The 72,089-nt window shown below is 46.5% G+C and overlaps 1 protein-coding gene across 3 annotated transcripts; it reads right to left on the reverse strand.

The window, feature by feature from the left end:
* Positions 1–20,851: 20,851 nt before the first annotated feature.
* On the reverse strand, positions 20,852–55,516 carry MTURN (maturin, neural progenitor differentiation regulator homolog). Of its 3 annotated transcripts, XM_021078481.2 has the most exons (4): positions 55,138–55,327; positions 44,577–44,699; positions 26,217–26,312; positions 20,852–24,949 (listed from the first exon to the last, which is right to left on the reverse strand). In XM_021078481.2, exons 1-4 carry the CDS (start codon positions 55,297–55,299, stop codon positions 24,923–24,925), a joined length of 408 nt encoding a protein of 135 aa, XP_020934140.1. In that variant the 5' UTR covers positions 55,300–55,327; the 3' UTR covers positions 20,852–24,922.
* Between the last annotated feature and the right edge of the window lie 16,573 nt (positions 55,517–72,089).

Raw genomic sequence — 72,089 nt, forward strand, 5'->3', positions numbered from 1 at the left:
TTCCATTTAATCCTTGCCAGACTCTTACCAGGTAGTTAGTCTCAACTCTGTTTTGACATGGATGGAAGGCTCGAGGCAGAGTACTTCCAACAGGTAACCTGCAGAAACCAGGTCTCAAAACTCAACATCCTCATTCCCAACACAGAGCCATTTTCACTTCGGTTGTGTGGGACCTCCATGCAAACAGTAAGGGCGAGGTCAAACCAGCGCTGTTTGAAATATTAGAGTTTTCCATCTTGGATCCTTGATCCTCTGGATTAGATTTCTCCGAATATTTGAATTGACCATAGACACCAGACATTCTCCCACGGTGTCTGTGACGCATTTGAGTTATTAGTGAACGAACGCCATTTATACCTGTATCTTGGGCTGTGCCAAGAGGAACAGAAAACATGCCAGCTTTATTAATTTCTCACCATATGGGCTCTTTCATTGGGCTGCCAGTGCGTGGACTCATTGCCAACTCAGCAGTGGGTTACATAAGTACGGCTTCCTCTTTCATCGCCCCCACAAAATAATGTCACCTGTATAGGTTCCACACGCACACTAAGAAGGACACTTGGGAAGCTCTCCTCTGCTTGGGGGGTCCAGTGATTAGATCTAATACTGCCTCATGTGTTCATCATGGTTGATTATCAAAGGGCACAAATTTTGCAATGGTAATTTCCTGAGCCAAAGCTCAACCTCTTTATTCCAGTGGAATTACAATTTGTCAAATAGCTCTCAAAACCAGATTGTTTGACTTCTAATGTTTAGAAATGGTTCATAATTGGCTTGCTTTTACACCAAAGGGGTGTAATAAGAATTAAAAATGTGGGTCTTTCTGATGTTTTCAACCCTATGCCTCCTTATGTTTTCATTTAAGTGTTCCCTGACAGTGTTGACCCTTCTCACATAGATTTGGCCATTTTAATCTCATAAAGCTTTGCTGCCCGCATGAGCCACAGATCACAGGGCTATTTAAATGTAAATGTAATAAATTCAAGCCCTGTGGCCAAACGTTAAGTGCTTTCAATAGCTTATGTGACTATGGCTGTCCTGGATTAGGCAGGATGGATGCAGGACTTTTCTATTCTTGCAGCGTATTCTACGGGACTGCAGTGTAAAATGGATTTAGAAACTAGCTGGACAAACTGCATAATCTGGTACTAACTCATTTGAGAACTGCACTTGACCTGCCCACTTTCTTCTCTTAAGCCACTCATGCTAATACTAAAATTAAGACCAAGATCACCAGTGATTACAAATACCATTTGCTGATTACATGTCCTGTGCCAGGCACTGCCTGTGCCCTGAGTGTATACTGCCTTATCAAATCTTTATAAGCCCATGTTATAAAGATGATGTGGAACACACACACACATACACACACACGTATATATATACATACATACATATGCACACACATACATATATGTATATACACATACAATGGAATATTAACCTTTAAAAAGAATGAAATCTTGCCATTTGCAACAACATGGATGGACTTGGAGGGTATGATGCTAAGTGAAATAAGTCAGAAAGAGAAAGACATAGACTGTATGACATCACTTATATGCTGCATCTAAAAATAGTGCAAATGAACTTATTTATAAAACAGAAAGAGAGTCACAGACACAGAAAACAAACTTCTGGTTACCAAAGGGGAAAGAGGGAGGGATAAATTGGGAATATGGGACTAATAGATGCACACTACCATAGATAAAATAGTAAATAATAAGGATTTACCATACAGCACAGGGAACTGCCAATATCTTTTAATAAACCATAATGAAAAAGAATATAGATATACACACACACACACATATAACTGAGTCACTTTGCTGTGCACTGGAAACTAACACACCATTGCAAATCAAATACACTTCAAATTATTTCCAGTGAAAAAATTCACTGAAAATAAGAAAGAAAAAACCCATGTTACTATCAAGACTCAATTGGAATCTTGAGGCCCAGGGTCACACAGTAGGAGGCAGACCTGAGATGTGAACCAGGTCTTTCTACCTCCAGAGCCTGAGCTCTTAAACACTCAGTTCTACCCACCTCTCCTCCTCCTTCTCCCACCCACACCCTGATGTGGGCTTGGCCAGTCAACCTAGGGACAGAGCCAACACTGAAAGTTATGCCGGAGGGGTATCCTGCCAAACGCCAGGGCAGGGCTGGGCACGAGGAGGCAGCATGAATTATCCAAGTGGGGGTAATTCAGTCCAGGCTAATTTTGTGCCCGAATGAAAGCAGTCTCCTTCCTAACACAGCTACTGAGGCTTTTCACAAACTGGATGCTTTTCTACTGGAACTACTCCAATCAGAGTAGTCACAGGAGGATCTGTGGGTAAAATTTGATATTAACCAAAAGAGCTGAATATATGAGCGGCAGCTCTTCCTCCCCCTTCCTCCCTTCCTCCTCCTCCCCTTTCTTCTTTTCTCATTTTCTCTTTTTGAAAAAAAACTTATTTCATTCCACAGACGGTCCCAGGCACCAGCAAGCATTACAGTCTTGTGTTTCAAAATGTTGCTCGGGGCCAGCTCTAGGAGAAGACTGGCTGTTGCCACTCATTCAAAGCAAACGGTCCATATGTCTGTCCTGAATGTCGAGTTTTTGCTTTGAACGCAAATAAATCTGTAGATTAGATAGTAGAAAATGATGTCTCTAGGAGCTGCCTAGAGGTTTTCTGCAGCTCATTATGGAACCTCGTGTTTCACATCAGTAGTGGATTTCTTACTAGTCCTTCTTTCCTCGGTTCCCTTCCTTCCTTTTGTTCTTCTTTTTTTCACATGATTTCTTGTAATTTGGCTTTTCACGTGTCGAGACTTACTACATCTATTACTACTCTTTTTTATAGGTCATAACACGGCAAGAGTGAGTGAATCCAAACTGGAACAAGACGGAATCCTCCCCCAAATGAGTTTTCACAGAAAGTATGCGAAGCCCAGGATGTAGGGAAAACTTCCTTGGCATCAAACGATGCCATATGATCTTCAGGATCTAATTTGGCCTCCTCAACCCTACTCTAAAAGGACAGGTGCTGGGTGGCAGAATGGAGAACTGCACACACTCCCTGCCAGGACTGTGGTTCTCTTGAACCTGAATGTGGTGTTTCAGATTTCATCATTAGACCATTCATTAAGCATCCATCTGGCATATCAGACACACTGGGTAATTAGCAATAATGAGTATGAACACAAGAGCAGACCAATTAAAAAACCTCCACCTATTAGTCATATTTGCAAGTTACCCATTACCAAACACCAGCCAAATCCTGTCCATAATCAAGAATAATAAAAAAATCTATTGAGAAGGCAGACTTTTGAGATCATGATGTCAGAAGGGGGTTGAACTGCATGAGTCAGAATGGAAATTCACTGGGTTAGCACACAGAGTGAAGCGTATAAGATAATAAGACTTGGAAGGCTCAGAACCAATGGGCATGGATATAAATAATCATGGTAGAGCTGAATTTCCAGATTTCAAGACTTCCACAGAATTGTTACTAGGCTTCTGCTGAATGCTCCACAGGCTCTAAGAGTCATGGACCACGTCCAGTTTTCTTTCCCATTGTATCTCCAGCACCAAACAGCACTCGGGATAGAGTAGGCATTCAGTTAAGTATTTTGGAAATTAACAAAGTCATAAATAAGTAAATAAAGAGAAATTCATTTTCTATCCTTTGTCACATGTCTACCTCCCTTGGCCAAACATCTCCAAGGGGCCCTAAGAAGTTGTATAGCTTCCCAGATGCCCCAAAGGGGTAGACCATGATGAGCAATGGTCTGTTCCTTGGGAATTCCTGTTTTGTCTTGTTTTTCTGCTCTCCATCAGACCTTACCTAGGCTGAACTCTTTCCCTCAGACCCAGTTCATTCCATTAACTTGTCTGTACCACTGGCCAGTGAATGCAGACAAGTGTATGGGAATAAGTAAATTCATCCCTTATAATGCATTTTCATTTTAAAGCCATGGTTAAGAGCAAGGACTTTGGAGTCAGACCCCGATTGGAATCTGCCACTTGTAAGACCCTGAGCAAGTCACTTAGACTCTCCAAGGCTTAGTTTCCTTGTCTGTAAAGAAAAGATATAAATAGCACACCACCTACCTCAAAGCATCCTTGTGAGCACTAAATAAAAACTGTCTTGGTAAAGTGCCGGGCGTGGTGCCTATCACACAGAAAGCACACAGTTAAGTAGCCGTTCTCCAAGTGCGTTCCCAGACGCCAGCATCAGCATCACTAGGAATTTGTCACAACGGCACATTCTTAGTCCCTCCCCAGACCTACTGAGTCAGAAACTCTGGGTGTGGGCCCAACAATCTTTGTCTTAATTAGATTTCTAGGTGATTCTGATGCAAGCTAAGGGTGAGAACCGCTGCAGTAAATGCCAGGGGTGATAATAACAATAAAAACATAGCAATATTAACACAATAGCTAGTATGTATATATCATAATGCTCTATTGAGATTATGATTGTTTGGACAGGAACTACGTGATGCTTGAGTTCAGTTGTTTTCCAATCAAATTCTGAGACGCTTTGGGGCTCATGGAGATACGGGGGAGGCCTTTGCAAAAATGTCGAGGGGCAGATCACAGACAAGGAGCAAGGCTGTTCCCGGCTCTGCTCTGACAAGTGACCTCTGTTTTATCCGTTTCACACACTTCAGCTGCATTCCGTGTTAAGTTTGCTGGACATAAGAGCCACACTCCGAGATAAATCTTGAAAATCACTCCCTTGCCCAAAATGCCAGTGGATATTGGATCAGACGACGGGCAAGAAAATGGGGTCGGAAGAGTTTCCCGCGCTGGCCCTGCATTCAGATCCAAACCGCCCAAGCATTTCTTCGGGAACCGTGCTAGGAACCGTTTGTCGGAGTTCAGATCATTAAGTCTTTACAAGGCGTTCTTTCCCCTCCTTTTCGGAGGAGAAAATAAAACTGCAGAGAGGTTAAGGAAACACGTCCAAGGTCACACGGCTCGTGCAGCTGGCACGAGAAGACAGATCACTGGAGCCTGAGATTTGTTCTCGTTTTTCTAAGAACGCCCGCTCGTCACGCTTGAGCAGATACACTCGCCCGGCAGGAACCCCGCCCATCGGGGGGGGGCCCGCGTGAACGCGGCAGGGATGTTCAGATGATGCGCTGGGAGGAACAAGCACAAGGCAGCTGGCCTTGGTGCCACCATTTGCTCAGCAACGAAGGCCCAGGACAACGGATTTGTTTCTTTAAAAATGAGTCATGGTCACGAGGCATTAGAAAGTTCTAACTCAGAGGGGCTTTTCCCAATTTGCTAATTCAGTCAGGCTGGCAAGACCATCTCGGCATACTGGATATGTAGGCGTTGTGAGCTGAGCCTTCAAGACTCTGAATTCCAACGCTCTGACTGTGCCAGTGCAATTGTACGGTCTTAGGCCAGGCAGGTCCACCCCTTTAGACCTTGGTCAAATGCCTAAACAAATGGCAAAATCCTTCACAATGAAAATGTACATTTGAAACTCAATTAGATGATACGGAGAGATCTTTAAGCATCTGGGAAAGACACGCTAGACAGATACTTTGTCATGAAACGCAGTATCACGTATTCATTGATTCAGGCATTCCCCAAAGGTTGTGTCAGCACCCATCATTTGCCAGGCATTGGACCAGGTACCAGGAACACAACTGAGAACAAGACAGAGGTAGGCCCAGGCTTCATGAGGCCTACAGTTTGGTGGGGTTGGGGAATCTCGGCTAAAGGTCTAGCCTGTGCTGATCAGATACAAGTATTGTGAAGTATTTGTCACGTGTTGGGCAGGAGACTAAATGCTACGCACAATGATTCCACTAAATTTTCACCACAGTCCTACAAAGAAGGAATAATGATCTTCAAACTACAGAAGAGGAAACCAGGGTTCAGAAAGTTCGAGTACCTTGCCAATGTAGAGTCTCCCGTTGCTAAATGGCAGGATCTATCTGACTTCCAAGCCGTGCTCTTGGCCTCTATCTCATAGGTATCTGTGTCCATATATATCCACATACACAAGGAGTATCTGTTTTATAGTGCCTGCAGGAATATCTGGCCTAGAGTGAGTTCCTAATAAATAGTTCTTAAGTAAATATGCCCATCGGGGTCACGCTAGAGGCAGAGGTCCCAGCTGATGAGATGAATGAGGGTCACGCACTGAGGGAGTATTCTGAGAAGTCGGGGCGGTGGGGAGAGAGCCCCACCCAGCAACCATGGAAACAGAAACAGGTGGAAGCAGACAGATGCCCAAGACTTCGCTGGACTGCTGATAGACCACAGCACTGGAAACGGTCCCTGTTGCAAGTTTTCAGGGAGTGATAGTGGTGGGGGGGGGGGGTGTGAGAAAGAGAGGAGGGACACGAAGCATCTCTCCCGGCTGCCATCACAGTCAGGCCCTGTGCGGTCACACCCACTGGAGGCCCTGTCCTCCCCAGTGGCAGGGAAGTAGGTGGCTCCCAGAGAAAGCTGCTGCGACAGTGTACTGCCCGCTTTTCTCCTGTTCCTCTGCCCCACCTGTTTCTCCAGAGTGGCCGCCTTCAATAAATGGCCGATTTGCTGGGCACAGAGGTTATTTACCAGCCGTCTCTGAGTGCAGGCCTGGGTTAAAAGGTGATGACAGCTGTTATCCGCTGCCCTTCTAACAGGGCCGAGTTAGCTCCACCTTCATCATCAAAGGGCCTCAGCTTTAAATAACAGTTTCTGAAAAGCATGTTAATTTCAAAGTCCCCTTTCTGGCGTGTTAAAATCAGGTTACTCAATATCCCTGGCTAAAAGAGTTTTTAGAGGATGGAGGAAAGTGATAGCATTGCTACCTTTTTGTTCAGCCTGTGTGGGGAACAAGCACGGAGGAGCCAGCCATGCATAGCAAGAAGAACCCAAACACTGGAGGTTGACAGACCCGAGTTAAAACCCCTGGTGGTCCTTCCTGTGGCTCTTCTCCTAGGCTTCACCTCCATGTGCAGTGCCTCCCCTCGAGCGTGGGCTGGTCTTGCAACTTCCTTCCAGCCAACAACATACAGCGAAGGGGATGGGAGGCCACTTCTGAGATGAGGTCCTAAGAGACGGCAAGCTCCATGGTCTTAGCAGACTCTCTGTTGCCTCCTCCGCCCACACACGGTGCAGTAAGCAGCCGCATCGCACAGGCCCCCAAGGCCGAGAACTGACAGTGGCCTCTACCCAACAGCCAGCAAGGAAGGGAGGCCCTCAGGGCAACAGCTCAAAAGGAACTGGATTCTATCAACAACTGGGTGCCTTGGAAGTAGAGTCCTGCCCAACTGAGCTTCAGATGAAATCCTGACTCGGTCTGACTGTCCAATTTCAACCCCCGGGAGACTCAAGCAGAGCACCCAGCCCAGATGTGCTCAGGTTTCTGAAGCACAGAAACGGTGCAATAATAGAATTGTTCTTATTATTATTAAAGTTTAGTTGAGTTACGATGTTATGCCAATGTCTCCTGGACAACAAAATGACCCGGTCATACAGACGTACACATTTTTTTTGTTTTTGTTTTTGTTTTTGTCTTTTTTGCCTCTTCTAGGGCCGCACCCATGGCATGTGGAGGTTCCCAGGCTAGGGGTCTAATCCAAGCTATAGCCGCAGGCCTACACCAGGGCCACAGCAACACGGGATCCAAGCCGCGTCTGCGACCTACACCACAGCTCACAGCAACACTGGATCCTTAATCCACTGAGCAAGGCCAGGGATCGAACCTGCAACCTCATGGTTCCTAGTTGGATTCGTTAACCACTGAGCCACGATGGGAACTCCTACGTTCTTTTTCTTATATTATCTTCCATCACGGTGTCTGTCCCAAGAGATTGGATATAGTTCCCTGCTATACAAGAGAACATGACTGTTTTTCACTCTAAATGTAATAGTGAGTTGTCTTAATTGCTGTGTTTGTGGCCATCTGTCACACAGCCATGGAAGACTAAGACACTTCCCATATGGGAGAATTGGGGCAGGTTATTCCAGCTCTTTAAACTTCCATTTTCTCATGTGTCAAAAAGGCAAGGACAATGATAAAAATGATCCTAATAATATATCTGCCTTTGGGAAATTAAATGAGAAACGCTGCCCGAAGTTGTGCAGGTGTTGAAAACTCCTGAGTGAGGCGTTCCTGTCATGGCTCAGCGGAAACAAATCTGACTGGTATCCACGAGGACGTGGGTTCCATCCCTGGTCTTGCTCAGTGAGTTAAGGATCTGGTATTGCCGTGAGCTGTGGTGTAGGTTGCAGACGCGGCTCGGATCCTGCATTGTTGTGCCTGTGGTGTAGGCTGGCAGCTGCAGCTCCAATTTGACCCCTAGCCTGGGAACCTCCATATGCCCTGGGTATGGCCCTAAAAAGACACACACACGCACACACACAAAAGAAAACTGAGTGAGTGGGAGATCCGGGCTTCTTCCAGGCCAGAGTTTGAGGAAAGGGATGAACAGAGTGGTTGGAGTTACTCAGGAGCAGGCAGGGCTTCCTTGCAGCCAGGAGGCTTGGAGCATAAGGATCTAAAGACAGGATGCCAGGCGAAGACAAAGGTGGGGGCGCAGACACTGCCAAAGGAGTACAGCCAGTCAGGGCTGCATATTCAGAGGAAAAGTGGAAAAAGTGCTAAAACGGAGGAAGCCGTTTATACGGTGCCAATGATGCTGATGGGTGGGAAAAATCAATTAGGACACTACGATTGTTTAAATACCACCAAAAATTGATTTGTGTCAAGAGCCCTGGAATTCAGGGCTTGGGTGCCCACTGCACTTGGCTCTGGGCCCCTACCCCATCTTATTAATGGAACTCCTCTCCACCCCGCCCAGGAACCCTGGGAGACTCCTCTTTGTGAGTCCCAAACCCTGCATCAACTGGGTTTCTGGTGTCTCTGCCCAACTGCCTGCTCCACATCTCCACTCTGCATTTAATGGGCATCTGAAACGTAACCTGTCAATGTGAGCGCCTGACTTCTGACTCCTCCCCTAGACCCTACTCCAGCGGCAGCCTTCCCACGGGTCTCGCTGACGCCTCGCTAGGAAACTGCAATGAGAGAAGATAACCTTCCAATGCAGGTTGGAAAAGATAACAAAAACAGAGATTTAAGTAAAAAGAGTTAAAAGGCATCTTTCTCGCATCCTGCTGTGCTCGCTCCTCTCCCACCGCATAGGTTAGAAGTGTTTCCATTATTAGAACCTATGGAGCTACCTGCCCTCACCTGCCCATGACATTATCTTTCTTCTTTTTTGGCCACGCCCATGGCATATGGACGTTCCTGGGCCAGGGGTCAAACCTGCACCACAGCAGCAACCTGAGCCACTGCAATGACAATGCCAGATCCTTAACCTGCTGCACCACAAGGGAACTCTACCTTTCTGCTATTGATGAACAGATTTTTTCCTCCCCCTCCCCCCCTTTTTTAAAATTACAAGCAACATTAAGAGCTTCCAGGTGCAGTGGGTTAAGAACCTAACTAGTATCTATAAGGATGTGAGTTCAATCCCTGGCCTCCCTCAGTGGGTTAAGGATCCGGCGTTGCTGTGAGCTGCGGCGTAGGTCGCAGATGCAGCTTGGATCTGGTGCTGTTGTGGCTGTGGTGTAGGCAGGCAGCTCCAGCATCAATTTGACCCACAGCCTGGGAACTTCCATATGCCACACGTGTGGCTCTGAAAAGAAAAGAGAAAAAAAAAATACAAGCAGCACTACAATGGATAGTCATATCCATATGCACAATTATTTCTTCAGGACAGATTCTTAGAAGTAGGATTCTAAAGTCAGAGGGTTTACACAAGAAATGTTAAAATGAGCCAATTTTACACTCTCACAAGCAGTGTGTAAAAGTGCCCCAGCGCGAGTGCTGGACTATTTCGACCTTTTAAAACTTTGCCAAGAACAAGATCTTGTCTCAATTTGCCATTTCCCGGTGACTAGAGAGCTTGCCCACATTTTCAAGTATTTATTGGTCATTTGTATTTGTTCTTCAGTGTGTTGCCTCTCCGTAGCTTTGGTTCATTTCTCTGTTGGGTTATTTATCCCAAATTACTAATGGAAAAATCTGAGCCCTGGAGAAATTAATTTCTAACTGGCTCAAACTAGTGAGTGGCTGAGTTGGGACATGAGCTTGGCCGTTTCTCGAAAGTGCTGGTTGGTTATTGGGCTTTCTCACATGTGCTCAGGGTTAACTAACGAATGAAAACCTGAAGGCAGCCTAAGGAGGCCAGTACCATTCTCTTGCAGGAGCCTGGCCCTTCCTGTTTGCACCTGAAACACCCCAGCTATACGCTACAGCTCCTCCAGGGGCTGGGCCTCCCAGAAGTCCCCAGGGAAGGCCATCAGGCTCCCTGACAGACCACCCTGCGCTGGCCCTGGCTGCCCACTCCGCAGCATTTAGCTGTAGGGCAATTACATTGCTCCTCAAGACACAGGCAGCCAGAACCAGATGGCAACCTCTGGGTTACAGCCTTTTCCTTACTCAAGCCAGTTGGAGATAGACCATCTTTGGCTTTTGGTACAATTCATTCTCCAAAATCCAAACCCGACACAGCTCCTGGAGCTGGCAGAGCTCAGCTGCAAACAGCTGCTGCCAACTCATCTGACATCGTGCCAGGGCCACCCTACCATTGTGTGTGGCAGCACCAGGCCTTTCTTTGGCAGAAGCTTGCAGCCCCGCCCTTCAGAGTCTGTCGGGAATCTGGCTACTTCCCAGCAAGCCCGAGAGCGCCTGAGCGCCCCAGGAATGCCTCCTCTATAAATAGAAGTCCTTTGCGGGGTTTCCACCACCTGGCAGCCTGACCAGCATCTGTACCATGTTATACACTCTGCACAGACCCGGCTGAGGGTGTGGCGGGAAAGATAACCTTGGGAGAGGAGCATCAATAGGCAGCTGTTCAAATCCCCTAGTCTGGGGCCGTCACCGAGCAGCACCAGGCGGAGCCTTGCTGCAGGCAGCTGTGCTGAGTTTCAGTGAGTCCAGGCAGCTTAGAGCTTTGATTGGCCTGGCAAGTCATGAGCCTGATTCTTTTATCACTGCAGGCTCACTGATGCTCTGGAACAGTGATACCAGTTGGGTCTTTGTGAATTCGTCCCTATGACGTGGGGGCTCCCTGCCCTCTGTCCTCTTCAGTAGGCCAGCCTGATGGCACATTATGGGTCCTGGGAAGTGTGGTGAATTTCAGGGGTCCTCTGATTCAACCTTAGGCTCCCTGGCCCCTTTGCAATACTGGCATTTCTTTCCTGTTGGGGCTGACAAATGTACTGAGGGTGGCGAAATGTCTTGAGCTGTAACTTGGCCTCTGCCCATTATTGTCCCCAAAATGCCACGGGAGAAATATGACGTCCTGCAACAGAGACCAGGCCTTGCAATTGGGCACAACTGGCTTCTATTCCCAGTTCTGTCCTCATGTGAGCCCAGAGGAGTGAACTTTTCTCCAAGTCATGAGATCTTTTTTTTTTTTTTGCATTTTAGGGCTGAACCCATGACATATGGAAATTCCCAGGCTGGCTTGGGGTCGCATCGGAGCTACAGTTGCCAGCCTACACCACAGCTACAGCAACATGGGATCCAAGCCACCTCTGTGACCCACACCCCAGCTTGTGGCAACGCCAGATCCTTGAACCACTGATCGAGGCCAGGCCTCAAACCTGCATCCTCATGGAGACTAGTCAGATTTGATTCCACTGCACCACAATGGGAACGCCAAGTCATGAGATTTTAATGAAGTTAAAATTCTGGCGTCTGTGCAAGGCTTTCTCCTTGTGGACTGCGATGTACTAGGACCAGGAAGGCCTTCTGCCCAGCGCCTGGCACACAGGAACTGCGTGATGGGTCTTGGCCTCCTCTCGGCCCTGTGAATGATTCCTAGCCTGGGGGCCAGTACAATCCCAGGGTTTCTGAAAGGGTGGTCCTCAGGCCACCTGCAACGAGACCACCTGGAGTGTTTGTAAACACACAGCTGTCTGTGTCCATCTGGCCCTGGGGTGGGGAGTCCGAGAACCTACCTCTTCAGGTCGATTCTTAAGCGCCTGAAGCTTGAGACTTGCTCATCTACAGCCTCCGGTTACTCAGAGAGTCAAGACATCACTTTCTTCTCTTTCTTTTTCTTTTCCTTCCTTCCTTCCTTCGTCTCTCCCCCCTCCCTCTTTCTCGCTCCCCCTCCCTCTCTCTCTTTTCCTTCCTTTTTTTTTTAAATTTATGGCCACACCAGCAGCGTATGGAAGTTCTGGGGCCAGGAATTGAATCCAAGTCGCAGCTGTGGGATCCTTTCACCCACTGCGCTGGGCCAGGGATTGAACCCCGCACCCAAGCCGCTGCAATCAGATTCTTAACCCACTGTGCTGTGGCAGGAACTAGAAATCACTTTCTTTCTGTCTGTCTGTCTGTCTTTCTCTCTTCTTATGGCTGCACTTGCGGCATATGGAAGTTCCTGGACTAGGGGTCAAATCCGAGCTGCAGCTGCCTGCCTACACCACAGCCATGGCAACACCAGATCGGAGCAGTATCTGTGACTTATGCTGCAGCTTGCAGCAACACTGGAGCCTTTACCCACTGAGTGAGGCCAGGGATCGAACCCACATGCTCATGGAGATAACATCAGGACCTTAACCCGCTGAGCCACAATAGGAACTCCCTAGAAATCACTTTCCAATGCTCTAAGCATAGCAGCTTTTATAGGTATGGAGTCACCTGACACACATGTCCTCACTAAAACCCTTCCTGGATGGGAAGGGAGGCTTTAAATCACCGGAAACCTCTAGCCTTCCTCAGCCCTGGCTAAACGCCCCCACTCAGCTCCTCAGAGGTCAGCCGAGGGAGCTTCCTACCCTCTTTTGGGCGGATGGCAAGTCCCAGCTTCTGCCCTTTCTGGACAGATTAGGAGGCCAGCAGGGGGGGCCTACCAGCCTGTTCAGGGAGGGGCTGAGGAGCCTCCTTGGGCAGAACTCACAGGAAACGTATCAGGCTCCCATACTGGGCGCCACGATGACATTGAGAAAGGCTGGCTGCAAAGGGGATTCTGAACCTGTCATTCAGAGCAATGTCTAACTCTTTGGACTCAAGCCCCTCTGATGAGTAGCTGAAAGAAAGGACAAATACAAACTGAAGAGCTGTCACCTGGGCAGCACCCTTCCTGGAGCCAGCACCCTGGACCACCCAGCCAGGGCCTCACTGCCATGCACCGGCAGCCTCAGGGCCAGCGCTGGCAGAGGGCGGCAGCAAAGTGGGCACCTTTGGTGGACAGCCACCAGGCCTGTCCGTGGACACTGGCAACCCAGCTCCCACGTGGGCGTTCTCTGTGTTAGCAGAGATGGCTGAGTTCAACCCAGAAGGAGAACACAAGTGCCACCAAAGATGAGCTTGTAACACACGCACGAGACATCCCAGGGGAGGGGGGATCACCAGAATATTTGGGAGGAATCTGCGGAGAGCTGAGAGTCCCCACAGCCAGTGTCGGAGCCAGAGAAACGGGAAATTGTAGGCGCAGTTCTGAGTCTCCCCTCCCCCCGAGGCTGGGGCGGTTTGGGGAAGGTGGATGAAATCAGCAAATGTCCCAAGGCTGGGACACAGCATTAGTCATTCTGCTCAAGAGGATGAATTCCCTAGTTTCTGCCTCCTTGTGACATCACTGCTCCCAAGCGTGGCACACTGCGCTGCCGGATGAAAAGTCCTATTTCTAGAGGAGTCACAAAAGGGCCATTGTCGTGATGACTAACGAACACTCCAAGGTCATTGTTCTTCCCAGGAGCTGCTGCGCCCAACCCCACCTCTGTGAGCCTCTGCAGCAGCAGCAGCAGCAGGCAGGGCTGTCCCCAGTGAGAGGATCTCGAAGCAGCAAGCATCACACCCCACTCAGGGTTTGTTGTCGCTTATCAACGTTCTGTCCAGAATCGCCAACCAACACGAGCTTCCAAATGGAATCTTCGAGAGCCTGTGGCCAATTCTGCTCATGTCTTTCCAGAGCTGAAGAGTGCAGGGCCAGAGCAAGGTTTGGAGTGCACCGCGGGGAGTCAGCGTTCCTGAATTTAGCACAGGTTTGGCCAGAGTTCTGAAAAGACTGGACCATGTGTTCGGGTTGGATGCGTTCATTGGCATTGAGCTGGAGGACCTTTTTGTGGCTTGCTTCCAGACAGCAGATTGTTTCCAAAAGCTTGCGCGGTATAGGGGGAGATGATGCCTTCTGCCCTCCACAAGAGGGACACTGGATTCTATTTCCTGCACAGGAGCTTTACACCAAATCACTCCTATTAGGTCGCTTAGCCCTTCTTGTAACCAGTTACAGGACTCAGTTGGGAGCTGGCCAGAGTCAGGAATCGTCTTTGAAGGGACTGGATCAAAAGCGATCTGGAGAGGAGTTCCCGTTGCGGCTCAGCGGGTTAAGAACCCAACATAGGGTCTGTGAGGACATGGGTTTGATCCCTGGCCTCACTCAGTGGGTTCAGGATCCAGAGTTGCCACACGCTGCAGTGTAGGCCACAATGTGGCTCAGATCTGGTGTTGCCATGGCTGTTGTGACATCTAGCCTGGGACCCCTTCCATATGCTGCAAGTGTAGCCATAAAAGAAAAAAAAGAAGACATATATATATATATATACAGAGAGAGAGAGAGAGAGAGAGAGAGAGAGAGAGAGAGAGAGAGAGAGGGATCTGGATAGTTTAGCTTTATCGCCAAGTACTACCCACTCCTCAGCCAAATCACCAGTTTTAACCACACTAGACAAGCCAGGACATGCTTCTGAAGTAGTGGGGCTGTCTGGTAAAGGATTTCATCATTTCATCATGAGTTAAATTTACGTGACCTTTGAATTATAAAAGGGCTCGATGTCAGGTGAGGTGGGAGGTGGGGGTGGTGGGAAAGCCAGATTTGGGGACAGCCTGCAACAGGCGGCACCTGCCCAAGTGTATGTCCAACTTGAAACCCTACCGCAGGGCGACATCAGGGGAAGCCTGTGTGCCTGTGTCCCTTCGGTTATTAGATTTCTATTTCTGGTAACAGGGACTATTGGAGTCAGAACTTATTACATCAGACATTTTCCAGACCCATTTTAAGCTGATTCTCCACAAGAGTTTGTCTCCCCTGCCCCCACCCCCCACCCCCTGCACCTGCGCTACCCATGCATGGGGAAGTTCCCAGGCCAGGGACTGAACCCATGCCACAGCAGCTGAGATGGGAGAGGAGTGGGTAGAGAGAGGGTGGGGGTAGTTGGAGAGCCAGACCCACGCTGGTGCAGTGACAACACTGGATCCTTGACCCACTGCGCCACAAGAAAACTCTGAGTGAGTCTTTTTATAGCCCCGCCCCGCCCCCCACTGCCCAAGGCTCAAAGTGGCCCCTGAACACTTCTAAGTAGAAGAAATTCAAGATTTGAAAGACCAAGGCCATCTGGGAGCAAGACTCACACTCAAAAAACCCACTTGTCTTCATCGCTATGACAGTGTCCCCTTCTCTTTCCGAACCTGTGCAGCTTCGCGCTCCACGGAGAATGTATAGGTGCAAAGGTTTGCTGCTGACTCACCTTTTCTACTCTCCTTCCTCCCATCCGAGCATCCCCTGGAAAACGGAAAAGCACTGCTCCCGAATTTAGCACTCTCTCCCCGAAGCCCAAGCTCGCGTGCAGGACCCGCAGGGTCCCAGCCGTGAGGAATCTATGTGATGACACTTGGGGTCTCAGAAGCAGGGCAAGGAGCTTTGGGGCACCAACGTTTCCTCGGGATGGGACATGGCCGGCTTGTCTCTTCCCACGTGGGTGGAGGAAACAAGGGCAGAGATCAAACAAGCAGATGAGACAAAGTGAATTGAATTTGCCTTTGAAGCGTGTTCTCCAAGTTCATGGACTCCCTCTGCATGACCCTGTATTCTGTATTCAGTTGACACTGAGCCTCACGCGGGGGTGGAGGCAGTGGGGGGATGGGCACAGAGGGCCACGCCGCTGCCTCAGCAGGAAATGGGAAAGGAAAGGGCTGGAAGGCAGGCTGGAAGGGTGTTCGCATGGTCCAGGGAGATACACGAGGCTGAGGTCATCGGGGCGTGCTGGTGGCTCTACTGCTCGGTACCAGGTCTGCGTGGATGACAGCTTCCTCTGGCTCTCAGGCTGGCCTGACTACAGAGAAAATGTTTGCTCTGGTTATTTCAGAGTAAGCTTGGGTAAGAGCCCCTTTCCCAGCAGGGGCCTAATAGCCTCTTCTGTTCTTAGAAGAGTCTGTGATGGCTTTGTAAGGAGCAGTTCCAGAGGCAAGACCCAGGAAGAAGGGTCCAGAAAGGAGGGCACGCTGGTTGCCTCCACAATCTTGTCCAGCTCAGGATCCTCTTATTCTATCCATCACTTGATGATTTCAACAAACTTGTTGTCTCAGTTCTCTGAGTCACTTTAAATCTTTGCAACAACAAGGATACTTGGGGGGTAGAGGGGAAGGTGCAGCAGGGAATTTATCAATTATCATCCGAAACCACTCAGCACAGCCGGCCAGATCACGGGCAAGGCGAAGAGCTGATGAAATGAAATGAGATTTCTTCTTTCCATCCTGTGTATGGGCAACCAGGCAGACTAGCAGCGTTCACGGCAGGACGTTTAAGGGGAGGGCCCCTGTGATATTGAGCAAAAAGGACCAGGGGTCTCACTAAAAGGACGACCAACCCCATGACACTGTTCACAGCAGAGCGGCTAAGGGGCTCTGAAGTCACACTGCCTTGGCTTGAATCCCAGCTCCACATTTACCAGCTGTGAGACCTTAAGAAAGTCACTTAATGTCTCTGGACCTCAGTTTCCTCATCTGTAAAAGGGGGATAAGAGTCATAACACCTACCTTATGTTGGGAGGATTGCAGGAGTCGTAGGGGCTTGGAACAGTGCCTGGTGCTTAGGGCTTTATAAACGTGTGTTAAGACAAACCAGTGCATGGAACAGCACATGCAGCTGGGACACAGTCACTCAGCACTGTGTGCTTCACGGCAAAAGGACTGAAACCTCATCGGGCTGTTTCACTGCGGAGCAGAGTAAACTTGGACCTTGCCCACACTCAACAGAATCAAAAACCGTCATTCTGAAACCTAGTGGTAGTAGTGAGACTGCTGTCAAGCCACTGTTAAAATGTTTATGGGGGAGTCAGGGCTTCTGTTACGCTTGTGACATGCTTGTTGTCCTTTTCACCACATCCTGTCTCCGCTGAGTGGGTTTCAGGCTCAGCCAAATCACCCAGCAGAGGACAAATGTCCATCCCACGACTATGGTGAGGGTTGGGCCTAACTCAGTAGACAGAAGCAATAAAAAACCTGAACAGTAGGGGCAGTGGGGAGAGAGGAGGAGGAAAGACCCTCCTGATCCTTCGTGGGCTAAAAAGGAAACCCTGGTGAAATTCTGGGAGCCAATGGGAACTCCCAAGTCTGCCTCTGGTTTGGGCTCTGGCCTCCAGTGGCCTGGGACGCCAATGGCTATCACTACATGTTCCTACTGCACCTTGTGTCCTGGAGCCCCCAGGAGTGCCTACCAATTTTCAGGGGCTCCCAAATACCTCCCTTCTGGCCAGATGTCCTACAGATGCTCAAACCCCCCCTCCACCCCCAATCTGTGCAGGCCACAGGGAGCCTGATTTGAGTTGTAAGCAGACACCTGTGGTCCCTGCCCTGTCCCCCAGCACCCCCAAGTTGGTTGGAAGTTGCAGGGCTTGTCAAAGGCTGCTGGCCGATAATCAGAAAGGCCCCGGCCACCTCAGAACACAGAGCAGCCTTTCACCTTGCTCAAAGCAAGATGAAATGTGCCATCCATCTCCTCTTTGGCATCCCCCAGCCCTTCCCAGAGTGAGCCAAAGGCCACGCTTCACTGATCGGTCAGTAAGTCGTGTTTATTGAGCTGACACTGTGTACACACGGGGGTGTGGAAGCTGCAGAGAAAGATGGATGCGAAGGAAAGAAAACCCACTGGGGTCTAATGCCAGGGTTTATGCGTAAAGAAAGGACCCTCCCTTTTCCTCTCCTCTGCACAGCCGGGCTGTTCGCTCCTTCCATGCCACTCGGAGGGGTCGGCGAGCCCCCCTCTCCCAAAGGCTCCACCAGGAAGCGGGTGAGAGCCCGCCCAGCACGCGCTCATAGAGCAAACCGGTTCTTTATGCGGTGCTGACCTCTAGAGGCTTCCAATTAAAAAACATCCCTAAGGACAAACTTCGTTTTTACGTCCTGCGTTGTGGCCATGTTTTTCTGGAAACAAGGAGAATGTTGCCTAAGAGGAAAGGCCTACCTTAGTCTCGGGCTGCCTATTTAGGGCTTGCTCTGAGTTTTAGAAATTTCATTGTTTTCTGCTCCAAACGAGGGGGAAAGGGAGGTCAGGGAAGGATTTCAAAGTTCGCATTTGCTCACAGTGGAACTAAGAGGAAAGGCAGAGGGCCAGCTATTTCAGCATGTGTTTCTTGAAGGCCAGGCTGGCAGAGAGGAATGTTTGCTCCTGACCCTGATTCAGCAGGAGGGCACTGGGAACTCCCTGCCTGCCCCTCCCGCACACATACACGCAGCCCTGCTGGCTCCGGCCCTGGTGCAGGGTCCACACACTGGCTAGTGGGTTCTGCTTTGCTGACTTTATTTCCATGCATTCGTGTCCACGATGAAACCGGGACAATGGGGTGTCCCACCTGGCCTTACTTCACTATGGAAATGAGACTCATTTCCACAAGAAATGAAAGTGTTACCTTCCTAAGCAAGCAAAGCATCCCAAATACTCGTTTTGTTGTAGGTTTTTGTGTTTATTATTTATTGTTTGTTTTTAGGGTCGCACCCACAGCATATGGAGGTTCCCAGGCTAGGGGTCAAATCGGAGCAGCAGCTGCCAGCCTACACCACAGCCACAGCAACGCCAGATCCGAGCCACATCTGCAACCTATACCAGAGCTCATGGCAACACTGGATCCTTAACCTACTGAGCAAGACCAGAGACTGAACCCGCAACCTCACAGTTCCTAGTCGGATTCGTTTCCGCTGCGCCATGACGGGAACTCCTGTTTTTGTTTTTGTTTTTTTTTTAATCTTGTATCTTGTATTTTTTATTACAAAAAGAAGGGATGTGTAGGAAGGGAGGAGAAAAGTATCCAGGGATGTTATCATGGGGGCTAATATGCATCCACTGTTTCGACTGGGGTCTTTATTTCAACTTTTGCTTTGCGCGCGCGTGCGCGCGCGCGCGCGTGTGTGTGTGTGTGTGTGTGTGTGTGTGTGTGTGTGTGTGTGTGTGTCTTTTTAGGGCTGCATCTGTGGCATATGGAAGTGGACTGCAGCTGCCAGCCTACGCCACAGCCACAGCAATGCCAGATATGAGCTATGTCTGCGACCTACACCACAGCTCACGGCAAACAAACCCAGATCCTTTAAGCCACTGGGTGAGGCCAGGGACCGAACTCGCATCTTCATGGATACTAGTCATGTTAGTTACCATTGAACCACAGCAGGAAATCCCAAGGGGTCTTTATTTCTAAAAGGGAACCTAGGGAAGATGAGCTTGTTTTGCCAATGTTGGTCACCCAGCCCTGGTTTCCTGGGAGAGTATCTTCCCTGTAAACTTTGCTTCCCGTGGGCTCTAATCCCACTAATCCAGACTGGGTACATTCCCACAATGCTAGTGCCTGGAGGGAACATGGAAATGAGTCCACACTCCTATCCGTACAGAGGAGGAAACAAAGACAGGGGGATGGGAAGCGGTGACCAGCCAGTCAGGGAGCAGACTGGCTTAGCAACTTCCCCCCAGGCATCCAACTTGGAAAGACTCACTGCAAAGGAGAATGGGGGTCTTTCTAACGCCAGTCCCTGCACTTAGATGAAGGAGCCAGTCCTCAGTTTAAAAGGTCTATCTGGGAGTTCTCCTGTGGGGCAACAGGTTGAGGATCTGGTGTGGCCACTGCAGCTGCTTGTGCTGCTGCTCTGGGGGTGGGGGTGGGGGGTTCGATCCCTAGCTCAGGAACTTCCACATTCTGTGGGCCAAAAACAAAATAAAATTTTAAAAGTCTTTCTGGGAGTTCCCTGGTGGGCTAGCAGGTTAGGAATCTGGCATTATCACTGCTCTGGCTTGGGTCACTACTGTGGCACAGGTTCAATGCCTGGCCTGGGCACTTCTATATGCTATGGGCACAGCCAAAAAAAATATCTATCTGTGAGAGTGCTCAACAAACAGGAACAAAGAAATTCTCTTGAAAGAAAGGCTTTGTCTGAGGAAGCCCATGTCACCGCCCCTCTGAGGTCAGACTTACACTGAGATCTAGAATGCTTACTCCCCCCCGCCACCACCACTCATATAACCTCTGACAACAGCCAGGGTGGAAACAAAGCAGCATGAATTGTTATCTGAAACACACACACACACACACACACACACACACACACACACACGAGCCTCTAGGCCATGCCTATTAAGAAAAAACTCAAATCTAATTTAACAATCTATGGAGACCTATTCATGTGGGGAAAGAAACTTGCTCTTAATCAAATAACAGGACTTAGCACCAACGGCCAGATTTATACTTTAAATGCCATTGTTTCTGAATAACAACTGGGGGGACAGTCATGGGAAATGGTGTCATGTCATCTAGAATGACCACAGCTTTCTAACTGGTGCCATAAAGGATTCCCAATTAGCACCCAAACCATCTAAATTCCAAGAGTGGAAACTTACTAAACACCAGCTACAGCATCCGGAGAGATGTATGTCTCCAAACACATCAGTTATTAACATATGAATCACATCAGTGTTTCTAGGAGTCTCCTCCCTCTCTCCCCGCCCTCCCTCCTGGCCCGATAACAGCAACCCCAAAGCTGGCTGGTGTCTCCTTTTCCCAGCTCCTCCTGTCTGCCAAGTTCAGTGCCCTCTAGGACCAATCTTGCCGGAGAGAGTAAACAAGAGGCACATATCACCAGAGTTCGGAGTTCGGAAGGCTCTTTAATAGCAAGCGAATGGTAATTACATCGTTGGATGAGCTCCTTGCTCTCAGGGGAGAGGGCGAGGAGCAGGTGTGGACAGGGTTCCATTTGGGGTTTACACGGCTTGAAGCATCTAACGAAGGTCAACATTTTTGGCAAACCCATTTCACAGTTTTGTCACTTACAAGAGATTTCTTTGAAAGGAAAAATAAAGGCAAAGAAAGCATACACACCCTGCCTGAAACGTTTCTTGCCTAAAAACCAAAACCCCCAAACTGTTCCTTGCTTTCACTTCTATGTGGACAGGCAAACGCTGCTCTCTTACACAAATTAAGACGGGTACCTAGAGAGCTGCAAGTTTTCCCGAGAACTGACAGTTTACTTTCTCCTCTAAAAAGCTGACATTGGTATAGAGGTCTGCAATGTATCTTATCTGCTTAGCTATCAGAAAGTACTTAGAGTTTAAAAAAAAAAAAAATCTGAACAAAAACAAAACCAAAGGAAAAAAACAGGCAACGGCAGTTTTACAAAGGACAGACTGTCAGCTTTCTCTGGGGTACTGAATAACTTGAATACACACTTCTCAGCAAATTAAATGTTTATTTTTGTGTGGCCTGGTGCCGGCTTTTAACTACGTATGCCTGTTCAGCCCTACTGTGCTTTAAAGGGACTTTCTAACAACGTGACACGCTCAGAGTTCCTCTGTTTTCGTCATCCAAATCGAAATAAAAATATCAAAGACCACGCATGATTTTCAACAATTTGCTCAACGTGGACATCACGTTGCCACGGATACCAGTGGCTACTGGCATGGTGGCAAGTTTGAGAAACTTTCTGTACAAAATCTAAAAGACTTCAGCCTTTCGGGTCACACCTGCTATCACCAAACCCAGCTAATGGACTATGCCTTTATGGGAGAGGATTCGTTTTGAATTTTTTAGAAAATTGAGGCTTCTCTGGCAAACTGAAGACTAAGCAGTCAGGCAGTGGCATCTCTTTGGAGTTAATATCACTAAAGGGAAGAGGGATCTGGGATCTGCTTGAGTTTTAATTGTGCTCGTGCTACAACCTGGAAGTGCGGTGAAGCAGGTGGGCTCTGCCCTTAGGCCCGCTTTGCTGACACCAAGGTCAAGTTTGAGTCGGTTCTGCCTGCCAGGTGGTTGGAGCCCCAGTCAGATCTGTGGGCACTTCGGAAACACAGACCGCTCTGGTTGGCAGCTGGTTCGGTGAGGACTAGAACTCCCAGATTTGCAGGGCACCTGTTGTCTCCTGGGCTGGGGGGCATTTTTAAAGCCGCAAAGCCACCCCCAACAGGCAGGTAGTCTCTTTGAGGAAAGCTGGCTCCTAGTAAGACAGCCAGGAAACCGGTTCTCTTGTACTGGACAGGATAACTGCCTCTTGGCTTATTGATTGTTAAACAGTCAGACCCTAAACTCTCCCCATTCTATCTGCCTCATCTCCTCCTGCCCCAGGTTAAGTTCTGCCTACTCCCCTATGTCTCTCAAACCCGGAAAATCAGATCTGGTCATCATACCACAGCTTCCCAAAGCGTTTTTATTTTATTTTTATTTTTTGGCTACACCTATTTTTCGGCATATGGAAACTCCCAGGCTGGGGATCAAACCCATGCCGCCTCAGAGACAATGCCAGGTTCTTAACCCACTGCCACAGCGGGAACTCCCCAATTTGATCTTTTAATACGCAAGGCAGATTCCTAACATATAAGGGCCCGTGACGCTCTAGTATCACAGCTCCCCTAGATCCACACGCTTTGTGCTCTCAGGAAACAGAAGCAATGTTTAGAGGTGAACTTGTGCTGGGGAAGGGTCTCTGCTCCTGTGTGGAAACTGACAGTGACCACGACAGGTGAGACACTTTAGAACACTGGAGGCCTCAGTCTGGCATAGGACCCAAGGAGAATCTCTAAACAGGAGACGATTCCTGTGCGAGGCACGGGGAAGAGCACTGGGAGCAGCTGGGAGCCCAGAGGCTTGAGGGGACCCTGCAGTGCCCAGGGCGGTGGCAGGCATGGTGTGGGCATCTCACCTCCCAACAGAATTTGCTCTCTGACTCCCCAGAGTCTGCTCGGTATGATCACCAGGCAGCGAAGAGTAACCGAAAGGAGCCGGAAAAAAAAAAAAAAAAAAAAAAAAGTTGTCTCTGTGATGCACTCAAACCTGGGATCAAGGTTCTGGAATGTTATCATAGGCATGACTTCACAGCTAACCTACCAGGAGCAACAAGCATTCGCTCCCCTATCCACACACACACACACACACACACACACTTTCTCTACTACTCTCTTTGTCTCTGCTGGATGACACGGCCAAAAAGCTCTCCTCTTCCACTCTCTTCCAGCCATTCTTCATGCCCATGTCCTCCTCCCAGTCAAGCTCATTCTACCTCCAAAGCCCCAGACCGTCAGGACACAAAGAGATTCCAGGCCTTCCGAGCGGAGGGTGCGCAACTGGGGCATGCTTGCCTTCCACATCTCTGGGGCCCTCCTTGGCCCCCTCGCCCAAGGAACGAATCTCGCCAGCCCCTCAGCATCACTCCTGGAGGCTTCAGACACTCACAGACCAGCACAAACATGTTCTAAGGTCATCCTGGGCCAGGATCCTAAGGACAGTAAGATTCAACATGTACTTCCTTTGCACTGCCTGAAAAGTGTCCTTGATTGTTGCTTTACACACACGCGCGCACACACACACACACACACACACACGGTAAGGCGGTTAAGGAAGGACAGTGGTTAAAGCAGGAAGATCAAACAACCCCACTTCTCGCTAGTGAAGTGACTTCCCCAAGGGCACGCGGGCCCTGGCAGGGTCAGGACTAAACCCAGGTCTCTCTCCCAGGCCTGGGTCTACACTCCCCCCGGGGCCCCACACTGCCTCTCGGTAGGTGTGTTTACGTGTTCGTGAGTCTGGGACCTGTCTAGCCAGGGAACCATTTCGATAACAAGAACCACAGGCTGCCTGCACCCCTGACCGGCCAGGGGAAGCTCTGCTCTGAAGCCACGCGCGACCCCAAGAGAAAATCCGCGCTGCGAGGACCGTTAGCGTGCACGTGTGCGTGTGTGTCAGCAGCCAGCACTGGCGGGGAGGTGCCAGCACTGGCGGGGAGGTGCACATTGGAAACGAAGCTTCAGAGGAAACAATCCGATTTGCAAGCACCTTTTGGGGCTTCGCCGCAAAAATAAGTAACACACAGCGATGTTCTCCCCTCGCCCTGGGGCAGAACAAAAACCGGATTTCTCCCTGGCTCCCTGAAGGGCTGAGTCCATCTCAGCTCAATTTTTATAAACCGAGCACATTAACATAATACTACAGCAATGCGTTTGATCAAAACTTAAACACCTTTTTGATCAAATAAATTTTATGCTCATGTCCACCCTACTTCCAAACATACGTAAATTCAGATTTTAAGCCTTTGCATACAAAACTCCAGTTTACCTTTGAATGGAGCAAGCTAGTCAAGCTTCTGGAGGTCGGTGGCAGAAGTCATGTTTTGGGCGCGTTTAGAGACCAGGGCCCTGCCTCCTGGAGGTGTAGCTTCCAGTCACCTGTGCTCAGGTACGCAGCCAATAAGAACACCAGCAAGGGACTGGGCAGCACGAGCCGCCTGCCCCACTGGATAAACCCCCAAGGTTTGTTTTGTTAACAGGCTACTCAGAAGGAAATTCATTTCACTTGAAGTTAACCTTTAATAGGTTTTTCCAAGAAGAAAAACAAACGTGGTAACTGAAGCACAGATGGAAACCACTATATTATTTTACCCAATGACTGAACACTGCAGGACCCCGTTTTACCACGAGCAGCTGTGCGCCTCACAGCACCAATCAATTAAACAGAAAATGTTGAGATAATCAGGTTGACATCGACATGCCTGGAAGATATACAAGGCTCCCATCAGCTCCGTGGCCTCTGCTGCTGCTGCTTTTTTTTTTTTTTTTTTTTCCATCCAAAACTTTGACGCCCCCGCAGGCACGTGTATGCATGTTAAAAACAGGTCCATCCCAGATGTTATGTTGAGTCGAGTGTTGTAAAAGAGGCAATCTGCATCCTATGTTATTTGAACCAGAGATGTAGAAGGATCTAAGAAAAATGAATGTTTTAAATAATTCCACGTTAGTGTTACAAAGTATCCCCCCCCACCCCCGCCACGTCTCTGCTGCTAAATGATGCCAGCAGTGTTTCCAGTTAGTTGTCGGAGGATATTGATCATTAAAACGTCCCCTCTGAACCAAGCTAACCCAGGATTCAAAGACCCCCTACCTTCACACCACTTTAAAACTTCACTGCAATTAGGTTCCTTAAAGCACTTACAATTGTTTAATAAATTACACAGTGGGATCATTTTCTTGACTTTTTTTTTAAGGAATAAAAGATAGATTAAGAAAGTAAAGAAGGATTCCATCATATCTAAAAAACATTTTTTTTAATCCTGGTTTATTTTCCCCTTTAAATTTATCTATGGCTTCAAAGTTTAAGTGGCACTTGGATTTGGGATGTTTTCGTGATTTAACAAGTTGCCATCTTGTTATAAAGAGAGAAGGTCAATGTTTCATTTCATAGGTGGGGTGGCTTAGAAACATTTTAAAGTCAATGATTTACGTCACCCCATTTATATTCTCCACTATTAGCCTTTAAAAGTGGCTTTGGAATCAGCATGTTTTAAAATAATCGAACATGCAAGTCATGTTTATACCTAACCATGAACCAGCTGCTATATATCCAGGTACCTTAGTAATGGCAGAACACTTAAACGAAGGCTCCTTTGCCTCTCTTACCCTCTTAATCCAAAACTAAGTAATTCTTTTTTTCTGCCCTTGTATTTGTACTTGTGCAGTTTAATGACTAGGTATTAAAACTCATGCTTTATAAGCAAACCTTCCACTTACATACACTTAAAAGGTACATAAAAAGTGCAGACTGCATTTCTTCTCTGCCATGCTTTCCCTCGATAATGTCACCTGCGATGACTCAAAACACATCCTTAATACATTCAGAGTTCTCGACAGTCGAGTCAGCAAATGTTAGCTCTCCAACATAAACCCAAGAGAGAACAGTCAGCCACAAGACGGACTCCAAATTCAAAACGGCAAAGGCTAACAAGACAACTCCACAGAGACCCACCGAAATGGGAGTAAAATTCAGGTCACTTCTGAGCAAAGCTCATCCCAGATATTTTGTGGTCATTAAAAAGGTATTTCATTTTTAATTTGGATGCTGGGAGTCAGCCGTCCTGTTTCGAAGTGCTAATGCAAAATGCTAACCCAGGAGCTTGTAAACCCCCCTCGGGTACCACGGGGCTCACGCTCCTTCTCAGGTGGGAGCCCTTGGAAGTCTACTGCTGACTGACCCCCATTTGGGGGTGGTCGGCCTCTGGCTCCTCCTCTTCCACATCTGCACTGTATTCTTCAAACGCGTCGTCATCTGCATCTGGAAGCCCCAGTAACTGCGGGGGAGAGAAGAGAGGCAGGTGTGAGTGCCAAAGGGCCCCGAGGCAGGAGGACCCCCAAAGGCATCTGACCCACATTGGACAGCACTTACGACGAAGGGGGCAAGGACATACAACAGAGAAACGACAGTCATGGCAATAAGCAGTGCTGGGAAAAGTGGACAGCTCCATGTAAGAGAATGAGATGACAACATCCCGCCCACACCATATACAAAAATAAACTCCAATGGATTAAAGACCTAAATGCAAGACCTGAAACCATGGAACTCCTAGGAGAGAACACAGGCAGAACACTCTTTGACATAAATCGTAGCAATATTTTTTTGGATCTGTTTCCTGAGGCAAAAGAAATAAAAGCAAAAATAAACAAATGGGACCTAACGGAACCTGAAAGCTTTTGCACAGCAAAGAAAATCATCAACAAAACAAAAAGACAACCTACTGAACAGGACAAAACACTTGCAAATGATATGACTGATAAGGGGTTAATATCCGGAATACATAAACAGCTCCTACAATTCAATCAAAAAACAGGCAGAAGATCTAAATAGACACCATTCCAAAGAAGAAATACAGATGGCCAACAGACACATGAAAAGATGCTCAGCATGGCTAATTATTAGAGAAATGCAAATCAAACCCACAATGAGCTATCACCTCAAACTTCAGAATGGCTATTAACAGAAAGTCTACAAACAGCAAATGTTGAAGAGGATGTGGAGACAAGGGAACCCTTGTACACTGTTGGTGGGCATGTAAACTGGTGCAGCCACTATGGAAAACAGTATGGAGCTTCCTCAGAAAATTAAACATGGAACTATCACATGACCCAGCAATGCTACTCCTGGGTACACATGTAAAAAAATGAAAACACTAATTCAAAAAGACAGATGTCGAGTTCCATCGTGGTTCAGCAGGTTAAGAACCCAACCAGCATCCATGAGGACACAGTTCAATCCCTGGCCTCATTCAGTGGGTTAAGGATCTGGCATTGCCGTGAGCCGTGGTGTAGGTTGCAGATGTGGCTTGGATCTGCTGTGGCTGTGGCTGTGGTGTAGGGTGGCAGCTGTAGCTCCAATTAGACCCCTAGCCTGGGAAACTCCATATGCTGCAGGTGAGGCCCTGAAAAGACAAAAAAAAAAAAAAAGATACATGTACCCCAACGTTCACAGCAGCATTATTTACAACAGTCAAGATATGGAAGTAAACAAAAACCAAGCAGGAGGCATAACTCTCCCAAACTTCAAGAAATACTACAAAGCCAAAGTCATCAAAACAGTGTGGTAATGGTATCAAAACAGACAGACAGACCAATGGAACAGAATAGAGAGCCCAGAAATAAACCCTGACACCTATGGTCAATTAATCTTTGACAAGGGAGGCAAGAACATAAAATGGGAAAAAGAAAGTCTATTCAGCAAGCATTGCTGGGAAACCTGGACAGCTGCATGCAAAGCAATGAAACTAGAACACACCCTCACACCATGCACAAAAATAAACTCAAAATGGCTGAAAGACTTCAATATACGACAGGACACCATCAAACTCCTAGAAGAAAACACAGGCAAAACACTCTCTGACATCAACCTCATGAATATTTTCTCAGGTCAGTCTCCCAAAGCAATAGAAATAAGAGCAAAAATAAACCAATGGGACCTATAAACCCATGGGACCTCATCAAACTGAAAAGCTTTTGCACAGCAAAGGAAACCAAAAAGAAAACAAAAAGACAACTTACAGAATGGGAGAAAATAGTTTCAAATGATGCAACCGACAAGGGCTTAATCTCTAGAATATATAAACAACTTATACAACCCAAAAGCAAAAAAGCCAATCAATCAATGGAAAAATGGGCAAAAGACCTGAACAGACATTTCTCCAAAGAAGATATACAGATGGCCAACAAACACATGAAAAAATGCTCAACATCGCTGGTTATAAGAGAAATGCAAATCAAAACTACCATGAGATATCACCTCACACCAGTCAGAATGGCCATCATTAATAAATGCACAAATAACAAGTGCTGGAGGGGCTGTGGAGAAAAGGGAACCCTCTTGCACTGTTGGTGGGAATGTAAACTGGTACAGCCACTATGGAGGACAGTTTGGAGATACCTTAGAAATCTATACATAGAACTTCCATAGGACCCTGCAATCCCACTCTTGGGCATCTATCCGGACACAGCTCTACTTAAAAGAGGCACATGCACCCGCATGTTCATTGCAGCACTATTCACAATAGCCAGGACATGGAAACAACCCAAATGTCCATCGACAGATGATTGGATTCGGAAGATGTGGTATATATACACAATGGAATACTACTCAGCCATAAAAAAGAATGACATAATGCCATTTGCAGCCACATGGATGGAGCTAGAGAATCTCATACTGAGTGAAATGAGCCAGAAAGACAAAGACAAATACCATATGATATCACTTATAACCGGAATCAAATATCCAGCACAAATGAACATCTCCTCAGAAAAGAAAATCATGGACTTGGAGAAAAGACTCGTGGCTGCCTGATGGGAGGGGGAGGGAGTGGGAGGGATCGGGAGCTTGGGCTTATCAGACACAACTTAGAATAGATTTACAAGGAGATCCTGCTGAATAGCATTGAGAACTTTGTCTAGATACTCATGTTGCAACAGAAGAAAGGGTGGGGAAAAAAATGTAATTGTAATGTATACATGTAAGGATAACCTGACCCCCTTGCTGTACAGTGGGAAAATAAAAAAATGAAAAAAAAAAAGATATGGAAGTAACCTAACTGTCCGTCAACAGAGGAATGGATAAAGAAGATGTGAGACATGCACGTGCACACACACGCACACACACACACACACACACACACACACACACACAGGAATATTACTCATTGATAAAAAAAAGAATGAAATTCTGCTATTTGCAACAACATGGATACACCTAGAGAGTATTATGCTTAGTGAAATAATTCAGACAAATACTCTTTTGTCATGCATGTGTGGACTCTAAAAAATACAACAAATGAATGTGTGTAACAAAGCAGAAAAAGAGTCACAGACTAGGGATGACCCGTGAAGAGAGGGAAGAAGAGGGGACGAAACAGGGGTATGGGATTAAGAGATACAAATTACTATGTATAAAATAAATAAGCAACAAGAATATATTGTACAGCACAAGGAAAATGTAGCCATTGTTTTGCAATAGCTTTAAGTGGAATATAATCTATAAACATACTGAATCACTATGTTGTACACTTGAAACTAATATAATATTGTAAATCAATAATACTTCAATTAAAAAAAAATCAGCACCGCTTAACAGGACTTAACACAGCAGCTACGGATTGCTCATGGGAGTCAACTACCTCTACAGTTATTTTCATAAATTTATTGGATGGAAATGTCAATCCTTCAATGGACTGGTACCCAAAAGGCTAGGTTATACTGGAGAGCCTAGAGATCCTGTAAGTATTAAACCTGGCACCACATCCATGTATGAATGAAGATATAATATCTATGTCCACATATATATCTGAGCTGTTAGCACTGGTACAATGAACAGTGCTGACTATCCCATCAAGCTGTTAAAAACTGGAGTTCCCGTCGTGGCTCAGAGGTAGTGAACCTGACTAGTATCCATGAGGACGTGGGTTCAATCCCTGGGTCTCGCTCAGTGGGTTGAGGATCTGACATTGCCATGAGCCGAAGTGTAGGTGGCAGACAGGGCTTGGATTTGGCGTTGCTATGGCTGTGGTGTAGGCCAGCAGCTACAGCTCTGATTTGACCCCTACCCTGGGAACCTCCATATGCCATGGGTGCAGCCCTAAAAAGACAAAAAAAAAAAGAAAGAAGATGTTAAAAATCTATTCCCTGCTATATTTTCTCCCCTAAAAACGTATGCTGCTATTATTCATCACACACATATAAAAATATAAAAACTACTAAAATGTTCTACAAAAATGGTTAAATAAATTATTTAACACCATTTATTCAGAAAGTGGAAGCTTACGTATCATACACTTAAATATTTTTGAATAACTTAATGATATAAAAGTATGCTCATGTATGTAAAAAGAACATGAAAATCGCATCTTCATTATGATACAAATTTTCTTAAAAAGTATGCACAGATGCATGGAAAAAAGACTTCAATGAAATATATTCAAATTTTAAGAGTATTTTTTTTGGACTTTGTATTTTGTGATTACAGGTAAATTTTTTTCCTTTTCATCTTTTTGTAATTTTCAAATGCCCCATAATTACCATCAGGGAAATTCACAATAAAATATACAGCAAACATTTTCTTAAAGCACTGGCCGTCCTGGGTTAGAAACTGTGAGTGCCCTTTGCTGATGGATGAAAGCTCTGGTGCTGGCAGGAAGCCATGGCCACAGGCATCTTGGCCTCACCTGCCATCACGGGGCTGCCATCCCACAGCTCCTTGGTGAACCTTTCTCTCTTGGTGGCTCCTTGGTTGATCATTTTCAGGCGACCTCACTGAATAGCCCTATGATCCAAACCCTAGCGATGTTAAGGACAAATAAGACAGACCGTTCCATTTATGCTGCACTGCCTCCCAGCACCCTGCCACCCGCCCCCTTCCCAGTCCCTCCCAAAAGCTTACATGAGGAAAGGGTAAGCAGAGGTCTGATCAAACTAACACCTTGACTCTGAAGTTCTTGGACCACCCCTCCAGACCTCACAGCGCCTTATGAATAGTCAGGACAAAATCATCAGCCAGGCATTATGCATCATGTGATGCACGTGGCCTGCCGAGGCAGACCCGCGCCTTCTGCTTTGAGCTCCGAGCGCTGCGGCTGTCTCAGGGATACTGCTGACCCGGGTGGGGGGCAGGAGGGGTGCATCTCAGCCTGTCGGAAGAGTTTGCAGCAACCTGCTGTGTGCTTGAGAGAAGGCGGAAGCCCCCTTCTCCTACTACTGTCTCCCTTCCGTATCTTAGTGGGGGGAATAAAAGGTCAAGTTTGCCTCTAAAGAAGGCAAAAAGATGGCTGTTTACCATGAATGCAGATGACTACTATTTTGGTGTTCAATTAGATTTCAAGAGCTGCTCCAGGACACAGCAAGATGAAAGCATCAAATGAGTGGTAACATTTTTTTTTTTTTTTTTTTTTTTGTCCTTTAGGGCTGTATTGCTGCATGTGAAAGTTCCCGGGCTAGGGCTTGAATGGGTGCTATAGCTCCTAGCCTACACCACAGCCACAGCAATGCAGGATCCAAGCCGAAGCTGCAACCTACACTACAGCTCAGGGCAACACCGGATTCTTAACCCACTGAGCAGGGCCAAGGATGGAACCCGAGTTCTCATGGATCCCAGCTGGGTTTGTTACCATTGAGCCTCGACAGGAACTCCTGGTAACATTTAAATAGCTGATAAAATATATTGTTGCCACTACCAAGAACTCCAGAATCACCTAAATGCTAAAAGACGGTGCACTGACTTAATAAGACACGTGGAGTTCTCGCTGTGGCACAACGGGATCAGCAGCATCTCTGGAGCGCTGGGACACACGTTCAATCCCCGGCCTGATACAGTGGGTTAAGAATCTGGCACTGCTGCACGTGCAGTGTAGGTTGCAACTGCAGCTTGGATCTGATCTGGGAGCTCCATATGCTGCAGGGAAGCCAAAGAACAGGAAAAAAAAATGTAACTCCTCATCACACTGAAAGGATACCCCTGCAAAAAGGAATGGTCAGTGGGTTCCTTCTCAGTTAACAAACCTGACTGGCTGCTGGGAGCCCTGGGTTCAGAAGGATTCTGAGGCTCAGTGGGATCAATCAGGGTCAGGTCAGTTAGCAAGGCACTTTATGGCCATCTTGTCCTAAAGTGACATGCCGTTGATTATTCTTTTTCATAATGTATTTAGATAATTCACACGGAGCCAAACTGCAGGTACCTTTCAACATCCGCCCCCTCCTCAGCTTAGGGTGGCTTGTAGAAGAGGTTCCAGCAAGCCAAGCATCATTCCCACCTCCCTCCCCTCTCCCCTCTTCCTTGCTCCCTACCTTCCCTTCCAAGTGAACCTAAAGCACATAGTTCTAGGGCTAGAGCATCGGCCTCCCGGGAGCCCCCCCCCCCCCCCGCCTCCCCCAGCTTTGGCAGGAATCATCCAGAGGCTAATCTGAGAGCTGCTCACGGCCTTCCTAACAGGAGGGAGAGAGGAGAGAAGCAGCTCTCAGGATGTTTTAGGCACCTTGGTAAAGGGTCTGCAGATTCACAGAGTGTGGAAAAGGCACTGAATCTGGGGTCCAGAAGCCAGAGCTCTAGTTGCGGACCTCAACTGAGCCACTGCCTCCGCGTCTTTCTGCTCTACTTCAGAAAAACTATGGAGATTAAATGAGAAAGTGAACATGGCCATGGCCTGCTATCCACAAAGCCTGGTGTGACTTATCTAATTGCATTATATCATTTTGCTTCCCATTTTAGAGCACAGCCAGTTCAATTCATGAAGAGGGGAGTTACTGCTGCACCAGTAGACTGTCTCCAGCCCCTGCTTCTCCCTCTCTCCTCTGCTGGGCTTGCTTCTGGACCATCTCATTGCTAATGACTACTGCGGGAAGTAGGAAGAGAAGAAACTCAAGTCCACCAGCCTCTAAGTTTGATTCTCAGGCTTATCCGCCACTGAACCCAAACAATTTTGTCATACCACAGTCAAAAATAATAGGTAGTATTGGTTAAGCTACTATCTGCGAGGCACTGTCTGAGCAGCTTTTCTGTATATTAATTCCTTTGGTCCTCATAATAACCCTTAGATGTAGTACCTACAGGTGTTGAGTGAATTTGCCCAGAGGTGCCCAGTAAGCATCGGAGCAGGATTCAAACCTAGGCCTGCAGACTGCTGACTTTGCACACCTAACCACCAGGCGACCTGGGAAATTCGCTTCCAGGAGTCCATGCTGTTCCTGTAGCTGCAGGCTTTAGTGTTTTCTACTGGGTAATAATACCCTTTTTGAAAAAATTCAAAAGGCGATGTTAATGTCCTCATTTATGGGTCTACAATTTGGAAGCATGCAAAGGAGAACAGAAAAAGCCCTAGAGCTAGAATTTGCCTGGGATTCCAAAGGCCATGATACAGACATGTAATAATTCAGCATTTCTGCCTGTCTTCACTCTCATCTATGGTATAGGTCAGCCTTAATTTAACTTCTGAGGTACCAGAGGCAGGGGTTGGGAAGAGAATTCAGTGAAGGCCGTCAAAAAGGAAACTTTCAGTTGTAAATGAAATAAGTACTCTGGACGTCAGGTACCTCGTGATAAATATCATTCACATAGCTGTATGCTATACGCTTCAAGTCGTTAAGAGAGAAAATCCTTAGCGTTCTCATCACAAGAAAAAAAAAGGTTTTTTTCTTATTTCTTTAATTTTGTATTTACATGAGATGATGGATGTTCACTAAACTTCTTGGGGTATTCATTTCATGATGTGTGGAAGTCGAATCATTATGCTATGCATCTTCAACTTATACAGGGCTGTACATCAATTATATTTCAATAAAACTGGAAGAGGGGAAAAAAAGAATAGATCGAATAGCCAGATTGGGAAAAGAATATAAATTTCTGGATCCAAGTTTTTAACAGTCAAGAAGACACATCGGAAACAGGAGTATGAACAGCCTGGGAAGAATCCTGGAGTCCCTGCTTTTATTACACCCACACATTCTTATAAGAAAAAGCAGACAGGCCAAGAAATCCTGTCAAGAATATTTAAATTACTCCTGATAGTGAGAATCATTCATTCGCTCTCTCTCTCTCTTTCTTTTTTTGTCTTTTTAGGGCCATACCTGTGGCATATGGAGGTTCCCAGGCTAGGGGTCAAATCGGAGTTGCAGCTGCCAGCCTACACCACAGCCACAGCAAGGCAAGATCCGAGTCACGTCTGTGACCTGCACCGCAGCTCACAGCAACACCAGATCCATAACCCACTGAGCGAGGCCAGGGATTGAACCTGTATCCTCATGGATACTAGTCGGGTTCATTACTGCTGAGCCACAAAGGGAACTCCTAAAATCATTCATTCTTATTTAGGTAAAATTTTTTTCAGTTGACTAGAAAGAACTCTTTAAGATCGCTCTGGACAACAGTGGTAGATTCCCAGGGTCTTGCTGTCCACCAACCTTCCTCGGAATAACCTCTGATCACGTAAGAACTACTGGGGCCCACCCGTCCTAACAGGGGTGTACTTGAGGGGTGGAGACGCCAAACAAAGCTCTCCAGACTCAAGAGGGTATCGGTTATCTGTAGGACTAACTCCAGGTCTTTTGGAAAGTGGTATAAACTAGCTGGGGCTCTATACAGCTGGCATTTAGCATCTGCTATCTCTGAAGGGGGCACTCACTCAAACACCTGGGCTAGCATGCCTTTATGAAAGAAGGGGAGGTGGTATCTGAGCCTTGGACAGCACAGGCAACCAGCCTGGCCTTTGGCACTTCCAGGAAGTGCCCTGTGGCTTCAGAGGATTCTGGATTCTTCTTTTTAGGGCCACACCTGTAGCATATGGAAGTTCCCAGGCTAGGGGTTGAATCAGAGCTTCAGCTGCCGGCCTACACCACAGCCACAGCAACGAGGGATCTGAGCCACGTCTGCAACCTACACTGCAGCTCACGGCAACGCTGGATCCCTAACCCACTGAGCAAGGCCAGGGATCGAACCCAAATCCTCATGGATGCTACTGATTGGTTTCCTCTGTGCCACAACAGGAACTCCCCCCAGAGGATTCTTTGAAGCAGCATCTCTCACACTTTGCTGTGTATATGACTGTATATGTATCTGACTCCTCCAGGGGTCTACCTAATATGTAGATTCTGATTCCGTGGGGCTGGGTGGGACCTCAGATTCTGCATTCCTAACAAGCTTCCAGGTGATGGGGATACTGCTGGTCCAGGAACCACACTCTGAGTACTGAGACTCTAAAGCATTTGTGGAATTTGTCACCATTTATCTTAATGATCCATCATGCTGGTGGTACCAAGAAAGCTCCAATGGGATTCTGGTCGGTCTGTTTTCCTGATACTAGGAAAAAATAAAAGACGTAGGTGGCAAGATGGGCATAAGATCCGAATGGGCCAGAGCAGCAGCTCCTCACTTCCTCCGGCAGCTGTCACACTTTCTACCAAAGACAAGGTTTGAATGCTCATAACAGGAGCAAAAACCAAAAGCCACAATAAACTTAAACTGTCAGCATCTAAAGGTTTTCAATATAAATCATCTAATGTTTTTGAATATAAACCCCAGGCTGTGTATAATCTCTATTAGACTCTCTGTCCTACCAGGGCAACTTCCCACAGGTGGAGTCTTCCTCCTCTTCCAGACACTTGACCAGACTAGAAGAGCAGAAGCAAGAACTGGACTTTTTCTGGCTCACAGAGGTTTTCCTATGGGGTTGAATCCCTGGCTCTTCAGCCATGAGTGGCCAAAAAAAGACAACAACAACAACAACGAAAACCCCACAAAACCAACCTGTTTATCCAGTAAGACAGAATTAAAAGAACTTTTCTGGTGGCAGTGTCTCTGCTCACATAGCAACCCCAGGGAGCAGACCAGGATCAATCCGAGCAAGAAAACACAGGGAGGTCTGGGTTCTCCCTCCAGGTAGGGCTATCACTGCAGCATCAACCAAAAGAGCACACAAATCGTCATAGCAACAGGTGCCTCATGACCCTAAAGTCCACAGTGCTACACTCCAAGAGGAGGAGTGATGCTGCAGAAGGACCGAGAAAAAGCTATGAGGGAACCAAAAGGGCAAAGACAAGGCTTGGCTCGGCAGCTGAACTGGAAGAGGCAAGCCCTCTCTTCTCTCGGGAACTGTCTTTAACCAGGGGGAAGACCGTCAGTCATCACTAATCAGAGACACACAAACATGGAGGGACAATGTAAATGGCATGGTCACCAGTATTTACACCCAGAGCCACTCTTTTACTATCTGGCTCAATCACATCATGACCAGCAACTGTCAATCCAGGGCCATTTAAGCAAGAAAAACATAGGACCCCAACAATTCTCCAAATTGCATTTATCAAGGTGAGTGACAGGTGTCTGCAAAGCCATTAGTGGTCCCAAGACAGAGATGCACCTGCCCTCTGCTCACGGACAGCAGTGACCAGTCTGCTGGGTGTTGTTATTTGCATATATGTACCACTTGGATATGACATTCCAGTAGGAAGAAAAAAACCTAGGTCAGAGCTATGAGGCCCCTGGAGTGGAGCAGAAGGTGGCTTAGTCTGGAGGGAGGGCCCCTGCTGCAGACACAGTCACATATCCACCCAATGAGCATTTCCCACCAGCAGTTACGAGCCGGAAATGGAGACAAACCTCGGTGGGGGCGCTGGGCTCTGCCAGCCCTTTGTGTTCTGTCTGAAGCTCCTCAATGTCAACGCACAGAGAAACATGTATGACCCTCATTTTATTTTATTTTATCTTATTTCATTTTTTTCTTTTTAGGGCTAGGGGTCAAATGGGAGCCATGGCTAGGGGTCAAATGGGAGCCGTGGCCACGGGCCTCCACCACAGCCACAGCAACGTGGGGTCCGAGCCATGTCTGCAACCTATACCTCAGCTCATGGCAACAGTGGAACCTTAACCCACCGAGCAAAGGCCAGGGATTGAACCCACATACACTAGTTGGGTTCATTATTGCTGAGCCATGATGGGAACTCCTGACCCTCATTTTAAAGATGGGGCCACCAGGCCAGGGCTGGCGGAGCCACCGTGCCCCACCCGGACGTCGCTAAGGTCTCTGAGCTAAGCACGCGCCTCCAGCCCGAGAGTTCTACAGATTAGGTACCGAATGGATGATTATTATTTTGCCAAAACCAGTGGCAATAAACTTTTGGCTGTAATACCCTAACCCTACCTCTTTAAATTCCTCACCTTAGACAAATCCCTTAAGCGTGTGTTGAAATCATTTAGCAAAGTGGTTTTTCTCTCCACCAAAAATAGCTCAAGCGTCCTACAAAAGCTTTCGCTATGGAGCTCCCTTCTCAACAGAAGTTTGCTGAGTGTCCACGTCAACGCCAGCATTTAATCAGTGTTTATCATGTGTGATATGCCTCACCAAGTCCCCCCCAAAAGAAACATGTCATTTAAAAAGAAAAGAAAAGAAAAAAGCAACATGTCATTTAATCTGCACAGCAACCCTAAGGGAATTACCGTCATTTGTTTCCTCGTTCTACAAATGAGGAAACCGAGAAACAGCAAAGTCAAGTAACTTGGCTGAGGTCACACAGCCAGTAAGTGGCAGCACTGGGATTTGAAACCAGGCAGCTTCCCTCCAGACCTCGGATTCCTCACCACTGTAGTGACCTGATTCCGCATAACTAGGTAAAGGGACCACAGACAGCGCCCTGCGGCTGGAGTACACTCACTGGCACCATCTCAGAAAACAGCTCCCCTAAGAACCAGCAGAGCGGAGTAACCGGAGCAGGGAAAGGAACTCCTTGGCTTAATCTGTACAGGATCTAGCAGAATATCTGGACCAAAATATGTGTTCTTTTTGTCTTTTTGTCTTTTTAGGGCCACACCCATGGCATATGGAGGGTCCCAGGCTAGGGGTCTAAATGGAGCTACAGCTGCCAGCCACAGCCACAGCCACAGCTATGCCAGATCCTTAAGCCACTGAGCAAGACCAGGGATCGAATGTGTATCTTCATGGACACTAGTCAGATTCGTTTCTGCTGAGCCACAACGGGAGCTCCTAAATGTTCTGTCTTGTGACCTGGAGCTTATCTATACCTTTTTGTGGCTGCCTCGCCTACCAGAAAGTTACCTTGTTGAGGGCATGGACCAGGCACTGTGCCCTGCCTCTTACTCCCCGACGAGGAGCTTCAGCAAACAGCAGGTGATCGTACATTTTGTTGAACATGTGATGAGGAGGCAGAGGGAAAAGAGGAGTGAGATGGACAATAAGGAAAAAATAATCATTTTTTCCTTGTCAAATTCAATGACACATTTCTTTCGTAGGGGGTGGACATATTGATATGGATTATTTCAAAGCAACGAGGGGAAGGCAAATAAGAGAAAGGGGACAAAAGCACACAGTCTACAAAGGTGGAGCGTGTCAGAGCAGCTCCCTGAGCCCTGCGGGCAAGATGCCTGAAGAGGGCCAGGAGAGGGCTCCAGTCTTTCGGCCCCTGCGGGCAGGTGTGCACAGGCTTCAGCAAAGTTAATTGACTCTGCTTGACGGATGTCCCCAAAGGCCGCAGAAAGGTCCTTATCTTTCTGGACAGACAGAACAGGTCAGGGGCTGCTGACAGGCTGGCCAAGGAAAAACACGGATTCAAAGCCACCAATGAGGCTAGTCTAAGATAAAGGTGAAAATATACTTTCTGTGGTTTCCCCAACTCTAAACAAAAAGCAGCTGCATGAATTGATTAGGGTACCAACAATTTTCAGAGAAACGATATACTGAAGTTTACCTGCTTGATAACCTCACAGCATTTGGAGGGGTGTGACCTCAACAAATACGTGCAGCTTCAGTAGCAATGAGACCCCTTCCTGCGTCTTATTTCTGAACCCAAGGCTCGTTTATATAAAACAGATGACCAGCAGCAGAGGGAAGAAAGGCACTTTTCAGTGGCAAGGGAGGGTAAACCCCCCCCCCCCCCCGATCTCTAGCAGGCCTTCACCTGGGTCTGTAACGCTCCCTCTCATCCGATCTGGGGCCCATCGGACTGGCAGAAACCCAAAGCCTGTGTGCACACCACCCTCCCTCGCCCGGAGAAGGGCCTCCTGCCAGCCTCTCTTGAAGGTGGGAAGACCTGGCCAGAGCCCCCAGCTCGCTAAAGTTTCCCTACAAAACAAAACAAAAAGAGCTTCCCTACAAGAGAGGGCGCTGTCCCGGGAGAGAACCCCCGCTTGGGAGCACCATCCCTGCCCATCACGTGTAAGGCTCTACTTTAGAAATGAAGCCTGCAGGTCCAACAGCATTCAATGACATCTGTGCTCAACCAAGTCCATGTGCCTCTCAGTTTTTTGGACTGCATTTTTTCCCCCATTTACAGGTGGCTGCCCAGTTGCTGAAATACGGCCATAGACTTGGTAAAGCAAGATGGCAAAAGGAGTTCTGGTGGGATCTCACCTTCTCCAGTTAAGCCCCTGCTGCAGGTAGCCTGTTGTTTGCCACTATAATGACAGCCACATAAAGAGAAGCAGGCAGCAGGCTAATGAGTGGAACCCCTGCAAGAAAACCTGCTGCAAAGTGAATACTATTTGCTAATACCTTTTTTTTGAGGGGAGACTGAAATTTGAGGGAATACTTTATTTATTTATTTATCTTTCTTGGCCTCCCCTCAGCATACGGAGTTCCTGGGCCAGGGATCAGCTCCTAGCCGCAGGTATGACCTACACTGGAACTGTGGCAATGTCAGATCCTTTCACCCAGTGTGCTGGGCTGGGGATTGAACCTGCGTCCTGACGCTGCAGAGATGCTGCCAATCCCGTTACACTACAGTAGGAACTCTGCGAATCCTTTTTTTTTTTTTTTTTTTGTATTTTTGTCTTTTTAGGGCCATACCCGTGGCATACAGAGGATCCCAGGCTAGGGGTCTAATTGCGGAGCTACAGCTGCTGGCTTACACCACAGCCACAGCAATGCCAGATCCGAGCTGCATCTGAACCTACACCACAGCCCATGGCAACGCCAGATCCTGAACCTTTTGAGCGAGGCCAGGGATTGAACCTGCGTCCTCATGAATGCTAAGTCAGATTCGTTTTCACAGATCCACATGGGAACGCTCAGGAATCTGTTTTTTAAAAATGTTGTCTGTCTTGCTATCTCCAGCTGGATGTCTGACAGGCACCTCAAACATGGGCAGGTGCATAACTGAACTTCTGATGGTCTCACCCCAGACTTTTCTCTGGCCACCTTCCCCATGGCAGTAAACAAACACCACTCCCCTCACTGAGCAGATGAGACTTCCTTGTTGAGCAGGCATCGTTGTCTTCTTTTCCCACACCACGCTTCTGAGCCACCAGCAGGTTCAGTTGGGTCTCCCGCCAAGGCATCTCGAATGTGACCCCTGTGCCGCCCTCACTGCCACCATCCTGGTCCAGGCCCGATGGTCTCTGGCCTGGATGACAACAACGGCTCCTCGCCGGGCTCCTGGGTCCCACTCTCCCCTTACGGCCTGTTCGCTACTTGGCAGGTCCCTCTTGTTCTCAAGCCCCGCCAGCGGCTCCCCGGCAAACAGAATAAAAGCCCGGGTCCTGCTGTGCCCTGCAAGCCGCAGAAACTCCATCAACTCATCGTGCTCCTCCTCCACGTGGGCCACGCCGGCCCCCCTTGTTCCCTCCACACGGATTTCCTCCACCCTGCGGTCCAATGTGCGGTGCTCTTTACCTGGCAGGCTCTCCCCTGGACCTGCTCATGGCTCACGCCCCGCCTCGGCTTAATCACATCCTCCTCACTGAAGCCTGATCCCCTGATCAAAATCGCCAGCGCCTCGGACCCGTCTCACCCCCCTTCTCTGATTCATGTGTTTTGCTCCTTGGCACTTGTCCCTAACACCGTATATGTCATACTCATTTGTCTTGTCTCTTTGTCACTAGAATAAAGGCTCCGTGTGGCCAAAGATTTTCATCAGCTTCAAGGGCTGGGAACAGAGCAGTCAAGAGGGCCAGGCGCCTCCTCCCGACGCAGCGCGTCCACAATGAACACGTCAAAGCGGGATAGACCAGTGCCTTTAAGTCACAAAGCTATTTTGGGAGTTCTCGTTGTGGCACAGTGGTTAACGAATCCAACTAGGAACCATGAGGTTGCGGGTTCGATCCCTGGCCTCGCTCAGTGGGTTAAGGATCCGGCGTTGCTGTGGCTCTGGCGTAGGCTGGTAGCTAGGGCTCCAATTCGACCCCTAGCCTGGGAACCTCCATATGCCGTGGGAGCGGCCCTAGAAAAGGCAAAAAAAAGAAAAAAAATCTATTTTGAATAAACCAAACGTGCTTAGAAAATTAGCAAACAACAAACAAAAAATGAACTGGTTGGACAAATGATACAAATCAGACAAAATGGCAAAAGCCACTGGAAACCCCACTGCTTATAGCGGTGGATTAAGTGACAGTGAGCGGAGCCACCTCTTCCATCAAGAACAAAAAGCTGGACTTGGAGTTCCCTTGGTGGCCTAGTGGTTAAAGTGTTGGCATTGTCACTGCTGTGGTGTGGGTTTGATCCCCGGCCTGGGAAGTTCTGTGTGCCATGGGTGTGGCCAATAAGTAAATAAATAAACTTTAAAAAGCTGGATTCCATATGAAAAATTCTGTCTGCCTGCCTCCCTCCTTCCTTTCTTTCTTTGCTTTTCAGGGCCGAATTCAATACGAAAATCCATCCTCCCTTCTTTCCTTCCTCCCTCCCTCTCTTCCTTTCTTTCCTTTTTAGGGCCATACCTGCAGCATATGGAGGTTCCCAGGCTAGGAGCTGAAACAGAACTGTAGCTGCCGGTCTACACCACAGCCACAGCAATGCCAGATCTGAGCTGTGTTGGCAACCTACACCACAGCTCATAGCAACGCCGGATCCTTAACCCACTGAGCAGGACCAGAGATCAAACCGGCATCCTCATGGATACTAGTCAGGTTCATTTCCACTGAGCCACAATGGGAACTGCCTGAAAAAATACTTTTTAAATATATTGAGAATTAGAACCCACAGAGGTAAACCTATCATGAAAAGCTAAGGACATTTGCTGACTTGAAACAAACTGCATGCTTGGCCTACTCGAAAAGCTGGGGAGACCAAAGTCAAACCCAGGTAGTACACTGTAATACACCAGCCCCATATTAGCCTGGAACCCCAAAAGCCTATGCCATGGTCTGAATATCTTTGTTTCCCCAAATGCATATGTTGAAATCCTAACATATGAGAGGTGATTAGGATGTGGGCCCTTTGGAGGTGATGAGGTCAGAAGGTGGAACCCTCCTAAATGGCCTAGTGCCCTTATAAAAAAGGCCCCATGGGTCTCCTTCTCTTTCTACCATGTGAAGTTCACATGAAATGATGGCCATCTGTCTAGGGAGTGGGCCCTCACCAGATATCAAATCTGCCTGCACCCTCATCTTGGACTTGTAGCCTCTAGAATGATGAGAAAGGAACTTCTGCTGTTTATAAGCCACCCAATCTTTGGTATTTTGTTACAGCTGTCTGAACAGACTGAGACAGCAATCAGACAAGGATGAATTAGATGAAATCAGGCCTGTGATCCATCACCTGGAGAGTTCAAAGAACCACAAGTCTCAAATTGTTTGAAGGTGGTCTTGATTGACAGGGCCCTCCAGCCCCCGCAGAGCAAATAAAAATCCTCCCTGTAGGAAAGTACCATCATCTTAGGCCTCCATTCATCCCTCTCTACAAATTTTCAAGTGCAAATATACAAATTTCCAAGCAGACACAGATAATTCAACACATGAAAAAATAAAATACCAGGAGTGAGAATGAGTGGAAATAAAAGATGACAAAACACTCTCAAACCTTGAAATACTGGAATATCTGACAGTCTCTCACGTCACCAAGTCTACCATGTTCAGAGAAATAACAGACAACCTTGAAAATTCCAGGAAAGAAGTGAATATGCTTTTAAAAGATTTGAAAAGAAAGAAAGAAAGAAAGAAAGAAAGAAAGAAAGAAAGAAAGAAAGAAAGAAAGAAAGAAAGAAAGAAATTCTTGAACAAATAACATTAAACATGTAGAGTATTTATGGTAGGCAGGGAATTGCACTTGGGGGAAGGGACACGTGATCTGACTGACTCTTCCAATAAATATAAAGAGAGGATGACCAATGAGCACATGAAAAAATGCTCAACATCACTCACTATTAGAGAAATGCAAATCAAAACTACTATAAGGTATCACCTCATACTGTCCAAATGGCCATCATTAACAAGTCAACAAATAACCAATGCTGGAGAGAGTGTGGAGAAAAGGGTACCCTCCTATACTGTTGGTGGGAATGCACATTGGTACAACCACTATGGAAAACAGTATGGAGGTACCTGAGAAAACTAAATCTAGAACTACCATATGAGCCATCAATCCCACTCTTGGGCATATATTCAGACAAAACTTTCCTTGAAAGAGATACATGTACCCATATGTTCATTGCAGTATTACTCACAATAGCCAAGACATGGAAACAAACTAAATGTCCATGACAGATGAATGGATTAAGATGCAGTATATATACATGATGGAATACTACTCAGCCATCAAAAAGAACAAAATAATGCCATTCGTAGCAACATGGATGGAACTAGAGACTGTCATACTAAGTGAAGTAAGTCAGAAAGAGAAAGACAAATACCACATGATATCACATATCTGGAATCTAATATATGACACAAATGGACCTTTTCACAGAAAAGAAACTCATGGACTTGGAGAACAGACTTGTGGTTGCCAATGGGGAGGGGAAGGAATGGGATGGACTGGGAGTCTGGGGTTAACAGATGCAAACTATTGCATTTGAAGTGGATAAGCAATGAGCTCCTGCTGTGTAGCACAGGGAACTACATCTAGTCACTTGTGATGGAACATGATGGAGGGCAATGTGAGAAAAAGAATCCATATATATGTGTGACTGGATCACTTTGCTGTATAGCAGAAATTGAAAGAATACTGTAAATCGACTATAACATAGAAAAAATAAAAATCATAAAATAAAAAGAAAAAAAATAAAGAGAATGGGAGTCTTCAAAACAGAGGGGAGCAATCATTTTACATGTTTTTCAGCTACAAGGAAACAAACTGTCCGCTACCCTAAATCCTAAAGGGGCTGGCAGCCGGAAGAAGCAAGCTCTCTAGGAGACTACAAAAAAGAGAAAAGAACAGAACTAGTATCCAATTTCAGCCTTCTCCATGGCCCCGACATGGAGGCACATCCTTTACAGAGGCTTCTGGCCGTTTGCTATCACAAGCGAACCTGCGCAGCACTTCCAAGCCTTTTGGTTTCACGTCTACTGGATGAGAGCCGGAATACTCCGGTGTCTCACAAAGGCTCTGTTTGCTTGCCACCCAATCAGAGATTCTTAACTCAAGTGATGCCAGAAATAACCATCATCCCTGCGACAAACAGCTGTGTCACATCCCGTTTCCCCCCTCCCTCTCCGCCCTCAGCCTCCCTCCACGAGCTGCTATCTTTAAGCCACAGGGCAGACAAGAGAAAAGCAATTCGTCATCCCAGGTTTTGCCCCCTTTCCTCACAACCCGTGTTATTCAAAGCACCATCACCGGAGACAACGAGAGAGCTTTAGAAGCCAAGCAGGCACCTACAGGTCTGAAAGACTTGAAGACTTTTTCCAAGACTTCATGGAGCGTCTTCTTGCCGCAGGAGGAGATGTAATCCTGTGCTAGCTGCAAAAAAGGCAGGCAGTCCTCGCTCTCACTCCACACGTGCTACGCGCCCACCGGCAAGGGAAAGGAGAAAACAAAGACAGAGTCATTACACTCAGTTTGAAACACGCAAAGCCACGAAGATTTGTGCCGTTGTTGTTGTTAATTACGTGACTCTGAAGGAGACCTCCATGCCACAGTAATATCCACAGTCCTTCTTGATGTGTCTGCACTGAAGGAACGCAGAGGACTCCGACCCTGCAGAAAACCCCCAGGCCTCGGGCCCGTAATCTCACCTGCTCCGTCTTCCATCAGCTCTGCTCACGCGCAGGAAGGAAGGCAGTGGGATGGATATTCCCCCCACCCACGATTTCCAATGTCCCCCTCCAGCCCACCCTGCTTCCGGTGCAGGCTAAGGGTGGTTGGCAAACAGGAGGGAGGAGAAACCAAGAGCCTGGGGAAATCACATCTTTGCCTTCAGCAGTGGCGGAAGGATTCATTAGGCGTCGTTTGTAAGTGCTGACTTGGAGACATTCTTCACCCAGATTAGCCTGAGGGTGGAGGGGTTCATCATTACTTCAAGACGAAATGAATTTAGGAGAACACACTGAAAAGCCATCACTAAGTCACTGGGAAACCAAGGCTTCCTTAAAATGCTTTAAGAGGGTACCATCCCCAAGCACCACCTTGCAATGTTCACACACACCAACAGGAGACTGTTTTCGGCTTTATTTTTTTCTTAGGGCTAGACGAGCTTTTTTTCCCACATGAGGATATCCATTTTAGCACCTCTTTAAGACTAGGCTAGTCGCTCCTATAAATGCTCAAGGATATGGAAGAAACCCAAGAAAGAGGCTTAAGAGATCGAGATGCAGAAGGCCCCCCCCCCCCCCCGCTCTGCATATCTGAGCAACAGAGGGGGCACTGAGCTACCAGGATAACATCAGGGCATCTGTCAAGTACCAAGAATCGCTGTTCAGAAGGGCCCAATCAATGACAGCTCATCGCTGGTGAGAAAAGTGTAGGGAGAAGGAAGATATCTAGCAGATGGGAGTGAGGAGAGGGGACAAGGCAGCAAGAGACATGATCAATTTGGAAAAATGGTCCATGTCAAGCACACTTGTCCCTTTCTATTAATACAAACGATGAGAGCATCAACCCAGAAAGTAACATGCCCAGCACTCAAGAAACACCTCACTCCTTTCTAATCATGGCAGGATCTCCAAGAACTAGAAAGAACTTAAAACACCACAGAGGACGTTCCCGTTGTGGCTCAGTGGAAACGAATCCGACAGCATCCATGAGGACGCAGGTTCGATCCCTGGCCTCGCTCAGTAGGTTAAGGATCCACTGTTACTGTGAGCTGTGGTGTAGGTCACAGACGTGGTTTGGATCTGATGTTGCTGGATGCTGTGGCTGTGGTGCAGGCTGCCGGCTACAGTTCCAATTTGACCTCTAGCCTGGGAAAATCCATATGCCTTGGGTGCAGCCCTAAAAAAATAAAAATAAATAAATTTTTAAAAAAACACTGCGCAGATTTGAGAGAGAATAACTAGGTGCTAATATGCCGTCTTATTATAATGGCATATTATAATTAATACTCCAATTACCCGTGTTTCACAGATGTGAAGGTCCGCTTCCGACACATGCCTCTCTGATTCCAGCAGACTTCTAGAGAGGCATCTGCCCTGACCTAATAAAGATAACTTCGAGATTCTCCAGCTTAGAGAATAGCTCAAACACGATTCCCTGTTAATTAGAGACCCTTAAAATTGCTGAGCCACTGAAGCCCCATTTGTGTAATAGTCTCTTACCTTGTACAAAAGCATAATAGTTACAAAGTGCTTTCATATCCATTATAGCACTTGATTCTTGATCAGTGGGGATTCAGCGAGAACAATGAAGTCCCACTTTAATATAAGTTGGGCTAAGCATCCATTTTCAGACTCAAAGTTTAAAAAATTCTAGCAAATTTCAAATTCTTATCCAAGTTGGAGATGGGATTAACATCTAGCATCACACAATGGAAAATTTTCAGCCTGCCTTCCCTAGACTTGTTGTGAAGATTAGAGAAAAAGAAAACAAGTTCCTTAAGTGCTTGGCACAGCGCCTACGTGGCAAATAGTAGATATTCAGTAAATGGTGGACATAAAGTCCCCTATTTCCCCTTTTGCATCTGTAGGAATATGGGCGGGGGGGGGGTGTGATTTCCACCTGCCATAACGCTAAATCAGACACCCTAGGTGACTTCTCTGATAACACTATCCAAGGCAACTTGGCTTGTGGTTAATTCAGAAGCAGGTGTATCTATGAAAAGCTTGTAAGCTTATTTTTTAAGCTACCTTTTTTTTTTTTTTTTTTGATCCATCTATTTTATTGAGGGGCTTTGGGGGAGGATCGAAGGGCTGGGAGAACAATGAGATCTGCCCTCCTCCCTCTGATATCTCCCAGCTCCACGGTCGCTGAAGAAAAGCTAAGTTACATTTTTTTTTTTTAAAGTACTTCAAATTACCAAGCAAACCTGGGAGAGAACATTCCTCAAACAATAACAGAACCACAGTGTACACAGCTCTGCTGGGGAATCAGATTCTTTAGTTTTAGTGTTTCTAGGGCACCTATAACCTCATAAAGAGATTGTTCATGCCACAATTTTCATTACTTCACTTTTGGAGTTGTGGCTTTATGAATATACTGGAGAAGAAAGACCTAACACCTGCTAAAGGGCCTTCTGTCCAGTCTGCCTAAATTTCCTTCATGTGGCTAACGCATCCTGAACTCTCAGTAGCTTTGTGGTTTTAAAAAACAATTTTAACAGAATCCCTGCCCCTATGATAACATGAGGGAGCAGGGGGGTTGGAATCAGACAGGCCTAGTGTATACAGATGCTTAAAATACATCACTGACTAAAGGCTCATATTTCATATCCATTGGATCTCAGAACAAAAGGTATTCGGTTTTCTTTATGGAAACTGCCCCCTTCTAAAATTAATCAAAGCAGTCAGCAAAGATCCATAGAATACAAGATAAGACGAACTAAAAAACAAGTCTGCAGTTGGGAAAATAAGGACAAAGGGGAAACAACAGAAGGAGAGTAATACAAAACCAAGTGAGATTAGGACACACAAGGCCAGGTGAACATGCCTGGCACCTGCCACAGATGGGGCAAACATTTGCATCCACCGCCTTCCAGAGGCCTGTGCAAAGACAGACATGCAACCAGTGCCCCGAGGCAGTGCCTGCGTAGAAGACAGACCTTCAGAACTAGCAGGTGAGGGACTTGGGACAGGGGGGTTATCTCAGGAAAACTAGAGAGAGGCCCATACCCACACTGGGGAGGGCAGAGTCAGCACATGATGGCTGGGGTGAAACTCCTGAAAATAGGATCTGGGGTCTAGTCTTTTTTTTTTTTTTTTGTCTTTTTAGGGCCACACCCACAGCATATGGAGGTTCCCAGGCTAGGGGTCGAATCAGAGCTACAGCTGCCGGCCTACACCACAGCCATAGCAACGTGAGATCCGAGCCGCATCTGTGACCTACACCACAGCCCACAGCAACGCCAGCTCCTTAACCCACTGAGCGAGGCCAGGGATCGAACCCGCAACTTCATGGTTCCTAGTCGGATTCGGTTCCACTGCACCACCACGGGAACTCCATGGGGTCTAGTCTTTTACAAAAACAAATGGGCACTTGAAGACCCAGAGTCCTGCACCACAGGGCGTGGCCATCAGGCCTTCAACTTGGAAAATATTTTAAGCATGTGTAACCAAACACCCACTTCGGAGGTTTCAAGAAAAAAGCAAAAACTATAGTAGGGGTCAGAGAACCCGAGGCTTTGAACAATGTAACTCCCTGGCAACCAGAGGCCTGATGCCAGAATGTATCGAATTTCCAATAGGGTGGTTAGAGCCAAGCCAGATCACAGGCCTGGCCTGTGATCACAGCAGAACTGCCAAGGCAAGGCTTCACGAGGGAGAGGAAAGCGGTGGTTCTGGAGCTTTAGCAGCATCACAGTCACCTGCAGGCTTATTAAAACAATCGCTGGGCCCCAGCCCTGGAGTTTCTCATGGGGGTAGGGCTGAGAAGGTGCGTGTCAAAAGAGTTCCCAAGTGATGCTTATGCTGCTGGTTCTGGGACCCACAATTTGAAAACTAGAACCTGGGTGCAACTCGGATGACCCACATATTTGAGGATGGGCATTACATTACAAAATCTTAATGTCGTTACTAAAACTAACTCCAATTTTCAGGATGGCATGGGTTGCAGTGAAGCGGCCCACTCCGTACCTACCCTGAGCAGCCTACTCTTTGCTATAGATGCCTGCCTCTTTGAGTTGAAAATCCCCAGGGAGAACTCTGATTTCAGATCCCGCCATCTGCGGCCCTGCTTGCTGTTACTAAGTTGGAGCAGAGTTTCTTATCAAAGCTTGCCCGGCTTGAAACAATATAACAGTGTCATCTGCAAAGAGGAAAGGGAGCATCTTTCTGTTTTCTGTGGTGAAGACGAGAATATCCAGTTTATCCCCAAATGGTATTCGGTCATTAAGGTAATTCAACCGCACAAATATCGTTTTGAGCACAATCTGTGCACCTACTGTTCTTAGACCTGCGGGGATGCTGCTTGACTGCCTGGTGCTCGGGTGGGGGTGAGTGGCAGGGGAGCTGAGAGCACACACATTGTTCTCCCAGGACGCAGTTATCTGTGTCAAAAGGCCATTGCCAAGGGCCTCACTCTCACTGCGTGGCCTTCCTGCCGTCACACTATTGGGGATGAGCCCGTTTGAAGTTGGTGCGGCTTAATCCCAGGCTGACTGCACAGACGTTGGATGGCGCTAAGAGCTACAAGCCATCTCATGCCACCCAACGTATTTCTACGCAGGATGGGAAGAGCTCGGCTGACCATACCGACAACCTGCTTTTGGTTTCAAACAGCCGTCCATTTACCAAAGAGGAAACTGAGGCTCAGAGGGGTTAAGCAACTGGTTTGTGGTCACACAGGAAGCAAGGGCCAAAGCCAGGATGTCAAGACAGGTGTCATGTCTTCACCCTGAGCCTCAGCTCCTTCCTCTGTAAGTCCCAGAAAATAATAATATCCACAGGGTGGATCTAAAGATCCCAGGAGACAACCTGCAGGCTGCCTCTCCTTTGGCAGAGGCCCAGCTTCCTCCCTTCTATCTGAACTCATAGCAGCAAAATTGCACTCTCGTTGGGATTACCACTCCATGAATATACAGAGGACATAAATTTTTCCCCAAGATAATCTCTCTAAATGAAGAACACACAGCCCCCGTGGAAAGCTTCGCAGTCTCCGTTCCTCCTCATTTAATCCTCACAGTAATATTGGGATATAGGTATGATTATCCCCATTTGACAGAAGAGGAAACTGAGGGTTTAAATTGGACAAGAAAGTGCCTTCTTTCCCCTTTTACCATGTAAACATGATGCAATCTCATTCAAACGAGTTATGTTTTCTTTCCCCAAAATAACGAGGTTGTTAGTCACATAGTTAAGAATAGAGACATGCTTAGAACAAAAGGGAAAAAATATATATAGAGAGAGAGAGACACACAAGCATAGGCACACGTAGTCCTTCTATAAATAAAACATTTTTCTTTAATACTACGACAACTGCTATCTTTGTTTTGGCATTGAGGAGGGATTAAACTATACAAAATTGTAAGGCAAACATGGTGCTGACGGTGGGCAGGGCACTAAGGGGGGGTGGTGGGAAGTGCGCTTTGTTTCTAGAGGGCCTAGGCAAGGAGGAGAAGCAGCTGGTGCTGCCATGCCCAGGAGCACGTGCCCCTCGGTCCGTCTGGCATGTCAGTGGCTGCCAACACCCCACTCCTCAAGCCTGACTGAGCCCTTGGTACCTTCGGAGCTGGCAGATGTCTGTGAGCTCTCAGCCCCCTCCCCGTCACACCTGTAAAGCCAAGCAGGGGAGCCCCATCCACTGGCAGCATTTTATCCCAGGTCCTGACCTCACGGGCTGTCCATGGAGAGAGGCCCGAATTAGGGCAGTTTAGAAAGAGGGGGGGCAGACAAAAAGAAGTCCTTGTTCCTAAGCCTCTGGCGCTCCTGGCCTAAGCCTGCCTGGAAGACACTCTGCATGGGGGAAGGGCCAGCCCTCTGGGCTTGGGCTCTGGTCCTGGCTCTGTCATTTCTCAGTGGCCTACTTCTGGGTAAGTCCCTTAAAACTCATTCGCCTCGGTTTCCTCACCTATAAGTGGGGATAAGAATACCCACCTTCCAGAATGTTTGTGAGGCTCAATAAGAAGTAGCCCTTGAATCCACAGTCTGATTTGGGTCCCCTGCTGTCACTCCTGGGATTCTGGATATTCCGTCCAGGCTACAGTTCAAGTTCCCCTATCATTAATTAGCTGTGGGAAAGTCAGTTAACCTTGCTGGGCTCCAGTTTTCTCTTCTGTAAAGTGGGGGTCATGACAGAGAGGAGCCTGGGAGACTGATTACCAAGATGCAATGAGATCATACATGCAGAGTCTGATACATGGTAAATTGCACTTAAGTGGTAGCGTCTTCGAAGCTGTCACACTTGACATGTAACATCTGCCTTCTACACTAGACTGTCATTCCTTCAGTCTTACGAACATGGATGGAGCACCTATTACATGACTGACACTGTTCCAAGTGCTGCGACACGGTGACAAATAAGACAAACTCTCCTGAAAATTACAGGCTAAGGGGGGAGGCTGAAGATAAACAATGGACTATCACGTATTCATGAAGGCTCTGGTAAGAATGAAAGAGGAGGAGGTTTCCTCCAGGCCTCACGGCATAGAGGAGCTAGCCATGTACAGATGTGAGGGAAGAGAGTCTTAGGCAGAGGGAACAGCCAATGTAGAGGCCCTAAGGCAGGAATGAGCACGGCTTGTGTGAAGATCAGAAAGGCCAGCGGGGCAGGAACATAGGAAGCAAAGGGGAAGAATGATGCAGGAGGAGGTCAGAGAGGCGGCAGGAGATAGATCAGGTGGGCGCTTGCAGCCAGGAGAGCTTAGGTTATGTTGCAAAAGGGATGAGAAGTCAGTTTAGGAGGGGGGGGGGGCGCTGGTGAGAACATGGCCTGGATTATATTTTAAATAGATCCAGAGGGACTGCTATGGGGAGACTTCTGGCAGAGTCACTAATGTCATCGCCCCCACTTTAGACACTGTTCTCAAACAAGTCTGCTGGGGAGGGGGTGCTAATATCATGCCTGTTTTACAGATGTGGAAATCAGGACACAGAAGGGTTAAATAACCCCCCACAAGGCACCAAGTAAGATTTGGGGACTCGGAGGGCAAACTCAAGTAGCTGGACCCCAGAGCCTGTGCCCCTCACCATCATACCACACTGCCTCTTAGATGAACAGAATGGCCCCATTCTCGGTAGCCCTGGCTTGGTGCAGAGTGAGCCCCCAGTAAATGTTTGTTGAATAATGAATGACATAAAAAATTTCTGTAAATTGAGAAGTGCTACGTAAATATTCTTATGGTTAACAAATTCTTCAGATTACGGGAATTCCGTTCATTTCAAACTTCCTCTAATGCGTAACAGATTTTCCTGGGAAAAGGAAAAGAACAGAGGTAGGACATTGACTTCACGGCTGAGTTCCTTTACCGAGAGGCAAACAGCAGTTTGACAAATCCGGCCTGAGACACACTGGAGGGGCGGTTTCCGTCTAAGACAACTCCGGTGGTTGGCCTCCAGAAGATGAAAAATTCCCGTCTACGCAGTTAATCACCACCACCATCCACTTTCTTTCTTCCTATTTCACTTGTCGGTGAATGAATACTTTCAAAAGAAATACTTCCAAGCATTTCACTCATACAGGTGGGAAAACTTTTATTATTTTTTTTTTCTTTTTAGGACCACACCCACAGCATATGGAGGTTCCCAGGCTAGGGGTCGAATCGGAGCTACAGCTGCCGGCCTACACCACAGCCACAGCAACGCCAGATCCAAGCCACATCTGCGACCTACACCACAGCTCACGGCAACGCCAGATCCTTAACCCACTGAGCGAGGCCAGGGATCGAACCCACAACCTCATGGTTCCTAGTCGGACTCGTTTCTACTGTACCATGATAGGAACTCCCAGGTGGGAAAACTTTTAAAATATAATATAGGCAGCCTTGAAAAGGGCCTGACAGACTTCATATTCCTGAATGATGGGTTGATAAACCTGTTCAAGGCAAAAGAATAGTCTTGCTTTTCTGTCCCCACTTATTCCCTTCGGATATGTTGCCTAAAGTGCCAGCAGGAAAGGCTGTGTGGAACTCTTCCCTATAAAATCCAGAACTGTGAGTGATTCTTGCCCCACCTCGCACAATAAGGAGGCAGAAAGGCCACTGGGACCACGGGAGCCCAGGGCCAGGACCGACTCCTAATCAAGCCCTGACACGGCAATTCCTTGGACCCTGGTGCCCTTCCCACTATACCCCTGGCGCTTACTAACACTTTCACAGTGGAGTAAATCCCTTTTTAATGATCTCCCAGCCCTCCCAATGACCAACAACTCTTTTTGCGGCAAATGGAAGTTCCCAGGCTAGGGTTCTAATCGGAGCTGTAACTGCTGGCCTACACCACAGCCACAGTGACCCAAGATCCAAGCCGCGTCTGCGACCTACACCACAGCTCACGGCAACACTGGATCCTTAACCCACTGAGCCAGGCCGGGAACTGAACCGCATCCTCATGGATTACTAGTCGGATTCCTTTCTGCTGCGCCACAGAGGGAACTCCCGACAAAACAACCCTTATTTACTATCTTAACTATAGTTAACAGTGTTCTTACATATATTTATAGCTTACTTGGTCTTCACAAGTACCTGTGATGGAAATATTCTGATTAACCTCATTTTACAGGTGAGAAATGGAGGCTCTTAAGAAAAAAAAACAAGTTCTAAACTCTGGGGAACCCCAGACCTCTGACCCAAATTTGTAGGGCCCTTGTTGTGTGTAGGGACAGTTAGGTGTTTTATCTATCTGATCACCTGGGAGTTGATATTATACCCATTTGGGGGATGTGTATATGTGGCCTTTGAAGACATGAAAAAGGCATTTGTCAGCCAGAACTCAAATTCGGCTGTCACTCAAGGCCATCTCTCTTGGAGAGTGACACAGGGCTGGGGGTGGGGGGATTCTTTACCTTTGCTGGGTACTGGAGGTGATGGGAGGGGCATGCTTTACAATAAGCCTTCATCTCTCTGGGGCTAAGACAATCTTGCTAACTCCTTTGCGAACTTCCATGGGTGACAGGGTGCACGACAGCCTGGACCTCGGCCCAGATTTGTCTCACCCCACCTGAGGAGCCAGCGCCAGGCGGCGCCTGGAGCTGTCCCACCTCCGGCCTCAGGGGCGGCCTCCGTGCCAGCTCCAGGCTCAGGCTGGCGACTCAGGCCAGTAACCTGAGCCCATAGCCGCCCGCCTCCATCTTACATTATTTTTCCCCTGTGCTCACAAACACTTCATGCAGCACCATCCTGGCCCAGTCTCCGCACCTCCCAGCCCAACTCCCCGGCCTCTACATCCCCTTCCTAAACGGCCAGGGCCAAGATCCCAAGTGGGCACAGGATGCAAAGTTGAAGATGTGGACACCTCACTTCCAGGTCCGGGGCCCCGCGAGCCCCGGGCGGGTGGGCGGGGGGGGGGGGTTGCTGAGGAGGGGAGGGGGAATTCTCCCTCATCAGGAAAAACCAAAGGGCTTTGGCAGAGCCTCGGCCGCCGCCTCGGCCGGACAGAACCGCTGGGGCCCACACACCTCGTATGATGCTCACAGAGGAGCAATGGAAGCACAGAAGGAATGGGGGATAGGCGTGCCTGTGTGTGTGTGTGTGTGTGTGTGTGTGTGTGTGCGCGCGCGCGCGCATGCGCGCGTGCGTTTTTAAGATCCGGGTGTAATTCCGCAAAGAAGGTCCAGGAGATGGGGCATCGCTAGTGTGGACAGAGGCTTTGTGTCCAAACAGCGCAGGAAATAAAATGCAGGGCGGGGGGCAGGGACGGCGACGGGGATTCTCTCGGGCGGGGACAACTCAAGGAGTTGTGCCTGCTCCTTGGAAGGGTAACAGGATTCCTCACCCAAACGGGACGCCCGGGTGGAGGAAGCTCCAGATCCCAGATCCTGCGAGAGGGGAGGGCCCGTGCGCCCGGGCCCGGACTGGTGCGAGGCCGAGACCCCTCCGGAGATGCTCCAAAGCGAGGACCGCGATCGAGCCCCGAGGTCGCGTCCCCGAAACAGCCCGTCCTAGCTCAGCTCTCCCGACCCTAAGGACGCCCCTGCTGGCCGCCTACCGGCCCCACCCGGAACGCTGACCCCAAAGCGCAGAGCCCAGGGACTCCCCGGGAGGAGCGCGGAGCTGCGGTGTGAGCGGCGGCCAGCTGGTTACGCCCCCCCCCCGCCCCCTCGCGCCCCACCACCTCCCCCGCCAGCCCGAGCTCGGGTGCAGGGAAGCGGCCGCGCGTCCACACTCCCGCGCGCTGCGGCGGTCCCTCCCCCAGGCACTCACAAAATTGTCCCCGCAGCCGTTATCCGGACACAGCACGTAGAAGGAGACGCCGGGGTCTGCGTAGAAATCCATCCTGCGCTCGGTCTCTTCGGTGGCGATGAGCTCGAAGGGCGTGTTGGAGCACCATTTCTCCGCAACGTCAGCCAGCTGCTGGAAATCCATCCTGGCCCGCCGCGCCCGCCGCTCCCTCAGCCTCCTCGCGCGCCACCCGCCTCCCGCTCCCTCCGCCGCCCGCCCTCCTCTTCTCGGGCGCCCTCCTCCCGGGCGGGCAGCGCGCGGCTCCTCGGGCTCTGGGGCAGGCGGCGGGGCCGGGCGGCGCGGGTTCCCTCCGCTCCCGGGGCTCCTCCCGGCGGGGACTGTTTACATGCTGTGTGTAACTGGGTGGGCGGCGACCAGGGACGGCTCGGCGCCGCGCCCGACGACTCCTCGCTCCACCTCCCCGCCCGCCCCCTTTTAGGGCCGCCCCCGAAGCTGGCGCGGCCAGGCCCGGAAAGGTGGACTGCGGGCACGGCGGGGCGGGACGGGGCGGGGCGGGACCCGGCACGGCGGGAGGGGCCCCGCGCTCCGCGGGCTCCCCCGGTCCCAACCCTCCTTTTTAAAAGGGAACCCGGAGCATCCCCGGGCCCTCGCGAACCCGGGGCCGCCCCGGCCCGTGACGTCATGGGCCCCAGCCAATCACCGGAGCCTGAGACCCGCGCCGCGGCCTGCGAGCCCGGTGACGTCACAGCGCGGCCCCGAAATCCCCAGCTCCCAGGTAACAGTGAAGCAGAGTTATCTGGATCGTGTTTCTCTGGACATACAAGGCCGGGAAAGGTTTTCCCTGATGCGACTTAAATGCAGGGGAAGCTCAAAAAACTGCAGACAACTTATACCCTCAGACTAGCAATGAAGGAACTGAGAAAACCTAAGGAAAATGGAGCTTCTCTTTTTCAGAAATCACAGCTCTGTCCTCTGATTGATGTAAATAAATGTTTCCCATAAATATGTTTACTAGACACCGAAATGGATGTCCATTTGGAAAGGAAGATGAAAGTTTTTGGATTGGGGATGGGGGTGTTAACATAAAGCTGAATATTTCTTAGAAATAAGCTTTCTAAGACTAGCTTGAATATTAGTCACCTTCAATTCATCCTGTATAACCTAAAATCATCAACTGCTAGTTTGGGAAGGAAAAAAGTACATTTCACAAAAGTACAAAAGTATATGGCCCAAGGATTGCACCTGTTGAACGCTCATTGGCTGCCAGGAACCACCAGACAGGCACTGCTGGATTGCAGAAAATGCACTGGACAGAGTCCTGGCCCACAGGAATTGCATGACTACTAGCAGAGACAGGCTAAATAGTATTCATTCTATAAACATTCAATCAGACTTTATCTTTAAAGTGTGTCTTCTGAACCAGGCGCCATGCTAGCCCTAGGATATAAATATGACTAATATGTAGTTCCACCCTCCAAGAGCTGGCAGGCTTGCTAAGGGAAGCTCATGACACCCATCCTTAGAACAGATGTGATTCTGGAAGCTTGTTTCTCTTGCAAATAACTGGGATAGGAGTTCTTTTTTCCTTGAATTCTCTTCATAAAATCAAAGCTGCATTCCCATAGTGAAAGTAGAAAATCCACTTAATCTTTTGGTAGAGGAAGAGGTCAGGACAGTGATTAGCCCGAAGGCATCCTAAGCATTGTGTTTTATCTGATCTTTTTCCTGATGGAAATGTCCTTACCTGGAAGTTAATGCTCTTGTGTAACAATTTCGTGACTTCATAATCTCCCAATTCCTCTAAAACAATTTAATTCAGTGAAATTTCATAGAATAGCCATTGAGTATCAGACAGAGATACACAGGGCCCAGTTTTTTCTATCAAGGAATTTACAGACTGTGAACTAGGGACTATTCTAAGATGACCTTCAAGGAGTTGTCTTGTGGCACAGCGGGTTAAGGATCTGGCATTGTCACTGCAGAGGCCTGCGTCACAGCGGTGGCACAGGTTTGCTCCCTGGCCCAGGAACTTTCACACGTCGCAGGCACGGCTGGGGGTGGGGTGGGGGGGGAGATAACCTTCAAGATTCCTGCCAACTTGATGTACACAGACCTTACCCCAATTATTCAAACACTGATCTAGACTGCTAGAGGTATCTGCCAATGTAGTTAAGGTCTCCATTGACCTCAAGATAGGGAGATTGTTCTTTGTGGGCATGACTTAATCAGGCGAGCCCTTAAAAGGGACTGACTGGGCTTTTCTTGGAGATTCAAAGCATGAAGTAGATTCCTCATCAGTGAGATTCTTCACTAATGGCTTTGATGATGGAGGGGGCTCCTCTCCTAGAGAGAAGTCTGGGAGCACAGAGTAGCCCCCGAAGACCAGCCAGCAAGGAGGAAATGAGACTTTATTCTTACAGCTACAACAACAGTAATGAGCTTGTAAGTGGATTTTCTGCAGAGTTTCCAGAAGAGGACTCAGCCTGACCGATGCCTTGGTCTCAGCCTTGGGAGACCCTGAGCAGAGAACTCAGTTATCTGTGGCTGTCTAGAACTTGTGACTTACAGACGCTAACTAATGAGTGTAGTCTTAAGTTGCTACGTTTGTCTTAATTTTTTATGCAGCAGTGGAAAACTAATACACAGGACAATGGAGGAGACAAACGTGAATAAAAAAATTCGATATTCTATTGTAAATGTCACAAAAGGTTGCTTTCTTTGTTTTTTTTTTTTTTTCTTTGAAACATGGGCACCTCAAGATAGAGCAATAGTCCCTGCAGTTTTACCTGGTTCTGCCACTTAAAGTATGATGTGCATTAGTCTGGAAGTTTCAAAAATGAAGAGTTTTTTTTTAATTTGAGATGAAAGTATATAAAAGACATAGCTTTTCTTCTTTTTAGAAAGGAGAGAGTTTTCATTTGGTTTTTCTTTTCTTTGTTCTTTTTTTTGGCTGCACCCAAGCCACAGCAGCTACCAGAACAATAGCAGTGACAATGCCAGATCCTTAACCCGCCGATCCATCAGGGAACTCCAAGGAGGGGGTTTTTTAATACATGTGTTTTTACTATGATTTTTTTTTTTTGTCTTTTTAGGGCCACACCTGTGGCACATGGAGGTCCCTAGGTTAGGGGTCAAATCAGAGCTGTAGCCACCGGCCTACGCCAGAGGCACAGCAACAGGGGATCCGAGCTACGTCTGCAACCTACACCACAGGTCACGGCAACGCCGGATCCTTAACCCACTGAGTGAGGCCAGGGATCGAACTCTCGTCCTCATGGATGCTAATCGGGTTCGTTAACCTCTGAGCCGCAATGAGAACTCTAATACATGTGTTTTTAAATCCAGCGATCAAGTTTACTCCAAGTGATGGATGACCATAATTACAAAGTTTTATTTAACACATGCTTTTTGTTAGAAGAAGAAAAATTCTCATAATGAGTATAAAGCAATTGTTTAATAAACTGAATAGACACCAATGGTTTCCTTCGAAAGGCACTGAGTTAAAGAGCAGAAGCTTGAGTTCTGAGTTGATTCCCACCTCAGCGAGTTTCATATCCATCTGCAACTTACTTTCCCTGAGCCTCCTGTTATCGCTTCTGAAAATGGTAACAATAAGTAAGATAAACATGTAAAGTCCTTTTCCCAGAATCTGGCACACAGTAAGAACCCAGTAAATGCCATGATTACTCTTAGTCTGACTTCTTGGGAATGATTTCTAGGAAGATCAGCTGATGAATTTTAAAAGTAAAATTCTGAGTGCCGTGAGAGTGACAGCATGCTCAGTACTGGTCATAGATGAAGTGAAATCTCATTTTTTTCCAAGCATTTAGAGCAGGGTTTCTCAATAGCAGCACTACTGACACTTGGAGCTGGAGAATTTTCTCTTGTGGGCAGTTGTCTTTTGCATCTGTAGGATGTTTGATAGCATTCCTAGCCTGTACCCCAGATGCCAGTTGTATTTCCCCCCACCCTCTCTGCCATTGTGACAATCAAAAATGTCGCCAGAATGTTCCCTGGAGGGTAAAATCGCCTTCACTTGAGAACCACAGATTTAGAGAGAAAAGTCTGGCACCAGTTCTGCTTCAGTCATTTTATTAACTAACGAAAAGGGTGCTTTCATGAAACAGTGGATATTAGTCCAGGAGTTGCTTGAACCTTGGTTTTCTTAATGCAACTGGAAAAGTCAGTTGCTTAGACAAGAAGACAATAAACCATGTTGCTTCCACTTGGACGGAGTCCTGTGAAAGATCCCGTGTAGAGATGTATACAGGTTCCAGGTACCAGGCAGTGGTCATTCCAGAACTTAGCCAGGTTTTTTATGTAGCCCAAGGATGAAGGGACTCCTGAGCCCCCTTCCCTGTTTTGCCTTTGGCCATTGTTCAGAAGTAGGAGGAAAATTGAAACATATCCCCATGGGTGGGCAGAGGGTTGTGCAGTCTTCATTGCATTTAGAGAAATGTTTTTCTCCCTCTAGATGAATCTAGACTTTGGTCTCCTTGTACCACTATCTTTGGGAAATGTGTGTTGGTCAGAAGAGAAGGCATCTTCAGATCCCACGTGGGCTGGGAGGTCTCAGGAGCCCCATTTAGAACTGCAAAGCCCTCCCCAGATTCTTCTCCTGCTCAAGCTGACTCTTCCACCAACCCTTGTTACCAAGTGCTCTGTGACTATTATTCTAGTATAAGTAAGGCTGACTTGAATATATAATTTTACCTTTTATTAACTCTCACATTGTAAGTCCATTTAATTAGCCCTACCCTCTGGTAAATCTGCTTCATCCACACAGCCTTGTGGTCCTGTGGTACAAGGAACTAGGCAGAAGGGGAAATGAAGCTGGTTCCACATTGACCCTCTGAGCCCCAGGTGGTTGCACTGGGTCACAGGGACTTTGAAGGCCAAGTTTTGGGAGGTGATGGTCAGTAGAGTGGGGTGTGATTTGCCACAGCAGTGATGGAAGAGGTGAAAGGACCTGAGGTTCGGAGAAAAACACCCAAGAGGTCAGCATCAGAGGGATGAAAGCCATCATCCCCGTCCCAAGACATTCGGGAGAGGCGACACCTGGGCGGTGGGTGGGGGGGATAAGCAGAGGGTAGTCGTGTGAGTTAAGCCTATGCCGGAGTTTATGTTTTGGGGCAACTGGAGTTTGAAAAAAAATTCAGTTGGAAGATCAGCAAAAATTAAAAATCTACGTAAATGGGTCATTGTGACGCAAATGCTCCATAAACCGCGGGAGAAGGATTTACTTTGGCCTGAAAAGTTCATTCGGAATTTTGTTTCTGAATCTATCAATCTTAGTTTTTACAAAATCGTTTCTTTTTTTTTTTTTTTTTTTGTTATCTCTCTAAGAGCTTTGCATCTAGAATTTGAGGAGGCTCCAGATTACATAATTTGGAGGTATTTGCCTTCAAAGCATGTCCAGCTGATTAAAATCACCTGGTAAACATTTTCCTTTATTTTTATTTTATTTTATTGTCTCTCTCTCTTTTTTTTTTTTCTTTTGGTCTTTTTAGGGCCACACTAGCAGCATATGGAGATTCCCAGGCTAGGGGTCTAATCGGCGCTACAGCCACCGGTCTGCATCAGAGCCACAGCAACACCAGATCCGAGCCATGTCTGTGACCTACACCACAGCTCATGGCAACAGTGGAACCTTAACCCACTGAGCAAGGCCAGGGATCAAAGCCAAAACCTCATGGTTCCTCGTTGGATTTGTTAGCCACTGAGCCACGACAGGAACTCCAACATTTTCCTTTTATATATGTGAAAGAATCAGAGAATATTTCAATTTTATTTCTTTTTTTATTCATTTAAACACTTCAGTATTCTGTTTGATCAATGCCTTCCTTGCCCTCACTTGCAACTAAAATAGTTTCTATTTCCAAACATTTTCATTGCCTTCCTTTTTGTTCAACTCACAAAACTTCCTTTTCAGTGATGTCTCTTTGGTGGTGCTGAAAGAGAAACACAGACTTTATGGTCACAGAATGGTTGTTTTAACATTTGTCTTTACCTTTTCTGATCATGATTATGGTTCTGCCTCTATTTTATTTGTCTGCTGAGGCTTACTGGGACCCAGTTTGTTGGCTCGTTCTCGAGCGAGGCGTTCCAAGCGCCTGACTCCAGATCTCCTTCGAGGAAGGCAATTTCCCCTCGGGGAAAAGGGGGGTATCCAGGTAATTTGCAGACTGACCTCTTATGATACATCCACTTCCTAAGATACCATGATCTGGATGACAGCGCCGTTTGCTCTACTCCAGCCTTGCCCCAGACAGAGCGTGTGCTTGTCTCCTGCTACAGTGCCAAGGAAGGAGCTGGTAGAAAGAGTGCCAAGGTTTTGACACCATGGAAAAGTTTGGGTGTGAAAAAGTCTTCAGGTCCTGGCTTTGCCACTTAATTGTGTGTGTGACTTTGGATAGGTTACCCAACACCTGTGACCTCCAATTTTCTCATTTGTAAAAACAGAATAAGGGTGTATACCTGGCGAACTTGTAAGAATGTGAGAAAATATCATGCAGGTGTGTGTGTCGCAAGGGAAGATGGTACAAAAATCAATATGGAGTTTTGTTTAAAAAGTGAGACATTCGTTCTGATGGTAGCAGTCCTTGGTCTGTAATGTGTGTTGAGGTACTGCTTAAGTTTAGATTCTGTTTAAGTATTCCCTTTAAAAATGTAAAGTGTATCAGTTAGAAATTGCATTCAGCTAAGAGTAAAACTCTTAACTACAGTGACTAGAGCAAGATCGGAGTTGGTCTTTGTTTCACATGAATGAAATCTGGAGGGGGGCAGTTCTGTGGCCAAGGAATTTGGCCACTCCTTGGTCATTAGGGCTCAGGCTCTTCTTTCTGTCCTACTAGCCTCAGGGCGGGGCTTCCATCCTCAAAGTTACCTCAGGGTGCACGATGGTTTCTGGAGTTCCAGCCATCACACTCACACTCTAAGCAGGACGAAGGAGGGAAGAACAAAGGAACATGGGCCCACTCTTATTACCCTTTTGATCAGCTTTCCCAGACGTTTCAACCAACTTTTCACATAGCGTTTCACTTCTATCTGTGAGGGAAACTCGAAACGGTAGTTTTTCAGGAAAAGGTATATCTCCCAGGGTTACTGCCAAGGAAAAAAAAGACATCTAGCAGGTTCTGCCATAAGGGTAGCCACTAAATAACATAAAAAGAAACTTCCAGACAAATAGAAAGGAAAATGGAGACAAAAGAAAAGTCCATCAATCTAGTAGATATCAGGGATAGAATAAACCAAAGTCAAGAAAAATCATTATAAAGAATCATTTATGCAAAATAAGATAGAGGAGATGATTCCAGCCTAAGTGTAATCATCATCAATGTGAATGGATTTAACTCACAGATGAGAACATAGATTGTCCGACAGTCTAAATCAACAAAACTCATCTCTGTGCTGTTTATAGGAGACACACTTAAGTCATAATGGAGGAAGTATGAAAACATAGGAGAGGGAAAATATATAACAGGCAAATACCCTAAAGAGTAATTTTTTAGAAAGATAATATTGTGATGCTTACATAAATAGAAAAGAGAACATCAAAGATTTTATTAACTCTCTAATTAATAAGGAAACCAGTAAGATGCCATAAAAGAGAACTCAAAGGATTACACTTTTATAGTTGAATCAGGAACAAATGCACAAATAGAGGCAAAATTGGTTAATATCCACAGGGTGATGATCAGTAATGTTTCACTGAACACGATTCTTTGTATCTACGGAGAAGAATCATTTGCCCTGCTACCAGTTTTCTATACAACAGCTCAAAGACAAGGAAAGGCACAAACTACAGAATCAGAAAACTCAGCAGGGTTACTCTCAAACAATGCTTAATTTCCCATTGAAGACATCAAGTAAACTTTCGGTCTGTGTTCAAATCTTTCACAATTTTCCCCAGTGTACCCTCTCCTTCTATGATCATGATGACCTCAAAGAAAGATTATTCTTTTTTTTTAATTTTTTTTATTTTTATTTTTTTGTCTTTTTGCTATTTCTTTGGGCCACTCCCACGGCATATGGAGGTTCCCAGGCTAGGGGTCGAATCGGAGCTGTAGCCACCAGCCTACACCAGAGCCACAGCAACGTGGGATCCGAGCCGCGTCTGCAACCTACACCACAGCTCATGGCAACGCTGGATCATTAACCCACTGAGCAAGGGCAGGGACTGAACCCGCAACCTCGTGGTTCCTAGTCGGATTCGCTAACCACTGCGCCACGACGGGAACTCCTGAAAGATTATTCTTAAGGTTGATTGGCAAGACCCGAGTCCATAGTAATTTGACCAACTACAAAATTAATTTCTGTTTAGATGTTTTCATAAGGAATCCCAGAATGATTTCTTCAAAGATTCGCTCTCCTGTGGCTAGGAAATTCTTACCATCAAATTTCACCTGCAATCTCTATACATTTGGGTGAACTTCTTTCTTCTCAAAATCCTCCAAATTTCTTAGGGTTCCAGGTCTGGCAGGAAGTAATCTTCCTCACCTCCTGTAAGGCTGGGATGCTATAAGCCAGATACGAACCAGTTTTCCTAGAAGGGCTTTGTAAGCATCGGCTTCATAAGCAAAGTCAACTTTAGCTCCCTAAAAGTGGCTGGTCACATCTGATGAAATAAGCATCATTCTCAAATATGGCCCTCCAGGTAAAGCCCTCACTGAACAATCAATTCATCCAATTGTATGCTGCTAAGGAGAACAGATTCTTGTCAAACCTTTGTGAATGATTATATTACCATGAAAAGTGGGGAGACTCAGGAAGAGCTTCTGAATTTTGTGGGATCAGTGGGGATCAAATGTGTATATGTTCCATTTCAGTTTGCAAAAGCACAATCTACTAAATTTTATAGGTTACAAACAGCTTAGGAAGAAAGAAAGGGGTTTATTCATATAACCAGAAAATAGAACATTAAAATAAAATCAACATTCTGAAAAAATAACCACGGTGAAATTTCCCTCATCAGTTCACTCAGTCTTATGTAATTAGTTCTTGTTTCCTGGTCCTTGGGTTAGCAGTCCTCGACCAAAAGCAGTCCTGGAGAGCCTAATTTCCTTTGCCAGTGTGTTAGGAAAATGATCTAAGATGCCAGCTCAGAAGCCTGTACTCTAGAGGTTAAGTTTTAAAGCAATGATAATTTAAAGTACCTGGTACAGTCCTTTTCTGGGCTGAGAAAAGGCTCCAAGGCCATCCTTCTTAGAAGACACATCGACCTTTAGCTTATAGCAGAGCTTTCAGGCAAGCATCGGAGTAAAACAAAAACTATCTGTAGATGACAGAGACTTAAAATAGCTATGTTTAAGAATTCCCATTGTGGCTCAGTGAAACGAATCTGACTAGCATCCCAGAGGACGCAGGTTTGATCCCTGGCCTTGCTCAGTGGGTTAAGGATCCAGCATTGCTGCGAGCTGTGGTGTAGGTGGCAAGACTGTGTGTGGAAGAAAGACCTACAATAATTATAAGATAAAATGCCTTTATAGAGGTTCCTCGAATTTGGAGGTGGGAGAAATTTCTGGCTGAGCCCAATAAAGTAAAACTGACCCAGAAGTTAAGATGGTATGGCATTCTGTCGTGGCTCAGCAGTTGACAACCCCAGCTGGTATCTAAGAAGACAAAGGTTCAGTCCCTGCCCTCGATCAGTGGGTAAAGGATCTGGCATTGCCATGAGCTGTGGTGTAGGTCACAGTCTCAGCTTGGATCCAGCATTGCTGTGGTACAGGCTGGCAGCTGTAGCTCTGATTCGATCCCTGATTCGATCCCTAGACTGGGAACTTCCATATGCCCTGGGTGTGGCCCTAAAAAGACCAAAAAAAAAAAAAAAAAAAAAAAGGCTGCATTTAATTTATAACTAGTAACCTTCAAATGCGAATGGTCCAATGAGGGGTCCCTCATAAAAATGCAACCAGCAAGGAAATTTGGTTGTTTCTATAGCATGCCAAAGAAAAGTAGTAAAGCCACCCCATACTCCCTGCAAAACAAAACAAAAACCTGTCCCTAAGGATAACGATTAAGCTTATAGCCAAAGAAATCTGACTCATAAAAGTGGCAAAACATAATTTCATAGAGGGGAAATCTTGATATATAACATAATGATCATAAAACATAATGTAGCAAGACTCCTAAGAATAGCAAGACAAGAGATTCAGGAGTAGGGCCCAGACATCTGTATTTTTATAAAACTCCGAAGGAAAGTTTGATGTGCATCCTATTTGATGACCACTGGCCTAGTAGACACTAGATGCAAATTAAAGAAATAAGATTAGCGGGAGGGAGTTCCCACCATAGCTCAGTGGGTTATGAACCCGACTAGTATCCAGGAGGTTTTGGGTCCCATCCCCGGCCTCGATCAGTGGGTTAAGGATCCAACTTTGCCATGAGCTACGGTGTAGGTCACAGATGTAGCTTGGATCCTGTGTTGCTGTGGTTGTGGCATAGGGTGGCAGCTACGGCTCCAATTCGACCCCTAGCCTGGGAACTTCCATATGCCGCAAGTGTGGCCCTAAAGGCAAAAAATAATTTTTTTAATTAAAAATAAAATTTAAAAATACAGAAAGAAGATCACATCCAGGCCAAGGCAAAATGTTAAATAAACTGAACTTATGTTTGGGAATACTCACTACACTGTTGGTGTCTAATGTCATCAGGCAAAGTGTTGCCAGGATTCTGATAAATATAGGAAAACACAACACAATTATTTTATGAGGTTTGTTTTGTTTTGTTTTTGTTTTTGTTTTGTTTTTTAGGGCGGCACCCGCGTCTTATGGAGGTTCCCAGGCTAGGAGCTACAGCTGCTGGCCTACGCCTCAGCCACGGCAACGCAGGATCCGAGCTGTGTCTGCGACCTACAGGCCAGGGATGGAACCTGCAACTTCATGGTTCCTAGTTGGATTTGTTTCCGCTGAGCCACGACAGGAGCTCCTCATGAGAGTTTTGATCAGTATTTTCCTTGAGGGTACAAATAGATTGTGGACAGAGCGGGCATTGACAAAACTCCAGGGATTTTCTAGAAAGCATACCATTTTTGAAATACTTAAATTAACAACAGTTTATTTATACAAATTTAACCTAGGGAAAGCTGAGCTTCTCTTCTGATTTGACAGCTCCTCTCATGTAACTTCTGAAGTGGGAATTCTGCATTTAACAATGTATTCCTACTAGCACCTCGCTAGGGCCCCTCTTTTTATAAGGTGAAAGAACAGGGCTTTGCCCTTTCCAGGGGCCCTCTAGGGAATCTCAAGATTGTTTTAGATGTAAAAGATATCTTGATTTTCTGTACACTTAGGAATGGCTAAATAGTAAATTTTCTGTTACATATATTTTATAATAATAACAAGATTTCAAAAATTTCAAATTACGATTCAAGAACGTCCCTTCAAACAACTTGATTTTATTTTACTTTTTCTAAAAATCTAATTTTGGGGATGATGAAAATAAAAAATTTATCGGAAAATATTTTGATACTTAATTAAAATCAGATTATAGATGGCTTGGAAACAATAATTGATTACCTACTTAATTAGACTCATAATAAAGCATTTAAAAATAAACGTAGAGGAGTTCCCGTCGTGGCGCAGTGGTTAACGAATCCGACTAGGAACCATGAGGTTGCGGGTTCGGTCCCTGCCCTTGCTCAGTGGGTTAATGATCCGGCGTTGCCGTGAGCTGTGGTGTAGGTTGCAGACGCGGCTCAGATCCCGCGTTGCTGTGGCTGTGGCGTAGGCCGGTGGCTACAGCTCCGATTCAACCCCTGGCCTGGCAACCTCCATATGCCGGGGGAGCGGCCCAAGAAATAGCAACAACAACAAAAGACAAAAGACAAAATAAATAAATAAATAAATAAACAAAACGTAGATAAAGACAGGATTTAAAAAAAGCTTTGTGGTCCTGTTGTGGCACAGTGGAAATGAATCTGACTTGTATCCACGAGGATGTGGGTTTGATCCCTTGCTTCACTCAGTGGTTCGGAGATCTGGTGTTGCTGTGAGCTGTGGTGTAGCTCCAATTTGACCTCTAGCCTGCAAACTTCGATATACTGCAGGTACGGCCCTAAAAAGAAAATAATAATAATAAACAAAAAACTTTGCTCTTTCACAAGCGAAAAACCTTGGTTCTCTTCCTTCCTTAAATAATTAAGGATATTGTAAAATCAACATAATTCATGTGAAATTATTCTGGTAAAACTCAGAAGCTTTGCTATCCAGGCAGGTGACACAGCAGGTAGTGATAACCTTTTACATTGTAGGCAAAGGCATTACTCAGTAAACTAAGGCAACAAGTCTACCAAAATTCAGCAAAGTTTGCCAAGATTTTAATGCATTACAGAGCTACTTTTCAGACTCAAGTTATTGAAGGCAAATAAAATTCACTTTCCAAGTTTAGTCATTCATTATCTTTTTTCCTATTCTAAAACAAACTGACATTTTACTTTAGAACAGGTCTTAGGGGTTTGCAAATCAAAACCAGTTTCATAATAACACTAAGATGTTGTCTATCTTAACATGCAATGTATTAATCATCGCTATTGGCAAATGAATCAATATGTATTTTTTTAAGGTTCTCAGTTCCCGCTTGTAATCTAGTAAATGTTGATAGTTATAACCCACATAAACAAAAGTTCTGTGGAGCCCTCAATAAACCATGAGGGTAAAGAGGTTCCAAAAATTAACAAACAAGTCCAAGAAAGAACTGCTGCCTTAGGATAAATTTACTCATTTTCCTTGGAAAATAAAAGCACATATACAGTTGTACATCCATTCATGATAAAAATGCTCCAGGGTTAGTCCCCATTGTGGTGCAGCAGAAACGAACTGGACTAGCATCCATGAGGATGTGGGTTTGATCCCTGACCTCACTCATTGGGTCGGAGATCTGGTGTTGCTGGGGGCTATGGTGTAGGTCACAGATGAGACTCCGATCCCAAGTGGCTGAGGCTGTGGCTGTGGCCAGCAGCTGTAGCTCTGATTTGACCCCTAGCCTGGGAAGTTCCCTATGCTGTGGGTGTGGCCCTAAAAAGGAAAAAAAAAAAAAAAAAAAAAAAGCTACAGAAAGTGGGTTTAGAGGAAACATACATTAATACAAGAAAGATCATATACAATACAGATCTAACATCATACTCAATAGTGAAAACTGAAAGCAAAGGACAAGATCAGGAACAAGATATGGATGCCCACTCCTGCCACTTTTATTCAACATAGTATTAGTAGTCTTAACTACAGCACTCAGATAAAAAAGAAATAAAAGGAAGCTAAATTGGAAAGGAAGAAATAAAACTGTCACTGTTTGCAGATGACGTGATACATAGTGAATCCTAAAGATACCACCAAAAGAACTACTAGAGCTCATCAATGAATTCAGTAAAGTTGCAGGATACAAAATTAATATACACAAATCCGCTGCATTTTTATACACTAACAAAAACTATCAGAAAGAGAAATTAAGGAAACAATCCCATTTATCATCACAGCAAAAAGAAATAAAAAGAATGAAATTACCTAGGAATAAACCCAGCTACGGGGTGAAAGACCTGTACTTGGAAAACTACAAGATACTAATGAAAGAAATTGAAAAAGACACAAACAGATGGAAAGATATACCATGTTCATGGATTGGAAGACTTAATATTGTTAAAATGACAGTACTACCAAAGCAATCTATCACGTCAGTGCAGTCTTTATTAAAAATACCAAGGGCATTTTTCAAAGAACTAGGATAAACAAATTTAAAATTTGTATGGGAACACAAAAGACCCTAAATAGACCCCAAAAATCCAATGAAAAAATGAAAAAACAACCTACTGAATTGGGGAAAATATTTGCAAATGACATGGCCAATAAAGGGTTAATCTCCAAAATATATAAACAGCCCATAGAACTCAACATGTTTTAAAAAAGAAAAAAATAGGCAGAAAGCCTGAGTAGACATTTTCAAAGAAAGATATACAGATGGCCAAGAGGCACATGAAACATTGTTCAACATCAGTAATCATCAGAGAAATGCAAATCAAAACCATAGTGAGATATCACTTCACACCTGTCAGAATGGCTATCATCAAAAAGTCTAAAAATAACAAATGTTAGGATGTGGGAAAAAAACAGAACCTTTATACACTGTTGATTGAAATGTAAATTGGGGCAGTCATTATGAAAAATAGTATGGAATTTCCACAAAAAACTAAAAACAGGAGTTCCCATAGTGGCTCAGTGGTTAACAACCCCAACTAGTATCCATGAGGATGTGGGTTCGATCCCTGACCTTGCTAGTGGGTTAAGGGTCTGGCATTGCCAAGATCTGTGGTGTAGGTTGTAGACATGGCTTGGATCCCACGTTGCTGTGGCTATGGCAAAGGCCAGCAGCTACAGTTTCAACTTGACCTCTAGCCTGGGAACCTCCATATGCCATGGGTGCAGCCCTAAAAAAGATTTAAAAAAAAAAAACCCTAAAAACAGAATTACCATATGATCTAGCAATTCTATTCCTGGTACATTTCTTAAGAAAACAAAAACACTAATTCAAAAAGATACACGCTTCCCAGTGGTCACAGCAGCATTGTTTACAATTGCCAAGTTATAGAAGTAACCTTTCCTTAAAAAGCTAATTATAGAACTACCAGGAGTTCCCATCCTGGCTTAATGGTAATGAATGTGACTATTATCCATGAGGATGTGGGTTCAATCCCTGGCTTTGCTCAGTGGGTTAAGGTTCTGGCATTGTTGTGAGCTGCAGTGCAGGTTACAGACTCGGCTTAGATCCTGCATTGCTGTGGCTGTGGCATAGGCTAGTAGCTACAGCTCTGATTAGACCCCTAGCCTGGGAACTTCCAGAACTAATATATGATCCAGAAATTCCATTTCTCGGTATTTATCTGAAGGAAATGAAAACATTAACTTGAAAAAAATATATGAACCTGAATGTTCATTGCATCAGTATTTATAATAGCTAACACATGGAAGCAGTCTGTTTCCACTGATGAATAAATGGATAAAGAAAATGTTACCCCCTGCCACACACAGAGAGAGAGAGAGAGAGAGAGAGAGAGAAATATTATTCAGCCATGAAAAAGGAAATAGTGCCATTTGTGACAAGATGGGTGGACCTTAAGGGAATTATGTTAAGTGAAATAAGTCATACAAAAAAAGATAAATGCCATATGATCTCACACATATGCAAAATAACCCTCCCGAGTGAACTCAAAATACTGAGAACAGATTGGTGATTGCTAGAGCTGGGGAGGGGGGACAGGGAGTGGGTGGAATGGTAAAAGTGTGTGTGAAAGCACAAACTTCCAGTTATAAAATAAATAAGTCCTGGAGATGTACAGCCTGGTGGCTACATAATACTGTATTATATATTGGAACGTTGCTAAGAGAGTAGATCCTAAAAATTCTTATTACATACACACACACACAAAACTCACATAGTTGTAACTCACATAGTTACAATTTTTTGTAATTGTAACTATGTGAGTTCCCACTGTGGCACAGTGGGTTAAGGATCTAGGATAGTCTCTGAGGTGGCATGGATTCAATCCCCAGCCTGGCTTGGTGGGTTAAGAGTCCAGCATTGCTACTGTGGATTAAGGGTCCAGGGTTGCTGCAGCTGTGGCCTAGGTCAAAGCAGCAGCTTGAATTGGATCCCTGGCCCAGGAATTCTCGTATACCGTGGGTGTGGCCAAAAAAAGAAAAAAATTGAAACTATGTTTGGTTTTATTCATTGTGGTGATATTTCATAATATTTGTATATTTAAAAAATCAAATAATTATGTTGTACACCAAAAACTAATATAATGTTATATGCCAATTATATCTCAAAAAAAATTTTTTGGGCTTTTTAGGGCCACACCCACAGCATATGGAAGTCCCCAGGCTAGGGATTGAATTGGAGCTGTAGCCGCCGGCCTGCACCACAGCCACAGTAACGCAGGATCCCAGCTGCAACTGCGACCTACCCCACAGCTCACAGCACTGCTGGATCCTTAACCCAATGAGTGGGGCCAGGGATCAAACCCACATCCTCATAGATACTAGTCGGGTTTGTTACCGCAGAGCCAGGACAAGAACTCCCTTATATCTCAATTTTTTTTCAAGGAGGAAAAAGAACTTTACAACTATAGAGCTTTTAAACAGATGAATATGATTTTTTAAAAATTCTTGGTAGGAGTTCCCATTGTGGCTCAGTGGTCAACGAACACGACTAGTAACCATGAGGTTGTGGGTTCGATCCCTGGCCTCCTCAGTGGGTTAAAGATCTGGCGTTGCCGTGAGCTGTGGTGTAGGTCACAGACTCGGCTTGGATCCTGCATGGCTGTGGCAGTGCTGTAGGCCAGTGGCTACAGCTCCAATTGGACCCCTAGCCTGGGAACCTCCATATGCTGCGGGTGTGACCCTAAAAAGACAAAAGACCAAAAAAAATTTTTTGGAAGAGGATGGATTCATAGGGTATAAGAAACAGAACATGATCATAACAATCAGATTGTTATGATCATTATACAACTGCAGATGTGATAAATGCATTTGAGTAATAAAAAAAATGTTAAAAAAAAAGAAATAGAACATGAGTCATAATAATACTATTTAAAAAACATAGTAGAAGAAAAAATAACACAGTAGGAAGGGTAACCAAAAGTATAACACAAAAATAATTTTAGGGTCTTGTATGATTTTTATATATTCAGCAATGAGAATACTGATATATAATATGTGGATCTAATGGTTTTTCTTTTCTGAACGCAATTAGAAAACCAAATGGACCAATTTCCAACAGCAGCTCCCAGGTTAATAGGTTCTGATTCCACCTCTTAGAAAGGCCATCTGTTGGAATACCCAGATAGAATCACGAGGCATGTCATACTGATATCCTCATCTCTGGTCACAGTTCTTATACTTATTTACATATAAATATATATATTACATATAGAGAGAAATAAATCTGATATTTCACAGAAATGGAATCATAACAACATGTAGTCT

This window comes from Sus scrofa, chromosome 18 (assembly GCF_054392235.1).
Source record: "Sus scrofa isolate SSC_HxYL_T2T_F1_AM1 chromosome 18, Sscrofa_HxYL_maternal_Yorkshire_Landrace_v2.0, whole genome shotgun sequence".
Taxonomy (NCBI): Eukaryota; Metazoa; Chordata; class Mammalia; order Artiodactyla; family Suidae; genus Sus; species Sus scrofa.

Excerpts from the sequence above, each read along its gene's own strand:
- MTURN (XM_021078481.2), bottom strand. The coding sequence starts at position 55,299 with ATGGATTTCCAGCAGCTGGCTGACGTTGCGGAGAAATGGTGCTCCAAC. Across the intron at positions 44,700-55,137 it reads ACGGCTGCGGGGACAATTTT|CACGTGTGGAGTGAGAGCGA; the intron begins GTGAGTGCCTGG and ends GTGGGCGCGTAG. Across the intron at positions 24,950-26,216 it reads CCGACCACCCCCAAATGGGG|ATCCTTCTACATCTCTGGTT; the intron begins GTCAGTCAGCAG and ends CATTTTTCTTAG.